A 66,348-nucleotide genomic window follows, 5' to 3' on the forward strand; every position below is an offset into this window, starting at 1 on the left:
CTATATATGTAATGATGTATTTATTTTTGGATTATTTTCAAAGAAATTNCCATCTATATATTTGCAATTATTTTTAAACATTCTTTGTATTTACTGCTTTGTAAGTTTCCTTGCAGAAGTCAAAATCATTACATTTATATTTAACCAAAGTTCACTGTATCTATTTGTGTTGAGCACGAGTCAACTATCTTTTGGTCCAAAAAACAAGCCATTGATAAACAGAGTGCGCATATACACACTGCATTTTCTTCATCATTGATGCTGCAAAATTGATAAATCAAGCCCTGTTCATATCAATTTTAGTGTTCTCATGGCATGTGAGGGTTTATAAATAATATTATCTGTAATTCTTGATATATAATATTTGAGTGCAGTAACAGTTCTTTTCTGAATACTTTCACGAATTTATCTCTTTGCAGCTCTGTTCTTGCCGTGGCTGGTCTCACTATGCCTATTTCTTTTATTTTCTCCTTCATTTGTGAGACTAATTTCAGGTGCAGACAGCCCAAGACGCCAAAGAATCATGGCACATAATGGCGTTGTGGCCGCTGATCATGGCCAATGCTCCACTATTGGGGTGGAGATCCTCCGCATAAGCGGCCATGCTGTTGATGCAGCGCTGGCTGCTGCACTCTGCCTAGGAGTTGTAAGCCCTGGATCTAGCGGCATCGGCGGTGGTGCGTTTATGCTCGTTCGAACAGCTGATGGCACGACACGAGCATTCGATATGAGGGAGAGCGCACCAAAATTAGCTTCCCAAGTCAGTAATCTTGTGACTTCTGCCTCTCAAAATTTCATTTTGTTTTTAGTTCTTTACTTCTTTATAAATTATAATATACAAAAAAGTTTCAGTTTTTGTCATTTAAGTAAGATAAATATCCATACTTGATACTCCATTGCAAAGTGCTTGCCAACACAAAACTCGACTCCTAGTTAGATCCAATTTCTTTAGGAGGAACATTAAATGGGAATGAAATTTTAAATTTCGATGCAGTGAAGAACCGTGTATTTTTCTTGTAGAATATGTATGCAGGAAATGCTGCTCTTAAAGACACCGGCGCCCTCTCTGTAGCAGTTCCAGGAGAACTTGCGGGCCTTCATAAAGTCTGGAAAATATATGGAAAAATTCCTTGGAACAGACTTGTGACACCTGCTGCTCAAATGGCACAGAATGGATTCAAAATATCACCTTTTCTATACATGCAGATGACAAAAACAGAGACAGGAATCATGGCAGATAAAGGGCTTCGCAAAATATTCACGAAAAACGGTTCTCTCCTGAAGCCAGGTGATACATGCTACAACAAGAAACTAGCCAAAACATTAAGTGAAATAGCAAGAAATGGGATCAAAGCTTTCTATAACGGCTCCATTGGGCTAAAACTAGTCGAAGATGTGAAGAAAGCTGGAGGAATATTGACAATGGAAGACTTGAAGAATTACCAAGTTAAAATAAGAGAACCAGTTTCTATTGAAGTTTTCGGGGTCAACATACTTGGCATGCCTCCACCTTCTTCCGGTGGTGCTGCAATGTCACTTGTAAGTGAAGCAGTGTCAATTTTTTAACCACAGCATTTTTTTGACACAGTCGTTCGAAATTTATTAATATAGTTCTCATTTTTGTTAATTCAGATTCTAAATATCCTGGATCGGTATGGAGGGCTGTCGAATATTTCTGATTCCCTTATGACCCATAGAGTAATTGAAGCTCTGAAGCATGCATTTGCGGTGAGGACGAATCTTGGTGATCCTGACTTCGTCAATGTGAAAGATGTCCTGAAAGATATGGTATCGAAAGATTTTGCTGCAGACTTAAAAAAAACTATCTTGGACAATATGACATTCAATTCCAGCCATTATGGTGGAAGGTAAGAAAGGTAGAGATTATTCTCTTTTCTTCTGGAACCAAATGCCATTTCAAATTTTAATTCTGAATTCTATTGTTCTCTTTAATAGGTGGAATCAGATCCATGACCGCGGCACCAGCCACCTCTCTGTAGTGGACAGGAAACGCAATGCCGTCTCCTTGACTACCACTATCAATGCATACTTTGGCTCTAAATTGATGTCAACAAGCACAGGGATTATTCTAAACAATGAAATGGATGATTTCTCGATGCCTTCAAATAGTTCGAATATTGTTCCACCGCCAGCTCCTGCCAACTTCATTGTCCCTGGTAAAAGACCTTTATCATCAATGGCACCAACTATAATCCTTAAGGTATACATATCATCTGCAGACTTCGAATAAAATCAATGTACATCCTATAACATTGTCACATTTCGTGTTTCTCAATACCACAAATATTACAATTTTAATATTTTTGTGTCACAGGATGGACAACTAAAAGCAGTAACTGGGGCAAGTGGAGGAGCAATGATAATTGCAGCAACAACAGAAGTCTTCTTGAATCATTTTGTGAGGGGAATGGATCCTCTCTCTTCTGTTATGGATCCAAGATGCTATCATGAGGTAACTGATGATCGTCATTACTTAATAATTAATTATATTTTCCCAAATAGATATAAGACTTTTTTCTTATTGTTGCTGTAGCTCATCCCTAATGTAGTGCAGTTCGAGAACTGGACAACGCCAATAGGTGATCACATTGAAGTTTCAGAACAAATCAGGGCTGCTCTAGAGAAGAAGGGCCACGTTCTGCAAAGTCTTGCAGGTGGATCAATATGCCAATTCATAGTTCAAGAATTGAGTAAGTCAAATCTTGGGCAGCTAATTGCTGTAAGTGACCCGAGAAAGGGTGGATATCCTGCTGGTTTTTAAGAATGTATTTGCGCTATGGCTTATCGTTCCTATTTCTCTTTTAAACTTTCAAAACGAAGATATTTCAAATTCTCAATTGTTGGAGCCGTTTCAAATCCAAACTCAAATAAATTGTTGAAACGAAATGCTTGAATCCAAATGCAGCCTTGTTAATTTCTTTAAGAAAATTATATGATCCATTGTCCTCGCATTCTTATTTATATTTGTTAACTCGCTTTTCATGTGATAGTAAACATATTAATTATAGAGTGTGCTCAAGTGTTCAGTCGTGAATACTGAGGTGGAAATCAGGATTCAAATGGCGAAAAAATTCACTTAGGCAATCGTGATTTCCCATCTCGTTAACAAATACGCAATTCAATATCTGCATGCATTTTCCCATTAACATTTGAACAAACAAAACCAAAACCGAATAATCAATTCAAGTTTGTACCTTTAGTTTTCAAAATACAACCATTAATTGCAAGGGTTCTAACCATCAAACTTTGGTTCTAATCCTAGGAGAACTTTTGTGCAAAAGGGAGGATAAAACCGAATTTGGAAACACTAAAAAGATTCACCAACTTGAGAAAACAGCCAAGAATGACTTGCTTCCCAGCTTCAAAAAGCTAAGATTTCGAAACCACCTTCTATCCGACAGTAAGCACTAGTTGCTCGCTACATAGCAAGTTTATGATAAGACTGAAGATCTCCCCAATGCCTAGAATTAGATCCTTTCTCTGATTTTGCTCACCAATTGAGCAGGTCAATCGGTATCAAATCTCTAAGTACTTGTGCCAGGAGGGCTTAGAGAGTTCTATGAGTAAAGTTTCATGGACCGAAGTTCACCCATGAGTTCTTGGGCCGAAGTTCACCCAAGGATCCCGCCTGGGCCGAAGTTCACCCGGGTGGGCTTTACAGTCTAACAAGATAATTAATTAAACTTCTTAATGAACTTTAACATATTAATTAATTAATAAGTCCATTAATGTTAATTAAGGAACCTAAACCTATAATTAAAAATATTAAGTTAAGGGTTCAAGATATAGTAAGGAGGGCATTAAACCTAGCCTCCACTACTCATTATTTTCAAAAAATCCCTATCAAAATCCTCGAAAGATTTTTCAGCCATCAACAAGAATTTTAGATTTTTGAGCCGTGAAATAATTTTGATCTCAAACAGTAAAGTTCTTCTAAATTGCACTAGAACAAACACTTTAGTCGTGGACTCAATTGGAGATTGAAGATTTCGGAAAGAACGTTAATAGAGAATACTACAAGAGCTATCTCTGCTGTAAAAATTATGTAAAATAAGTTCTATCAAGCAGTAAGGATTCTGATTCCTACTCAAAATATTTTCAAAAGTCATACAAATATTACACAACACATTCATCATGTGTGCCTATTATGTTAGTCATCTATAATGTCTCCTCAATGTAGGAAGGGCAGCTTATATAGGAAAAATTTAAGTTGGATGAGCCAAATCATGATCAAAATTTAATAAAATTGTGTACACCAAAGTTGAATAACATGCAAGACCTCTTAGCATTGTTCATGCATATAAATTTTCCAGAAATAGTATTGCAAGAAACTATCACCTCAGAAGAGGCATATATAACAATCACATTTTTTTTAGCAAAATGGACAACAATCCCTAAACAACTACTCATTCTTGAATAGCCGACAACCCAATCACTAGTAGATTCCACGTGGCTCCTCATAGAAGACAGCATACCATACATCTCATCCTCCACCGGTAAACTAATTTCTTGAAAATGGATATCCAGAGATGAAAAAAATATATAGCGTAAGGGATCAGGACACCTATCATGCTAGCTATCACATCCACTTCGCATCAAGAATTGTTTATTGAAACGTTACTGGAAATAATATAATGCAAGAATTAATGTGGACAATTTTTAAATAAATTACAAGGATAGATACTGAATAGGTACCAGAATGCGAAGATATAGCGATTGGTGATTGTATGGAAGTGTCTTCATAATTCTCGCTTATTCCACCCTCAGACTGCAATTTTCCATCCAAAGATTGTTCCAGAGATGAAGAATCTGAAGCATTTCCTTGCATTATTACAGAGGAAAAGGAATTACATCCCTTGTTTCTCCACCATGGTTCGCCACATACAGCGGAATCTGCTATATATAAAGGGTTCGGTTCTCCTTCATGTTTACTTCAGACATTGGCAACATTCTTCCTTTGTTTCCTCAAAGAACGATCACCAAGTCCAGACAGAATCCATAGAAAAAAAGGCCTAATAAACCAAGTGTGGGTCAATTTAGGATGCATTGAACAACTTAGAATTCCCACGAGAGCACTAACTACAAAGGAATCCAAAAAACTTTCTGGACCGCGGTTGCATCATAATCTCAATAAAAGAAGTTGAAAAACAGTGGACCAGAAAAATTCCTGCGTAAGAGATATAGTATTACTATTTCAGTGTTGCTTCAGAAATTTGTGATTCAGGCAGGTACTAAAGTCTGATTCGTTACGGGTCAAAATTAACAAGCAAAAGAAATTATAGTCCAATGAGTCACCATCTAAGTCCAATTAATTCGTTTTTATCACAAATCTCGACATGCGTTTGTCTCCGTTCAATAAAAGGAATGATTTGAACAGTTCACTTTGAAGAATTACAGGGTTACAAAAAACAAATGAGGACCATATTTTTCGATTCTTTCTTTATCTTGTAATCCAAAAGCGCCAATTTATTGATAAACCATTATTTCCCAAACCCTTCAAAATCCTGGAATTAATTCGAGACTCGATCATAATTAAAGGCGAAAAGATTATCTTTATTAAATAGTTGTCCCACCTTGTATTCAATAGTTGTCCCACCTTGAATCTATATATATATATTCAACTCATAAAATAATATAAAATTTTATGTTAAAAAAATTATTTATCACAACATATATAGACATGATCAATCTATCTCACATATGCTAATTCAAGACCCCAATTTTTTTTCTCCTCGATATATTCGAAGAAAATTAAAGTTAGTTTGACCCGAAAGCTAAAGAAAATAGTTGAGAATGGACAACCTCGGATTCCAGATAAAATATCATAGATGTTGAAAATAAGAATTGAAATTATTGAATATTGAAAATAAGAGTTGTAAATATTGAAAATTAGTGTGTGACTATATATGTAATGATGTATTTATTTTTGGATTATTTTCAAAGAAATTCAATAAATAGGTCTCTCAATTTGTGAAGAAAAACACAATTGAGTGGAGAAAATTTTATAAAGTGTATAGTTTAATATATTTTGTGATTTTGAGATTTTTACTTTTTACCGTAAATATTTACTTTTAATATGTTATCAACACGATACTCGAAAGATCTCCATATTTGGCCAAAGCTCCAAAACACAAGAAAAAATACCACCATGTGTGCATGTCAAATTTGGCAAAGCTTGAATTCGTTGCCTTCGACATTACGGGAAAAAATTATATGTCATGTACTCTCGATGTAGAAATGTATCATGAGTCATTGGGTCTAAATGCAACCATTAAAGAAAATGATATCTCATCATTACAAGAAAAACAAAAGCTATGATATTTTTTCGTCGACATCTTGATGAAAGATTAAAATGCGAATATCTCATTGAAAAATATCTCATGGGCTTTATGGAAAGGATTAAAGGAAAGATTTGAACATATAAGGGAAGTTATACTTCCGACCGCCCGTGATGAATGAAATACTTTAAGATTCCAAGATTTTAAGAAAGTCAATGATTACAACTCGACAATGTATCGAATAATCTTGCAATTAAAATTTTGTGGACATGAGATTACGGAATCAGAAATGTTTGAAAAAACATTTTCCACTTTTCACGTATCAAATATAACGCTACAATAACAATATATAGTGCGTAAATTTGCGAGATATTGTGAACTTATCGCATTGTCTTCTTGTGACGGAAAAGAACAACGAGCTTCTGATGAGAAATCATCAGTCCCGACCCACTGGATCAACAACATTTCCAGAAGTAAATGTTGTAAGTAAAAATGAATTTAAACCTGGAAACCAAAATCAAAGTCAAATACAAGGTTTTGGTCAAGATCGAAATCGAGGTCGTGCTCGTGGATGTGGACGTGGAAGTGATCGTGAAAATAATCGAGATAGTTACTTCTATAACTCATCTCAAAAGGGCGTCACGAACCACCCACTAAAAAGGCATCATGAGAACACTAGTGTTAATGAAAATCAACTCAAAACGATTTGAAAGTTCATGTTTTAGATGCGGCACTCTAGGACATTGGTCTCGTATTTGTCAAGCCCTCGAGAACCTTTGCAAGCTATATAAAAAAATCAATAAAGAGAAAAGAAAAAGAGACCAATTTCACTGAATACGGTGTTCGTTTAAATGATTCAACTCATTTTGATGCTGCATATTTTGTGAATGATTTATCTGAAAATGATCAATATATTGATGCAATAGAAATGTAAAATATTTTATTTTTCATGTGCTCATATCTAATGTTTTTTTGTATAATTATGATATGCGTTATATTTTTCAATAAATTACATATGTATTGTCAGTAAAAAAATTTTCATTGCATATTTTTAAAAAAAATTCAAATATGAAAAATGTTACGAACAAAGCTAAACAAGGAATTAATCCCATTAAAGTTTGCATACTTGATAGTGGTACAACCCATACTATTCACTGAGATAGAAGATATTTCTTGGAACTAAAACCAACAAAAACAATGGTGAATACAATATCAGGTCATGTAGACTTAATTAAAGGTTGTAGTAAAACACATTTTTGTTACCTGATGGTACAAAATTTCTGATAAATGATTCTTTGTATTCATCACAATCGAAAAGAAATTTGTTGAGTTTTAATTACATATATTCCCATGGGTATGATACTGAGACAATAAATGAAGAAAATGAGAAATATATGTGTCTTACTACATATAAATCAGGAAAAAAATATGTAGTTGAAAAACTACCAATGCTCCATACGGGATTGCATTATACACATATAAGTCCAATTGAATCAAACATGATAGTTGATAATCCTTCAATATTATTCAATTGGCATGATCGATTAGGACATCCTGGTTCAACAATGATGCGAAAAATTATAGAAAATACACACGGTCATGCGCTGAAAGACTAGAAGATCTTTCAAAATAATAAGTTTCAATGCAAAGCATGTTCTCTTGAAAAACTTATTATATAAGACCGTCATCAGCTAATATCCAAACTGAATCACCCATGTTTCTTGAACGTATTCAGGGTAATATTTGTGGGCCAATTCATCCACCATGTGGACAATTTAGATATTTTATGGTATTAAGTGTTATGTTAATATTTATTCTATTCTGTTCATAATAATTGAACAATTATGTTCATAGGAACAAAGAGAAGCAGGTATATTCTATACTCGATAAGTACCAATACGCAACGGGGGGTTCAACGGATGCTCATATTACACTCGTAGTCTCTGAATGATGAAAAGCACTTCGTGCTCGGTTATCCCACATAGCCAAGCCAGAAAAAAAGGTAAAATCATAAGAAAATAAAAAGAGGGTGTACTAAATAACCATTTGAAAGGTGTCAATCTATCCCACAATGATGCCTTGGTCATTCAAGCCCGGGTGGCAAATTATGATATTCTGAGGGCTTTTTGTTGATTCGGCCAGTTCTGTTAATGTTATTTTTAAGGATGCCCTGGTGCAAATGGATTTGCAAGGTTTTCAGTTGGAAACCGTGGAGACTGCGCTTTTTGGCTTTGCTGGCCATGTTGTTTATCCGGAAGGGGAGATTGTCCTGCCTTTGACTTTAGGCTCCCGGGATCTTAAGAAAACAGTGATGACCACTTTCACCGTGGTGGATTCCCCGTCATCATATAACATTATTTTGGGACGACCTGCCATGAATGAGCTAAGGGCCGTAGCATCAACTTAACACAAAAAGATCAAGTTTCTTTGGGAAGCCGGTTGGGTGAAGTTCGGGGAGATCAACCTTCTTCCCGGAAATGTTATGTGGAGGCAGTCTGGGGGGACCAGAGTAAAGCCAGGAAGGAGGGGAAGAAGGCAAAACTTGATGAGGGAGGAGGGAGAATAGTAGAGAAGGAGGATGTGGATTTTGTAGCTGAGGAAGAGCGGGAGATTGTAGAGATCGGACCAAGCCAGCAGATCCGGGTGGCTCGGGACCTCAATTCATCCACCCGGGTAGGTTTAATCAATTTTTAAAAAAATAATGTTCATGTTTTTGCCTGGTCTCAGCAGGAATTGACAAGGATCTCACCCCTGATCGCTGAGCATCACTTGAATATTCTCCCGGGAGCCCATCCGGTGAAGCAAAAGAAGAGACACTTTGGTCCTGAGAAGGACAAAGTTATTGATGTACATGTGAAAGATCTGCTGCAAGCTGACCACATTCGGGAAATACAATTTCCTACATGGCTCTTGAATGTGGTAATGGTGCCAAAGTCCACCGGGAAGTGGAGAATGTTCATGGACTTTCGGGACCTCAATAAAGCTTGTCCCAAGGACCACTATCCCTTGCCCAGGATTGACCAGTTGGTGGACTCCACCTCGGGCTATGAACTGCTGAGTTTCATGGATGCTTATTAGGGGTACTATCTAGGGCTGGTTCGGTACGGTATACCGATTTTTTTCAAAAAAACCGTATACCGTACCGAAAATTTCGGTACCCGAAAAACAGATACCGTTATTGTGCCGAAATTTCAGTATACCGAAATGTCGGTATACCGAAATTTCGGCATGATATATAATTCATACCGTTCTTACCAATACATTCGGTATACCGATTTTTTGATACGGTATCGGTAAATACCGACCATACCGAAATTATTTTAAAAAAAACTCTTAAATATAAACTTACTATAAAGCAAACGAATATCCAAGACCAGAAATTATAATATGAAACAATCATATGACTCAATGTAGGTATCTTGTAGGAGATAAATGATGAGTAAGAAGTATTAAATCTAGGATCAAAGAACCATTAACATTGAGCAGTAATGAGGAAGAAGACATCACCACCCCCTGGAGACTGGAGCTACATTGTAGTTACCAAAAAGCATTTCAAATTAACATGATTTCTTCTGTTCTTCTGGTCGAACAATTACATACCATAAACAAACAGTATTACACTAAGATTACCATTGGAGACTAAAATACCCTCGGACTATTTGTTTCATGCCATACTACTTTCAAATGAGAAGTACCCGAGGTTTCAAAAAAATGATTATAGCTTGGACTCCGTGGCAAGATTCCTACAAATAACATAAGAAAATACAAACAAGTTAAATTTAGTTTCTTTTGATCTCCATTTCTACACATAGCCAAAGGAAAATATGCACCAACTCCAAAGATTTTTTTCTTGTGCGTACATATGCTACGCTGAAGCGTCATAAAGACTATTTAGTAAAAGAAATTCACAAAAAAGTCGGTGCCAAGGAAATTGGATAATTGAAATTTGAAATGATAGATTATTCCACTGAAATTTGTATAGGATGATCGATGTTAGTACTAGCATTATTCGACTAAAATAAAATTATTTTTTTCTGCACCGTAACACATTCAACTAAAGTAGTTATATCTAAACCACAGCCAACATAAATCCATCGTTTTCAAACAAAAGTCCAAAATCTAAAAACCAATACAAATTTGTGTCTCAGTACAACATTTTTGTTGAAATTCAAACATCTCAAAAGACTTTCAAAAGTTCAAAACTAAATTAACTTATAAATATAGTCTTACTCTTTAAGTTAGACCAAAGTGGAGGCAGAAGATGGAATGTTGGCACGGTCTTGAGTGGCATTTGCAGCTGCAAAAAGCATTATAATTCATGTTAGATTAATAATGACAAATATGATATGACTTTAAACTTAATTAAATAGAAAAACTCTCACTCTTTTCAATTTCTTCAATTTCCTTATATAATTCAAGGTCATCATCCGTTGGATCTTTCCAAAAACTGAACTCATCTGCTCTTAGCCAATCATTGGTGCACACCAATGCCTCTACCATTTTAGGACTCAAACTGCTCCTAAAAGGATCCACAACTCTTTTGCCCAAGCTAAAAGCAGACTCACTAGCAACGGTTGAGCATGGAATTGCAAAAACATCCTTGGCAATAAGTGAAAGGATGGGGTATCTAGTTTCACTTGCTCTCCACCACTCCAAAAGATTGAAAGATTGATTAGATCGTTTTTCAATCTCATCGGCTAGGTACTTATCCACTTCATTGGATATCTCTTGAAGTTGTTCTTCTTCGTTCTGTGCTTCCACATCATCAAACAATTCATCACAAAGACCACCACCACCACCACTAACATCACCATATGCACCATCACACTCTATTTGCATACTTTGATTCTCAACATTCAATACATCATGTATTCCCTTGAACTCAATCCACAAAGCTACCAAGTTTTGTTTGACTTTATCAACGAACTCTTGGATCCTTGTAGGAGTGCCTCCTAGTTTTTTTATGCTGACTTTGATCATTTGAAGTTTGTTCCTCGGGTCCAAAACATTTCCAATAAATATCAAAGGGTTCAAATCATCCAAATTCCCCCAATACTTGTCAAACTTTAACTTCATTGCACATGCTACCTTTTTAAGAGTTTGATCTGAATCATCACTTTTCTTTCTCTCAATCTCAACTTTTAGTGCAATCATCGATTGATAAATCATTTGAGAAGTAGGACTTTTAGATGCACTTAGCTCCAAAGTGGCATCATAAAATTTTTTTAGAAAGTGTACGAAAGCCTTTGCATTCTCCCAATCATCAGTATTTGGAGGCCCTACTCTTTCTTTACCATTTTCATCTTTTTCATAAAAATAATTCATAAAAGGGAACCATTCTTCGGTCATTCTTTCGAACACCCTTCTATACTTTAATGCAACTTCAAGCATTTTATAAGTTGCATTCCACCTTGTTTTGACATCCATTGGGACTGTGGATGTACTAGAAAACTTGGCTAGCACGGAAAACTCCCTAAATTTATTCAACCTTGATGGTGAAGAATGAATAAAAACAACTGCATTTCTTATAGCTTTAATTGAAGCATTAAGCTCTTTCAAGCCATCCTTAACAATCAAGTTAAGTATATGACAAGCACATCTCAAATGCAAGTATTTTCCTTCAAACAACAATGAATTTTCACTTTTCATTCTTCTTTTCAAGTAATCAATTGCAGTGTTATTAGAGGAAGCATTGTCGACTACGATTGAAAAGACTTTTTCTATCCCCCACACTCTCAAACAAACCTCAATCATCTTGCCAATTTCTTCCCCGGCATGACTAGTGATTGTTGTGAAGTTAATTATTCTTTTATGTAGCTTCCAATCACAATCCAAAAAATGAGCTGTCACTACCATGTAATTTATGTTTTGAACGGATGTCCAAGTATCGGTTGTGACACTTACCCTTTGGCCTCTGATCGCACTTTGTATCTTGGCTTTCTCAACTAAGAATAGATCATAAACCATACTTGCAACTTTCTTTCGATCAGGAATTCTAAATCTCGGTTGTAATTCATGCAATAATTCTACAAACCCATTCCCTTCGACAGCCCTAAAAGACACTTCATCAACAATCACATACCTTGCCAATTTCAGCTCACATCTTTTCTGATTATATGCATGAGGAACCAAGGCATTTCCTTGCCCCATAGTCTCATTTGTCAAAATAGTTTGGCTTTTATCATCTGTACTCGCTTCGTAGAGAGGACTCGATTTACACCTCTTTACTAAGTGGTTTTTTAACCCACTAGTACTCCCATAAACTGTTGGGATCTCAACTTTGCAATATTTGCATATCCCTATTTGTTGTATGCTCTCATTAGCCAACTTTCTTGTACTCTTTTCACAATGCTCCCAAAATATACTCCTGGACTGCTTAGGAGCTATAGGAGGTTTTTCTGTCAAAGAGTTTCTTAATCGTTTTCGAGCTGTAGACTCTTGTGTTTCAGATTCTATTGCACTTGATGTTTGGGACGGACTTGGAAGAGGCATATTAAACTCCATCCTGAAAAAAAAATAAAAATTGAACACTTTTTCGAGAGCATATTTAAAACTTTGAATAATGAGCTTTTTAGTTAATAAATGATAGAATAATATACATAAGGATTGTGTATAAAGATGATATTCTGGTATATTTACTAAAATTTTAAAAGTATTAATACAAGTTATAGAAAATTTGGAATAATGCAGCTTTATTCTTATATAATGGAGAAATTATTTTGGAGATACCGAAAGAACAAAATAGGTGAGGCAGCGTAGAGTTTTCTCATCAAAACATAAAATCTCCACAGTTTAGTAACAGCAACATAAAATATTTTTGACAGGAAACAAATTATCTATCATCACAAGAGCTACATTTTGGTCACAAAACATGGGAAATATTCTTTAGTTTCAACTAAGAAAAATTTTAATACACTAAATATTCTTTCGTTTCAACTAAAGAAAAATTTTCCCATGATTAATACACTAAATACACTATCGATATCAAAGTTCCCATGATTAATACACTAATCATAGGTACAGTATCGGTATCAAAGTTTCCCATGATTAATACACTAAATATTCTTTAGTTTCAACTAAGAAAAATTTTATACATGATCTGTACATCTGTCCCCTAAACTATATAAATCGGCAGCTCCAAATAGTCCAATCTCCTATCAAGTAAATCAAGAAATAGTCAAAATAAAAAGGGATTTACCTCTCACAATCATCGATTTTTCGTTTCTTTGTGTAGATTTTCCGTTGACTTCGATTCAAAAGTAAGGCTTAGGGTTTTTTTCTTCAGAACGAGGCTTTGAGTTTTCTTTGTCGAGATGATGAAGATGAAATAAGAGTGGGTGGGTTTTCTTGTCGGGTTGGTTCTTTCACTAATTGACTATTGGTTTCAGCCCATTATCAAATTTAAAACAAGCCCAACACATAATAAAATTACAATTGAAAGTTTTGCCCAAATAATTTTATCATAATAATTTTTCGGTATTTCGGTATATACCGAATTACCGAAAAATTAAAAAAAATATACCGATACCGATTATACCGTACCGAAATTTTCGGTATCCCGTTAATATCGGTAAATGCGGTATATTTCAATACGGTATGTGCGGTATACCGAAATTTCGGTATTTTTTTCCAGCCCTAGTACTATCAAATCCCCCTAGCCAAGGATGATCAAGATAAGGTCAGCTTCATCACCTCGGGAGGAACGTTCTGTTATGTTATCAAGCCTTTCGGGTTGAAGAATGTCGGGGCCATCTACCAGCGTCTTATGATGGATGGTGATACCCCCCATATTTGCCCGGGTCATGGACAACCCGGACACTAAATGGATAGCTCAAATCAGAGTCAATATGCAAAGCACTATTATCAACAACTGGACATGGAGACGCCCGGGACATTCTCTTCCCGGACAATCAAGAGCCCGGGCTCTCATGCAAGCTCCCGAGAATTTTCTACCCGGGCTACCTCGAGAAGCTCATCACACTCAAGTGTATCGGTATGGGCTATCTTATCTGTCAGAACAATATGGGTTTGGCGTGTTTTAGAAGTTATCAGAAGATATGGACAGCCGACTTACCATACTTAGCAGGTGAGCACTGAAAACAAGATAATGATTGGATTTCCTCTTATAAATAGCAGGTATCAATGTCATTTACAAATTCTGGAAATTTTCAATTCTCAAGCACACATATATTCTCACATATATTGCTTGCATCCTCCTTCTTCACCTGATGACTTAAGCATCGGAGTGGCTACGTCGGACACTCCTACGGCGCCCATTCACGAGTTCTTTTCTTGTTCGCAGGTCTCAGTTGCAACCATTATTCTTTTCTAAGAATAATTACACCGATGAATTAAATCGAGTTTGGTTACAAACCAAGCGGAAAACACTCGAAGTAATCTTTCGTTATTTTATATCATGTGCAACATAATAACTGAAGATTACATGGGATAAGTTCTGGCATCTATCAGTTCAGTTATGGATAGAACTGAACTGATATCAGCTGAACTGATCAAATCATTAAGAACAATAACAAGCAATTAAACAGAAATAACACAAGAAATGTTTATGGATGTTCGGAGACTTCAATTGCTCCTACGTCACCCCTTCTACCTCCTCGGGTCGGATCCACTAGAAGATTTTGATTTATACAACACTTTGTACAAACCCACCCAGCTTAGGACTTATCCACTGCCAAACTGAACTCTTAGACTAGATTGAAGGCAGCACCTTCCAGCCAAAACTTCTTTAACGTCTATGTGAGAAAGACTATATACACAAGTTTAATGTCTTTGTGCAAGACTGTAATTGGGGTGATGGTGTGTGCGTGTGTGAGAACTGAACAATGATAACACCTCAAAGTTGTTCTCACACACTGAGGGAAATAAGCTTCTACACTATGCTGATATAACTTTGAAGTGTTCCCTCGACTGGGATGATTGCTTCTTCAAAGCAGATATGCAATATGTGTGCCCTTTCTTCTTTCTGATGAACACACTCTGTGTATATATATATCGTGTATATCATGTGTTTATCATCATCATTCTTTTTTCCACCTTGTATCTTCACTGATCTTCATCTTCTATTATAGGCGTTTGGCTGAACGTACAGTGAGACTCAGTGAATGAATCCGTTGCAGTTTGAATTTGTTCCCCCAAATAGATGTCTGGAACATTTGGCTTTAAGCGCTGCTGCAACGTCTCTTATTGTAACTTGATCGTACAATGCTTTTGGACCTTTGTGCACAGCTGGATTAAGCTTGTCGTATCTGCAAACTGGTTTGCTCCTAACTGATGTTCTCACTGATTCAGTTGAGCTGGTCTTGAACTGGTGATGTGAAATCTGTTGACTCGTCAGCTGAACTGATTTCACTGATTCAGTTAAACTGGTCAGTTGGGCTCTTCATCAGTTGAACACTTCATCAGCTGGCCGGGCTTCTGAAGATCTTCTGCTGAACCACCTATCAACTGGACAATCAGTTGAAATGCTTTTGATACTTCAGTTGTACTGGTTCAGTTCGATCATTCAGTTGGCACTTTCAGTTTGCGTCTTGATAGAGTTTAGGCTCGGTAATTGATCAGTTCGATCAGTCACAACATCTGCACACTCGGTAAATCATTAGAAACAAAATAACAAGTTTTGTTAACATCAAAATCAAGATTACGAACATGAAATGTTCCAACATATACACAAGGGCGTGACTCAGCCTCGGTCTTTAACCAAACTTGAGCTGCTCGAGCAACATAACGATTGTTAAGAAACCAGAACAAAGATTAAAGTTATATTTCTTCAGTTTTTCTTTTAAGTAATTTATGTTTTATCTTTTTAAGTAATTTATGTTTTAAAATATCATAAATTACTTGGTGAACACATGAACGAGACCTACACTACCATAGTCATTCACATTCTCCCAAAACTACATCAGAGCTTTTGCAAGTTTAAACAGATGAGACTCAACTAATTGAATCGAGTACGAGATCATCAGTCCGTGTGAACCTAAGAACTTCATGAGCTTCATATATGCATTTGAAGAATAATACACAAAACCTTATCCATCGAATTTCGGACTCAGAATCCCACATATGTTATTGCATCATCAAGTGTAAAAATCAGAGTTGTGACACAGTTATCATGATTACAAAATAGAATGAGTTATATAAGTCACCCACAACTTTTAGCTAAACAGAAGCACAAAGCTCCTACATTCTGCAACTCTAGCTATTTCTAAGCGCAAAAAAAACAGGGCCAAAATTTGTTACCGTCCCTTTGAAGCTGATTCGTTCAACTCTTCTGGTGATGATTGAAACAGCTCTATATAACGACTACCAAGTGTCATCCTATCCTTAGCCAGTGCTACTTTTGCTTCATCTGCACCAGCAAACTCAACGAAAGCTTCTCCAGTGGGTCGCCCTTCAAAATTATAGGTGATATGGATCGACTCTTCTGATAAAGTAAAATCCTTAAAGAAATCGATTATATCGTCCTTGCCAGCTGAAAATGGCAAACCCCTCATCCGCAGTACAGGCGTAGGCTCCGCAGGGTCCTTCACCTCGAAGGATTTTGGTAATATCCTGATAAACATAAGTTCCAATAACTTAATCTTTCAGTAGCATCTTGCAGACACAAGTCATTTGCACGAATTCATCACAAGGAAATTTAAGAACCTCAAAAGTATGAAAAGTAAGAGACTGAGATGCATATAATTAGTAGTTAGTACCACATTCCACCAAGAATATCCTAAAACAAAATATATTCTATGTATCAATAGCTTCCAAAAGTTTGAGACTATAGGCAGTCATTCACAAGATATTTGCCTGACCAAAAGTAATTTCAAACACATCAACGACAGGTTGGAATTAATATTTGGAGAGTCATCGGAGAGAGATAACTAAGCTGAAGAGAGGGAAAAAAAACATTTCTGTAGATCATGTGACTTGAATAATTGAACTTAACATATGTCTGTATCAGCAAACACAAAAGTCAGCTTGTAATTCCATTTCAAAGTTGTAGTCTTTGATGTTATTAGAATAAGAACATCGTTAAAAAAAATAAATAATGCAAAAAAAATTCTGAGAAATTGATTTCTCGAATCATACCACACATTGTGTCTGTCCAAGTAATAGAACATGTTCATGCAGACAATCTGAATACGACAAAGGTGACACACGAGATGGAGGACAACACCAGTGCCCCTTATTGAATACATAAATGAATACAAACACAGAGAAGATATGTAACTAATACATACCCAACAGATAATCACACACATTTAATAAGCTAATTGTACTAGCAAGATATATATCCAAATTCCAAATAACTAAAGAACAAAAAGTAGAAAGATTCTAATGTCCAGAAGGATAGAAACCAGAGTAAGAAATAGTTACCGGCCCCTTGAAATTGCTTCTTCCAACTCCTCACGTGCAGCAGGGAAAAGTTCTATGTATCGATACCCTAGAGTCATCCTATCCTTGGACATTGCAGATCTTGAATCCTCAGGATTTGCAAATTCAACAAAAGCTTCTCCAGCTGGCCTTCCCTCAGAATTAGAAATTAAATGAATTTTATCCTCTGAAAGCACAAAATCCTTGAAAAAGTTCATGATTTCATCCTTGGTGGCAGAGAAAGGCAAACCCCTCAACCGTAACACCCCTTTAAATTCTGACGAGTCCCACGTCTCATCAGAAGATCTTGCCCTAGGTGCACCACGACGAGGTGAGCCACCAGGAGTATCAAAAACTTCATTAGCTACAGCCTTATAGTATTCATCTTTCCTGCTTCGAAAAACCTCAACATATCTCCTACCTATGTTTTGCCTGTTCCTCTGTAGCGCAAAATCAATTTGAAGAGGATAGCCTAAAACACAATAAGCTTCTCCAGTGAACTTGCCACCCTTATGGACAAACAGAACATCAATAACATCTAAACCATGGAAGAAATCAACAATTTCAGCCTCTGCACAATCAAAGGGAAGGCCTCGCAGTCGAACAACAGGAAAAGGTGGGGGGATATAAGAATATGTGGGAGGCGGTGGAGGTGGAGCATTATTAATATAACTTGTACCAGGAGCTCCATAATATGAAGACCCCTGATCCATCAGCCGCTGCCGTTTCATACCACCCATTTCACGAGCATCACCAGTGTCTGCAAATTTACTTCATAGCCGCACAAGAACAAAGGCATTCACCAGGTAAGTATTACATTAAAAAAAACATCATATAGAATCCTGTCCAATAATCATTTGCCAAACAGCCAGTTCAACCATTTTTCCAACCAAGGGCTCCTCCCCGGGTTGCAATTCTATCTTGATTCTTATTTTCTTAATAAAGATTCGTATTTCATACCCATTAATCAATAACAAGCTATCAAAAAGGATAATAACCAAACAACCTTCCTCCTAGTGGTACAAATTCTAATATTGGAGCCCGAATTTAACACATCAAAAATTGCAATTTATTGGGACATGGAACAATAAAAGAAAGCAAAACTTCAGAAATGCAACAATAAGAAAGGAAAATCTAAATTATCGAAATTTAAAACCCAAATGACACGACAAACTGTAACAAGAAAAACATAACGCCAATACATATTTAAGCCGCGTCAACCAAAAGAAGAAATAGAAAAAATAAAACACATCTCAGAGCAATTGCTGATTGAAGCAAATCGAACACCACAATAAGAATTCATAGGGTGAAGATTCAAAGTACTTTATATGAGCTAAAAATTAATACTTACACAAAATTAAACAGAATTCAAAATTGTTACTTCTTACCCTCGGTAGAACATTTTGAAATATTTCTGGGCTCTGCCGGAAACGGAGAAATCGGGTAACAAAGCCGTGAATCGAGTGGAGAACGCGGTGGCCTTGACCAAAACAGTGTCGTTTTACCTTCAATTGAGAAACAGTTATTAATAAATATCTTCAAATAAAAGTTTGGGGAAAGTTTTTGAAAAATAATTTTAAGAGATGGTTGGAATTATTTTTTTATTGTTTGTGTTTGATCATATAATTTTTAATTTAATAAATAAATAATGATTTTTTTTAGTTTTAGGCCCGATACTATTTTATAATATACAAAAACTCTTGTGAGACGGTCTCACGGATCAGTTTTGTGAGTCGAATATCTTATTTGGGTCATACATGAAAAATTATTAATTTTTATGTTAGAGTATTATTTTTTATTGTGAATATCGATAGAATTTTTTAGTCTATTCAATTTCGGATTTTAATATATTAAATTGTCAAATTTTTATTTTGGCGTACTAAATTTTAATTTTTAGTTATTTTGGTTTAAATATTGGCTTGGTGGTATTTGGTGGTGTAAGCAAATCAATATTTTTAAGTATCACGTTTTCAATTTTTTTTTATTAAAAGTAATTCGAAAAAAGAAGATAAAAAACAAACTTTGACTAGTGTTCACTTTATACATATAATTCTATGTTTAGGACTATATATATATATATATATATTTCTCCCACCATAGAGAGTTTTTTTATTTTGAGTGGGTCTTATGTAAGACCGTCTTACGGATCCTAATTTGTGAGACAGGTCAATCCTACCTATATACACAACAAAAATTAATATTCTTAGCATAAAAAGTAATATTTTTCATGGATGACCCAAATAAAATATCTGTCTCACAAAAACGATCTGTGAGATCGTCTCACACAAGTTTTTGTCATTTATTTTTTGCTTTAGTATGTGGGAGAAATTTGGGCCTACTTTTTATTTTTATTTGTTTATTTATTTTTTTCTGGTCAGAATTATGATCACCCTGTTGAACAAATCAGCGGCTCCTCCTCTCTATTTTCGCATTTGACCAGGTCGAACACGTTTCTCAAGAGCTGCGTAGTGAATTTGAACACCCTTTTGATCCACGTACATGAATCTTTGAATCCTACCAAACCTTCCGACTTTCTTGGATTCCCTTTATTTATTTATTGTTTTGCATTAGTGGGAATCTCTTATTATCTTGTTTTTTCCACTTCAAAACCCTTTCTTGGTAAATAAAAATTCAATCTATTTCTGGGACTTCAATTTTTTAACAGGTTTTTTGGAGGATGGTGGGAGCTGTTTCCTTTGTGGGTTCATCGGTGGTTGATTCCCACACCACTCCTCGCTTGTTTTTGGATGCTATGTCTTCGTGTAATTTGAGTGGTGGAGATTTGGTATTCCAAAGGAATTTGATTGGTAAAAATCATGTCCCTCGTTTGTCTTCGTTGGACTTGAGTAGCTCATTTCTTGATTGTTCTTCCATTAAAGCTCTTTCGGGTGCCAAGAATTTGAAGAAACGGAGGATAAATAAGAGTATTTTGATAGTGAATGAATTGGCTGGACAATATGAAGACACCTTTGAAGACGTGAAGGCTGTAAGAAAATTATTTGGTTTAATTAATGTAGATTATGTTGATTAGTACCTATGGGTCATGGGGGAGTTTCTGAGTTGCATATTTGGTGTGACTTGAATATGAATAAATTAATCCTTGTGAGATTGTAATTAATGGGGTAAGCCTGCTAGGATTTTAGGTGAAAGACGACTAAAGGCATTTATGGTTTTATTACTACGCGAGAATTTGAAGATTTATGCGATAAATATGGTTTTTTGATTTTACTTTTATTTGGTCCAAAATTACAAAAGGTTCTCATTGTGATTGAATCTCCTTAAATTGTGTACTATCCTATCCATCTAGTCTAGTCTAGTCTAGAGTTAAAACAGCAAATAAGTGACTTGAACGCTATGCAAACCAATCAACTCTCTTTCGTGCAGCAAATTCTTACATATTTCACGTACAAAGCGGTGAGGACAGTCTTGAATCAGCTGTATGAGATGAATCCTACTCAGTATCGGTGGTTCTACGAGTAAGCACTTCTAGTTTGCTCGGGCGTTTGATTGTTTGCTCATCTTCACCATGCACTTGTTAGAGTAGATGTCCTGCAAGTCAACAGTTGGCTAGAGAATTTATTGACTCAACTGTAATAAACAATCTTTATTTTAATATAATTTAACTTTTAATGGTTTCGTTTCATTTTATCTGTATATCCATGTGATCATCATAGATGAAGTCCTTGATTATGCTTTAATACAAATGAATCGTAATTCGATGTTGAAACTCATTTGTAAATACTGCATATTCTAAATCCGTTCCTAGTCGATTCAGCCGCCTAAAACATGAATAAAGGTCACTTGAGCTCGAGACTAGCATCTGTGATGTTGTGTACTGCATTTCTTGGTAAGGGCATAGAGATGTCCAAACATGCAGATTGGTAGTCATATGATTATTATACCGAACAACCCTCCCGCGGACTTTCCAAGTGGTTATCATTCATCGAGAGGATAAGTCCGTGGTTATGATTGTACACCATTAGTCCTTACGACCCGGGACAACACTGAGGCTCTATATGCTAGGGCTGTGCTTTGACTCGTTTACCGGCTCCAGAAGAGTCATCAGGTGGCGAGGTTGGGTACAGTTGCAACATATATAGGAGCCAGTGTATTGTAGTCGGGGATTCACCGCTCACCTACGAGTGTGGATATCCTATGTGATCTGATGAAATAATAGTGCGTGGAATCTCTGGCTTCGAATTAATATGCAACCCTCGACGAACCAATGGTTGCAGATTCGATCGGGATATATGAGATGAAGGGACCGTACTGTACGTTAATCATAACAGACTGGTTCTTGCAGGCACTATCAGTGATACCTAGGGAATCATGGGGCGATGCTACTAGACGCTCTTACCATGGTTCGATTGGTTTAATCAGAAATATGATTTCTGACATTCTCATGATCAATTGTTGATACATAGAATGAGGCAAATAAGGGTAAGCCCGAATAAAAGATTATGTCCTGAATCACAAAGAGTTGTGAACCCACGGCTAGCTGTATCTCTGAACCATTGAGGGTCACACAAGCACTGGATCGTTTGTTCCCGTTGAGAGAATAAATTCAAGGAGTTGAATTTATATTATAATATAGTAAATTCAAGGAGCTGAATTTTTATGATAATTAAATTTTGAGAAAATAAATTCATGTAGTTGAATTTATGATATAGTAAAGTCAAGAAGTTGAATTTATGAAATTTGGAGAGAATAAATTCAAGAAGTTGAATTTATAAAATTTGAGAATTTAATTTATTAAATATTAAATTTTGGAGGTTGTAAATTCAAAGAGTTGAATTTATAATTTAAATATTAAATTCAAATGATGAATTTATGATGGATTTAATTTATTAAGCTCAAAAGTTGAGTTTATTAAATATTAAATTTTGGAGGTAATAAATTCAAGGAGGTGAATTTATAATTTAAATATTAAATTCAAATGTTGAATTTATAAGGGATTTAAATTAAATGTAATGGGTATATGTATAATTGGCTTGTAGGAGTACAAGACCAACATACATATTATTAAGGTTCTTAATTGGACTTTGAAAGATTAATTAATTAAACTAGTTGGACTAGAATAATTAATTGATTAAGTCCATTAAGTATTTAATTTTATTAATGAGCCCTAAGCTTATATATATGTGTATTAGGCTTAAAGTTAAAAATAATCCATTCACAATTTTTCGAAAAACCCTAGCCTCCACTTGATACCAATTTTTCGAAAATTCCTCCATATTTTCTCGCAATATTTTCGGCCATATCAAAGCGGTTTTTGGTTTGAGCCGTCTCTCAATACTTTGATCTCCAACGTAAAATATCTTCTATTTTTCTAGTACAAATTAGAAGAAGAACAAATCATCTAGTCGTGGACCTGATTAGAAGAATAAAGAAAGGAGTTTTCGAAGAACGTTCGTAGGGATTCATCAACAGCTAGATCCGTCAATACCAGATTAGTTGGAGCCAAGTGATTTAATTACCAAAAGTAAAAGTTTTAAACATCTTATGTATGTTTAATTAAAAACCATACGAGTGTTCAAATATATTTTGATTGTCAAAATAAAATAAAATTTTAAAACTTCCGCTGCGTTTGGGCATGAGAAAACCGAGATCCAACAGCATTCGTAATACAAGTTCAACTCTCAAACTGTTGAGTTTGAAATTGTAGACGTTCGCAATTTGTTTTCGTGTATATAAAAATGGCATTGTGTTGATATGCATTTGCAAAATTGCAAGTATAACTTCTCGGTATCGTTGACAACATATGTGCTTAAGGCTGTTCACTTGATCAAATTGTTTATTTTCAGTTTTGTCGCATCAAACGAGAATGGTTATGGGAAGAGCTTTATTCGCAACCTCGGAAAGGTTAAAAAAATTTCATTTGAGGGCCTACTTTCTCTACTCGTGCCAATCACTGACAAATTGGCTATAACAGGAGAAACATGACCTTGCTGAAAGAGTAATGGTTACTCGGCTTCACCTCTATGGAAAATGGATCAAGGTATGAGAAATGACTCTGATGCCAGACCGGTTTTTTGCATGTTTTGTTCAATGATTATATGCTATTTGATCTCTAGAAATGTGATCATGCGGAGATGTATGAGAGGATTTCAGATCAGAATTTGCAGTTGATGCGCGAAAGGCTTGTGGAGACTGTGATATGGCCCACAGATGACACGAGCTCGGAGGTGGTTGGGTGAAAACACGACCTGTACGGTTTCTGGGTTGGTCTCTTGGCTCCCCTGAGGCTACAGATTTGTAAAACATTTTTTTACGTTGTGCTTCGAATCATATTCATATATTTGTATATAACGTTCGTTACATGATGTAAGTAGGTTCGGACGGAACTCTTTAGAAATTGGTATTTCATTTGGTTGAAGCTTGTTCACGTATCGGGTAAGAAATAGGGTTTCAAAGAGACGTTCAGATTTCACCTACCCAAAGAAAAAAATCAATAATATTCGTACCGTGAATGAAACTTGAGTACGGTACAATATTCTTTAAAATCTGTGAAGTAATTAAGTACAGAAATTCGATGAAAGTGCACTTTTGTATGCCACAAGTAAACAGAACAGATCTTGACAAGTAGTTATCATCATGGTCATCAATAATTGAGGTTGATTGCACGAATCTAGACTTTCCATATCGTGAGAAAGGGAAAGGAAAACGAAACCAGAATATTACACTGCTCTCAATAAAGAGAGACTTAAAAATGAGACTCCAAAACTGAAATTGCGGCTCATTCAGCTGCAAATACAAGTTAACCTATTTCACCGTGATGCAGGAAATCAACAAATCATATATGGCCAATGGAACGAAGTAAAAAGTCAGCCGATCTTGTCAGGAAGATTACCGGTGTGATGCCTTAAGTTGTATATAATGCAAGAATGGGTTCAAATAACATAAGCAAAACTAGATACAGAATATCGCTAATGGCGTCGAAGGTCTGCCCAAATCTTGACATTTGACTAAGTTGCTTCCATATCATGATAGAAAGGGGGGCACATTAAAACATTAAAATTAATTATTCACAGAAAATCAAAGCCTAAGTGAAACATAGTAGTTCTCAAGTAACATAAAAAATCTCATCCAGACATATATGCACAAGTAAGTTGATGCTAATTTCGATGGAGGCATACCAGTTCTTAAATGTCCCTGACGAAGCGATACATGTTACAAAATTGGAAAAATGCACAAGCACCTTCTTTCATATTAGTTCCTTCACTGGTGAATTTGTTGTATGATTCTACAAATTCATGTTGATGCATCACCGAACATCAGTAATTGTCCAAGAACCATTCTCACTCGAAGCTTCAATAAAGAATTGTGAAGATACTTTAGTTAACAAATTAAATAACACACACGATAACCTAGATTTTAGTAAGTCACCTTTACATCCAGGCAAGGGTCATTGGTCATATTCTTTAGCGTTGAAATTATGCCGGCATTTTGCAGTCCAGTAACCCGACCACATGCACCTGGACTGCTCGGAAATATTAGATTTACAATTGTCCAAATAGCAGCTGTTCTTAATCGGTAGTCAGTACTCTGCAAAAACTTGGTCAAAATTGATTCTGTGTCATTGCCTGCCGATGGAAAAAGTTGATTCATTACAGCTTCTTTATGGAACTCATTGCCAGAAGCAACATTGCTGAGAGTGTACATGCCCTGGGAGACAAAAACGATCACCACAACTCATGATGAGTAAAGACGAAAATGACCACTAACAATTCTCCTTCAATGTTTATAACATGCCCATTCCCATTACAAACACTGTCTGTTATATTGCATACCATATGAATATGAAAACGGCTCGTGATTACTATTTAACTATCATAATATCATTGCTTCTTGTGCAACAAAATGGAATAGGGCCATAGGGGAGAGATGTTACTGTCAAGCAACCACCTCCTAAAACACTAAAACTGAGCATGGCAAATAAACACTTTACTTGAATAAGAACTTCAAATGCATAAGAGCTTTGCAATTGTCTTCCAATAGCATGCAGGAGAAGACTATCTTCCCCAAAAACATACTCAATGGAATTTAGAGTACCACTGATGAGATTGCGAATCAATGCCAAAGCTTGCTCCTGGACTGCAGCCTCTGGGTCTACCAAACTCAATGCATCAGCAGATGGTAAAATATACTATCCTATATATTAATTAGTCCCTTGTACATCAGCAGAGGTAATAATTACCACTAATAAGGTGTGCTAGTGTGGACGTTGTCAATTCCAAAAGAATTTCTTCTTTACATCTGTTGTTTGCGAGGAATGTCAGATTCTTAAGGGCGCACACAGCATTGACCCTAATGGCAGATTCCATTGACTTTGAAAGCAAAACTAGCTGTTTCACACCTCCACTTTGTGTAAATAGTGATTTATGTGCCTTAAAATCAACAACCACATTGCTGATTGCCCGCAGAGCAGCAATCTGGAAAAAGTAAAATTTCAAGGAATTAGTATTTCACTAGCTTTGAGAACAAACGGTTATAAAAGGTAATTTGCATAAACATGGCAATCATTAAAGGGATTAATTTCTAGACTTCTCCTGAGACAGGCAAATAGAAGAAAATAAAACTATGTACGTATCTGACAGCAATGAAGCTGCTGAAAGCAGAACAAATACAACCTCCAGAAAATCCATCCGTATTAATTTCATTTGAGACAAACATGTGGATGAGAAGTGAGAACTTATGATACAGAGAAATCATAGCAAAAGGGGCCAACAATCCACCTATGCTCAACTCATCAAGAAACAAAATTATACCTGGACTGACGAGCAGGAGTCACACAAAAGCTCAACCAAGGGAAGGGCGACAGTATTGTTCATAAAATGACCTGCACTCAAATTCTGAATAACATGTTGTTATTGAAGCCTACACAGGTGGTAATGAGATTTGGGCAACTTTAAATTCAAATTTGTGCAACAAACCTTCACAGAACGAGACACATTCTTCAGGAAAACGCAAGCTGCAGCGCGCACTTCAGCACTATCATGAGCTAGTGCATCTACTGCAAAATCTAACACCTAGACAGAAGAGTTGGCATACAAATGACAAGTTATTAGCAACTAGGCTAACAATTAAGGTAAATCTTTTGCAGTATTCAAAGATTTCAACAAACTAATTATGCAATTTCTTTCTCTGAATTATTTCATAAGACAGACTAAACAGATAGAATAGACAACTCATACACCTGCACATAGGAGGAATCGGAAACAACAAAATATAATGTTTGCGTGAAACACCACACCTTCAAATGTAGTACCCTATTCCTGCAGCATTCCAACTTTGTGCATAGATCAGCCAGTGCCAATAGTATTCCTTGCAATCGTTTGCCTTGAAATGAACCTTTCTTCAAGTGTTCATGCATTTTTTCAACAGCATTGGCATCAAATGCTATTTTTTGCATATCCTCCTTTTCATTTATCAAACTAGACAAAAGAAAGGGAGATTCATCTCCAACTTGACCTGGATCATCAAGGAGATCAAGTAATATTCTTACCAAATTATTTCTGATTCCTATGTCTTGGAGATATGGTGAAACTGTGTTGCTTATGCTGATCAAACACATACAGGCTAACAATCTTGTTCGAGGATACTTATCCTTTGTCAGTTCAATTACAACGTTCAGTGCTTTTCCATTTTCGGTTCCCACAAACTTGGAAGCAACTTCTTGATTATCCCTAATGGCAGCAGCCAGAGATTCTAAACTAGCATCTCTCTGAATTAGAGAACCTCCGAGAAGACAAACAAGCTTCTTAATAACTCCAGTTTCACTCAGTGCCAGCTGTTCAACAATTGTTTGGCATGAGTGAGCAATGATACTTGCACCAAGACCAGTAACATTCTCATTCTCGCTGTTAAGCAATGAAAGGAGGAATTCCATGTTTTTCTCTTGAATAAAATCGTACTTCGGAGCCAATTTTGACTGATAAATCAATTTCAGAGAACGAGCACCAGCATCAACAACCTGCTTTGAAAGTTCTAAGATAATAGGGTGATGATAAAAGATTGCATGTCAACACAAAAAAGAATCATTTAATAGACAGACAAAATAGGAGGCCAGTCAGCGCTTCAAACATGTGACCAATATTTCACGATCTTAAAGTTCATGATCAAATAGGAGGCCGATTAGCTCTTCAAACATGTGTCCAATAATTCAAGATTTTAAAGTTCATGATCACACCTCTAACATTATCTTTTCTATCTTTAATGCATAGGCTCCATTTAGCAGAAAAATACTAACAAAAAAGAATCAAATGACCATTAAACTTTATTTTTAGTCACCACTAAAATAATTGTGCTGACATTTCACTTATATTATCATGCATTGTCCATTTAAATGTGTGATGAGAATTGTTCAGAATTTCCTGCGTCCTAGTTCAAATGGAGGCGCGTAGGTAACAACAATCATTATAACATCAGCCGTCCAATTTGGTTTGAGGGGATGCAGAAAAGTGATGACAGCTGCCAAACTTGAAGTACGTAAACACAGATTTTGAAGAACAGTAGCCAAGTGATGCTACCACTCAATGCATACATCTTTTGCTTAATACATTTACTATATACTAAATCATCTTACAAATTTCAACGTTGACTACATTTTTACAGCAACGGAAATTTCTGTGTGAAGAAAGAATAAGAAGCAGCAGAGTTATAAAAGCAGCAAAAAGAATAAATTGCATGGACAACACTGACAAGAGACAATAGCCCAAAAAAAGTAGTTAAATTTGTCAGGAATTCACAATAATTAAGAGAAAAGCAAACGAGAAAAGAAAGTATACCTTGTCATTGACATGAGAAATGAGACTCAACAAAAGGGGGAAAGCCCCCACATCCAAAACAGCCTTGACTCCAGCATCTAATCCACATGCAAAGCTCCCAATTGCAGCGGCCGACTGAATCAACACGGACTCGTGAAGCTCCCGAGCATCCCCAACGCTTTCTTCTGCCGCCGCCACCGCATCGGAGAGAATAGAGGCGACGGAGGGTACGGCGCCTAGCTTCAAGAAGGCAAGCTTCTTTGTACGATTGCCTATTATTTGGTTCTTCAAGTCCCTCAAAGCTTTCAGCTTAGCTTCGTACGGAGTGATTGCCGAATTTAGCCTTCCGATCAAGTACTCCGGATGACTGGAATGATTCGACGGCGCAGAGGTGGGCATCGTCGCCGATGGTTATATCGTGCAGGAATGCTATTGGTAGAAGCTTGGAATGCAATGTCGCTAAGGGCAATTGAGCTACGGCGGAGCCGCCGCGAGGAAGTGGAGATTAAGGGGGTGTATATTGTGGAGATGATCGATGTTTCTCTGTTTGTTCCTTGGTGCTACTAATGTTTTTTTGGCCTAAAATAGGGAAAATCGTGTTCTCTCATTGGATTTCCGCAGGTTGCCGTGTTGAGTTACAGATTAGCTCACACCGACTAAAGTCCAGAACTGTAGATTTAATAACCGTACGTAAATTGCAATTGGATGGATTCGGGTCAAGCTTACAAACAAGGTGAGAATTGAGATTGTTACATTATTATTATTATTATTATTATTATTATTATTGCAAATATAATTAAACTTAAATGAGTTAAATGTTTCGATGAATTAAGTTATTGAGAGCCATATATATGGACTTGAACAATCATCATTTTAAAACTAGTTTTTTGAGTTCTGTTGGGACAAATCTTACTTTTAACATGGTATTAGAGATTATAGATTTTGTTATTTTCCTATTTGAACAACTGGAAAACATACCATTGAGTGTGCAGAATATGCAAAATCAGATGCTCCAAAGTTTACACCATCGAAAACGAATGCTAAGGAGTTAACCGGTTGTGTTGCTGCGACAAAATGTATCGTTTCTCCTCTATTATAATTCTACTGAATGAGTAAAGTTAAATTATCATATAGGGTAGTTGAATATGTTCCGGGATTCCAACACTAATAAGATGGATAACATCAACATCGTCAGTGAACAATCTTGCTCCGAAATGTAGACCAATTCCAAGAAATGCAGCAAGAAACAATCCTAGAACTAGTCCCAACTGCAACAATATATTTTAGTCATGGCCAAGAATTTAGTTGGTGACGTGGGGTTGATTAGTACCTGCAAGACTCTTGATACAGTGACAGCTGCACAAGTGTAATCATTTCTTGCGAATGCACTTGCAAGAATTGCCTGAAAGAATCAAGATCACTTCATGCTTAATGTTTCTTATTTACACAAAATGATCTGTAACCGAGCATTTCTAAATGAAAGCTGCAGCATCACCTGTCCAGCAACGGCCAAACCAACGGCTAGAAGAGACTTGGCTAGCCAGATCTGCAAGCATACTTGAAACGCGGCCATTTGAGTCGATCCCATTCTTGCAGCCATTGATGCAGCGAGAGTTACACAGAATGTAACAGCTATGACCCTTGTAAGTAACAAGAATCCTATGTTGGAAATTTATACAAGAATGTTACAATAACATAAAACGTGCCTTAATACCAAGTCTGAAGCAATAAGAGATCACACCCTAGCTTTACCATTTTTGAGACAACGACAAAATGGAAGGTACTTGAGATTCGATGGAATAAAATCCACTTGTTCTTTCAGTCTCCAGAAGAGTATCAATGAAATTAAATACCTGAAAAAACAGTGACATTGTAAGATTATCATTCAGTTTATAGTACAGCGAGCACTGAATAACTGTTCTTGAGGTTGGTCTGAAGGGAGAGTACTTACTGAGAGATAACATGTGACATGGCTGCACCTCTCACGCCCATTTTGATTACAAATATGGATACGGGGTCCAATATTATATAAGTGATATCTCCTGCCACTATGTTGTATCCAAAATTCGAGCATCATTTCAAGATTGATAAAACCAGATTCGGTGATCTTATAAAATGATGTTTTATGCTTATAATACGCTTGCCTGTAGCATAAAGTGGAGTTCTTGTGTCCTTGAATCCCCGAAAAACGCCTTGCATTGCCAAAGATAATAGCACAGCAGGAGCACCTAGTGATCTTAGTTTCAAGTACTGTTGGGCTCGGTACAACATTTTTGAGTCCTAAATAAGAAACGTGAATTCTTCAAAAAAAGTTTAAGGGAACGTGAAACGACACAAATCAAATAGATATTATTTAATTGTATACAATTAGTGAAGTAACTTGATTTCAATATTTTCTTGACTTCTACTTACAGATTTGACTCCCATGAAGCTCAATAAAGGTTTCGCTGCAACAATGAGAAATGCAGCTTGAATGAAACCTAGAACGCCACCAATAATCAATGCTGAAGAAGCCGAGGGTATCTGCTTCTTTTGCTGCTTTATTGCCACTGCTTCAAAGTTGTCTTCTTGTTCCATCTTGTACATTCTCTCGTCCAAATCTAAATGGAAAACTTTAATTGTGTGATTTCTAGTAATCTAGTTTAGTACCTTCCTGTGGTATCAAGATTTTATTTTCACGGTCAAGATTTCACAATCATGGGTGTCGTGAATGGCTTTTGTTATTGTATGTCCTCGGCCACAAAAGAGACCGTTTCACCGACAAGAGGGAAAATAGCGATTCTTGATACTTGATTGAATAAAGCAATGGAAACTCCCACAGCAGCAAGTTCAACTGGACCTGTACATTAGAGGGAAAAACTTTTTTAGTTCACTTTATATTCATTCAAGGGACGACTCTTTCGGGACCATTTCTATCTTAAAATATGCAGAAATTAAATTTTATCTTTGAAGTTGTTACCTATTTGGCCGATGAATGCTGTATCTATAAGTGATGCAATAGGATCAGCTGTCAAAGCTAGTGCTGCAGGGAGAGCGATTCTTAACTTGCTATTTCTGTACCGAGATCATCCAATTTAAACACTGATCTGCTTGAAAACGTACACGAAAAAATCATATTCTAATCCCACGAGTTAAACGAGAATGAAGAAAAATCATTCAACTTCTCAGGAGTCCTGAGATTTTCTGATTCCAAGATGCGGAACCATAATTAAGAAAAAATACACATGAAACTCATCAGCTCGTATGACCATGCATGCTTATGTCTGAACAAAATCTTGACTTTCTAAACGGATTAGAACTCATCATTTACAAATTCATAGAACTTGAGAGATTTCAGGGTAGATTAAAAAGTAATTAATACCGCGCGTCCTCGAAGAATATGAAGAGAGGTATTCTCCAATTCTTTTTGTTATCCATTACTGAGCTTGATCGAAGAAATCAATGGCTTAAGTACTGCAGGAAAGTTCAAAAGGCTTCTAAAAGTTATTCAGACAGCTGAAGTTTCAGACAAGATATAAAAAACAAATTAAAGGCTTTCGTGAATCAGTTTCAGACTTTTGAAGTGCTACCATATAGGTTCCAACAATATATTGTTCCTTCTTCCACAATCCCGTTTGGAACCTGGTCTAGGACTTTTCATAAGCGAAACAGGGAATTGGGGAATTTTTACCAACTTTGCAGGCGACAATTTTTAACGGGTAAGTTATCTTTACTCTCTTTTGGTTTGTATGTATGGAGAAATAATTAAACAAATTCAAAAGCAAAAGATCTTTTTTTTGGGCAACTAACCTTTTTAATTATTCGTAAATGATAATATTTTCTACAGTTTTTTGGAAAAATCCTTCATTAGCTAGGCTATATTATCTTATTTTCTAAATGGTAATTTTGAGCATGGACTTGTCAATTAAATATTCAAAAAGAGATTATTATTATTTTGGATCACAAGAGAATTTAGAACCCCTATTTTAAAAAATAGGCTTAAATTATTACCAAATCTTAAAATGCTCATTTTCTACTATTTTCTTTATCTCAATGTATTACTATAACTTAGAGTACGTAAATAAATTAATATATTATAGGTTTGAAGTGAAAGTTCTTTAACAATCATTAAAAAAAAAAAAAAAAAAAAAAAAAAAAAAAGGTGCATATCTATAGTACCGCACTGCTACAAATCGTATCATCATCCACTAAACTTAACTTCACAAGAAGAAATTTTAAAACAATAAGAGAAAAGTGAAAATAATCAAGTACAACAAACAAAATTATAACAATTAATTGACAAATTAAACGTAAGATGACAAGAACCAAAATTTTCTGCATACATAAAAATCCACACATGTACGTTTGATGACATATATATCGATCAGAGTATTTTAATTTAGAGCTTTCTCATTCCAAAATTGATGGGAAAATACACAATTATTAAGATGGAGACAAAAGGAAAATGTTTTAAGGATAGATTTGTCAAAGTATTATTACTAATATAAATAAATATTATAAAAATAAAATCAAATTGTAGAAATCTTCTCAAAAAATATTTATCAATTTAATTATTATAATAAATTTACCATTTTTTATGATTATTTAAAAATCTTACACGTCGTCAAACCGACGAATACAAGTGTTTTCATATATGCACGTTATTTTCCCTCATTTAAATACATATATATTATCATTCTCATTCTCATTTAACAGCCATAAATTAAGTTGATTGGGATTTTTTTAATGATGTATGAATTGACAATCGCAATTATTTGGTGAGTACAAAGTAAATCTCAAACTAACACCAGAACTTGTAAATTACATTATTAGAAAAACCACATCGGAAAAGTTTTGTGTGACAAGCTCATCTGAAAAAGTGTTGGTAAAGAGAATCCAATTCCTAACCATTCATCAAGCGTCATACTCCACCAACCCAGACATCCCCTTGAGAGCAAGTTGACTTCATATAGGGTAGATCCAAACAAGAGTACTCGTACCAGATGTTTCATTTCTTGGGTATTCATTGTGGCATATATGTGAATATCGTTGAAGTGACATAAAATAACGACTTAAAAAATAATAAAAATAAATGATATTATATCAAATCATGTTGACAGAAATATCTCGTATATGTGTTTACGAGAATGGCTTTCCAACTCACTGCAATGTCATTCACTATGAGTATATACCCTGACAAGGACTTCCTATTGTCTATGATCCCTGCATAATCAGAGTCCACATAGCCTTTAACCAGATTTCCATTCACTGTGCCTGCTCTGTACATCAATCCATAGTTCATTGTGCTTTTTATATTTCTCAGTATCCATTTTAGTGCCAGCCAATGTTCTTTTCCAGGATTTGCCATAAATCTGCTTGCTACACTGGCCGTGTGATAAATCTGCTTGCTACACTGGCCGAGTAGGCCAAGTCAGGCCTTGTGCATACCATCAAATACATTAGGCTCCCAACAGCACTTGTATAGGGAACTCTCTTCATGTATTCTTCCTCATGACCACTTTTTGGGGATTGGGTTATAGAAAGTTTGAAATTTTGTGACATAGGTCTTGATACTGATTTTGAACTTTCCATTTCAAACATTTCCAATATCTTTTGAGAATATTCTTGCTGAGTCAGAAATAGTTCCCTCAACTTTCTGTTTCTCTGGATTTCCATGCCTAAAATCATTTTGGCATGCCCAAGATATTTCATCTCAAATTCCACACTAAGTTCAACTTTCAGGGATTGTATTTCAACCATGTCTCGACTTGCAATTAGCATGTCATTCACATATAATATTAAATACATGGTCTTTCAAGTGTTGATTTCCTTATGATATACACATCAATCATAATTCTTTCTTGTGAATTTATGTGCTATCATGAAGTCATCGAAACGTTTATACCATTGTCAAGGGGGTTGTTTTAAGCCATAGAGTGACTTTTTTAGTAGACATACCAAGGGTGGATTTGACTTGTCCTCAAACATCTGGGGTTGTTGCTTATAAATTCTCTCATCAAGATCTCCATAGAGGAAGGCTGTTTTGACATCAAGTTGTTCAAGTTCCAGGTTTTCTTTTGCAACTACTGCTAACATAGATCTGATTGATCTGTGTTTAACAACAGGTGAGAACACTTTATTAAAATATGTTCCTTACACTTGAGAGAACCCCTTTGCCACTAGTCTCAATTGGGGTCTTAAATCCAAGTGGAATCGAGGGGATTCTGCTTATTAGGTGACAAACTGTATTGGCATCCTCCGCCCAAAAAGATTTTGGTACCCTTGAATGTGACAGAAGGCATCTAACTCTTTCCAAAATGGTTATATTTATCCTCTCGGCTAGACAATTTTGTTAGGGAGTAGTACATACCGTAAAATGCCTTGATATCCCTTTCTTCTTACAGAATTATTCATGGAACTCATTTGAGCAGCATTCTAGCCCATTGTCTATCCTCAACTTTCTACCAGTTTGATTTTCTATAAGTGTGGGCCATTGCTTGAATTTTTCAAATGCCTCACTTTTATTCTTCAGAGTATGTAAGCATACTCTCCTTTAATGATCATCAATCATTGTCAAGAAGTACCTTGCTCCAGCATTCGACGGTACTTTCGACGGACCCATAAATATGAATGAACATAATCCATAGGTGCAATAGATGTGTGTTTTCCCATATTGAACTTAACCCTTGTAGACTTTTCTCTTATTCAATCTTCACAGAATTCAATTTCATGCAATAACTTCTCTCCAAGCAAACCTTGTTTATGCAGTTCAAGAAGACCTTTCTCACTTATGTGAGCTAGTCTGAGATGCCACATCCTATAATTATCTTGTTGTCCTTCAACTGCACTTGTTGAGCCTACAAATGTGTTCCCTAAGAGGACATATAGTCGATTTGATCTTTGTCCTTTCATCATACTTAGTGCACTTATGTAGACTGTCAAATGTTCCTCCCTCGGCCTTGAAGGTATATCCTGCCTAATCAAGGCTACCTAAAGAGATTAAGTTTCTTTTCAAATCTGGAACTAACCTTACTTCCTTGAAGATTATTTCAGTATTATTTTCCATCACAAGCCTTATAGATTTGATCCCTTTGATCTTACAGGTCTTGTTATTTCAAAGAATGACTTCTCCACCATCAATCTTCTCTATCACTTTAAACTAGAGTTTATTTGGTGTCATATGGAGTGAAAATCCACTATCAAGAACCCAATGCTGGTCATACTTGAAATCTGCAACACATAATACCTCATCACTTTCATAGCCATCTTGGACAGTGGATGCTTCACCTTGATCCTTGGCTTTATCTCCTTGTTTGTATCGATCAGGGCAGTCCCTTTTGAAGTGTCCTTGTTTGTGACATGAGAAACACTTCAATTTTCTTATCTTTGACCTGGATCTGCTTCTATTCTTTATTCTTGTTTCCCTCTTATTTGGTCTGCCCCTTTTATGGAGGCTATCACCTATATCTTTAGAGTCCTTCTCTAACATATTCTGTTATTCATTTTCCTTCAATGCCTTTTGCACCTCCTCGAAGACTAGTGATTCTTTGGCATATTTCATCGTATCCACAAATACCGAGAATGATTTAGGCAGAGAGTTGAGCACCAAGATAGCTTTATCTTCTTCCTCAATTTCTATCCCAATATTCTCCAAGTCAACAAACTCATCCAAATTTTCTTCAATTGTCTTGAACTCGATCATCTTGAAGCCAAATAGTTTTCCTTTAAGATAAATTCGATCTTGCAATGATTTGGTCATATAGATAGATTCTAATTTTGCAAGATACTCGCAGCTGTCCTCTCCGATGAGACTTCGTGAAGAACTTTGTCACTTAAGTGCAGTGTCAATGTACTGAATGCCAATTCCATTATCTCCGTCTTTTTTTTTTCTGATAGAGATTCTGAGAGTTTGTTATTTCCCTCCAGAGCCTTGGCAACCTTCTGTTGAACCAATATGGCGTGCATCCTCTTGTGCCAGAGTGCAAAGTCCCATTTTCCATCAAATCGATCTAGTTCGATTTTCCCAGTCATCATCATGTGAGTTTCACTTTTAAGAGCCTGGCTCTGATACCAGTTGTTGAGTTAGAATCCGTTTGAATGCATTGATCAAGGTGACGGCCTACGGACATGCAATATAGAATACATCTTCTTGTTTGCAACCTCAGAGAATGAATAATGAATCAATGCCAACACACACTGAAATTAAAGAATTTGAAGAACAAAATGTAGATAACACAAGATTTACGTGGTTCGATCAATTTGATCTACATCCACGGGAGGCGATCTCATTAAAAATAGTTTCCGATTACAAGAACAATGTCAACAAGGTAGCAGCACTCAATCTACCCCTCACTCTTCTTATTCTTCTCTTATGAAGTACAAAAGAAAACACACACTTTTTTGATCAACCCGATTTAAGTCTTACATCTCAAGCTTTCTTGGAGTATTCAAATCCAACTGCTCTTGATCACAACAGAAACTTGGACATAGCCAACATGTGCTCAACTTTAGCAGATTTAACATAGATGAAGCTAAACATGTTAGTACTACTTTGGCTAGTCATTTTAAACTAACCAAAGCACAATCGCCATTGACGGAGCATGAGCAAGCTTATATGAACAAAGTCCCATATGCTTCTGCTGTCAGAAGCCTCATGTATGCACTGGTGTGCACTAGACTAGATACAGCACATGCAGTAGGAGTTGTGAGCATATTTATGAGCAATCCAGGAAAACAGCACAGGGAAACAATTTAATCGATTTTGGGGTACTTGAAAGGTACTGCTATTTTATCTTTATGCTTCAGAAGGTCAAATTTGGGCTTATAAGGTTTTGTCCATGTCGACATGGGTGGTGACCTAGATGGTAGGAAAAGTACCACGGGGTATGTGTTCATATTAGGCGGTACGACAGTAAGCTGGGTATCTAAGTTGCAAAACAAAGTTGTGTTTTCGAATACTGAAGCTGAGTATGTTGCAGTTACAGAAGCTAGGAAGGAGATGATATGGTTGAAATCTTTTATGGAGGAATTGGGTCAGAATCTCGGTTAGGCCTCATGTGGTATGACGGACAGTTTTGAAACCCCTTAATAGCTGACGGACAGTTTTGATACAATCTCGGTTAGGCCTTGTGGGGACCCGGACGCTAAGTCATTTCTTAGTCATTCTTTAGGATTAAATGGATCAATTATATACACTAGGTCAAATTTTTTTTTTTAAAAAAAACTTGCGCAGCATATAAACAAGTGTACAAATCTATACAACAAGTCATACTCCATTTTATTTAAATACAAAATTAGGTGCAATATCTACAACATGATCTGAATATACAAAAGATATTCATAACTAAGTAGTGTTCCTCAACTCTATATACAAGAGTTGCACAACCAGTCTACATCTAAGCCCGGATCACTACTCTAATCTCGATCTTTCATCATCTTCTTGACCCTGATCATGTCCCACCTGTTGTCATGCACACATACAAACACAACAACAGCTGGTAACTCCGGTGAGAAATATATCCCAGTATAAACAACGTATACATACATTTCATATAAACATATACGAAGCGGATAACATTTATAAAACATGTATCGTAATCTACGAAACATAAAACGATACAAAGCTATAAATCAAACTCTTTGACTCTTACTCTTTGACTCGACTTTAATCTAGTCTAGGGATCCAGGTTCCTGGACGTTGGCACCTTATATCGAATCTATGCAATAAGAGTCGATCTACTCGTAAGCACATCTATATAACCAAACATCCAGTGTCTTGGTACCTCTTCCAAAGACTTCGCACCTATGCCAAAGACTCGTTCTCGATGTCTATCTTTTATTCTATGTTTTTCTATACATCAATAGAAATAGCATTCACATTCCAGTAATACAAAGGTATAAAAACAATAACAAACAAGTATGTGGTTTTGGGAAACTCAAGTCGAATCTAACTCGAGTCGTATCTCCCGATTAAACATTGATGTATACCTTTCTTTTCTCAGTGCAAAAGCTGGGTAACTCTGATCCTTCCGCTATCGGTTCTGAAGCTTTCAATACCAAATCTGGAATGACATATTTGAGAAGTACAATATCATATACAACTCAACACAAGAAATCTCAATCTAGTACATTTCGACGGCATAACAGCGTAGTCTCGAGATACCGGCGATACAACAACATATGGCCAAACTCAACAACTCATAATCAATCAATAAACATAATTCCAATACCTAATCTGCATATTCTCAACCAAACATATCTGGAAAATCGATAATAATTCTATACGATATCCGTTCTTCGATCCTGTTTTTATTATATGTTGACTAATATCTCAAGAACACATAGGATCAATCAAATACCGATTCCTCCAATACATAAATTTCAAACCATGCTAGAACACAATAAGACTTACGTCCTTTTGAAGCCTTTGCCAAGAGGAGTACGAAAATGAGCTCGGATCTAAAATTGGACGGTTAGATCTTCAACAATCACAATTCTAAGCTATGAAGAAAACTTGAAGCTTTTCATGGAATGCTCGATTTCTTGCTTGCAATTCTGAAGTGGAATGAAAGGTTATTACATCTCAAGTGCATGGCAAGGCCATGTGGCTTATTCTTCATGCTGCACGTCTCGCGCATATGCGCGCCTTTCTCCGCGCATGTGCGCGACATCTGCTGGTCTCCATTCTGGCCCTTTGCTATCCCATGTCTTCTTCAACGCTTGTCTAGCCAGAATCACATCAAGTCATTAATTCGTTAATTTCGGATTACCACGATAAATAAATCTCGGGCATTACAGGCCTCATGTGGTATGTATGCATTGTGATGATTTAAAAACAGCTAGGCGTTTTTTTTTGTTTCTGAAGCTTTGGACAGTAAACTTGGAGAAATAGAAATGTGACACGTTAATAATAATACCCCAAGAATGATGACGGGAAAACCGAACAAAGGACTATTGGCGCTTAGGAATACTAATGTGATTGTGGAAGCATTTCGTAGGTATGATTTACTTTTAACAGGGCAAATGCAATGTAATATCATACTGATACCAAACAATTTATTATTAAAAAATAATCAGTCTACTCCAACCAAGTAAACTTATTTAGAATACCTTTATATCAGTGGATATTTCGGGTTTGACACTAAACCACGTATATAATCAAATCAACCACTTGTTTCGGTTTTTGTTCAAATGAAACCCAATTGCTTTGATACGATTCCATCTTCGGCCCTAATGATTTCAATTCTGGTTTGGTTGCGGTACCAATGTATTTTGATTAACATTTGTTCCTCTTAAGTTCAAAAAATCAAGACAAAAATTATAGCACAACTCATAAGATAATTACACTAATAACAGTTTTGCTATGAAATTTTATAAATATTTAACTTTAATCCAAAGATTATAAATTTTGGAAGTAATTCTACTTTATAAAAATTAAATAGACTGGTCGAATAGGTCTATCTAGTATGTAAAGTCATATTTTAAATATTAAAGTAATATTTTTTCATAAGCCGGGTGGGAAAAAATATCCATATCATAAAGTAATTTGTGAGACTATCGCAAAAAAGTTTTTGTCAATTAAATTATACGACTCCGATATTTTAATAATAAGTTTCTTGTGAGATGATCTCACAAATCTATTACCGTAAGACATGTTAACATGATCCATACTTAAAATAAAAGAAATATTTTAGCATAAACTATAATATTTTTCATAAATAGGATCGAAATCCGTCACACAAAATAGATCCGGGAGACCGTTACAAATAAATTTTTGGGTTATTTTAAAATTTAATATTAAATTAGACAAGTTAGTTCCTGTGAGAAATTTTTGGGTTATTTTAAAATTTAATATTAAATTAGACAAGTTGGTTCCAGTGGAAAGTTGGATTTGTAATTATTGCGAGGCGAGGAAATCACGGAAAAAGGTGGAGTTCCCGGAGCCGCCTTAGGGGAAAAAGAGGGCTAGGACTGCAAGGGAAAAGCTAATTTCGAGCGATTTGTGGGCTGCTCATATTGAAAGGTACGTAAAATTTTTTTAATTAACTGTAAAAATATTAAAATTTACTTGTTAATGATATTCATTTATGATGTTTGGGGGCTGAGTAGTTTGTGGAAAGATGTAGACGGTAATTATTGGTTCCGGTCATGGTGGTATGTTATTCCAGAAGAGACATCCGCAGGAAGAAAACCTCATGATTTGAGGAGGGAGCTCTATTTGACTAATGATTTTGCTGACGTTGAGGTGATATATTCTGTTTTGATTTTATGTTTTAAGATTCATTTGACTCATTTAGAGCTTACAAATATTCTTCTTGAGGACCAACACCTAAATATCTGAACTGACATCCCACATTATCTGTTGATTCTGGAAGCTCGATGAGTATCATATGTATGAACTCCGCGAGGTTAAGAATCTATGGGGTTTTTGGTACATGTATTCACATCTTTGAGATGCTACTATCATGATGTGGATATTCATTTTCGAGATTCTAATTTCTGAGAGATAGAGTTGGGCTTTTTTCTTAAAATAATATTAAAAAAAATATATGTAAAAATATAGCAATTTGATACCATCTATAAATCTATAACAATCAAGTATAATCTGTACCGGATTCATAAGAATCCGTGTCAGATTGTACCATATTCAACAATTTTTTAATTAAATTTTAAATGTAATCTTATTATTTTTAAAAATAAAAAGTATCTTTTGAATCTGGAATCGCTATATTTTTATATACATTTTTTATTTTTATATTATTTTAAGAAAAAACTGAGAAAGTTGTCCCATTTTCTTTACACAACAATGTTTTGTAGATGAAATCCATTATAAGACACTGGTTTGTTATGAATCCAAAAGAATTTTCCAAGGCCAACAATGAGGTGGATGATGTGCTTTTTTGTGAATATACAAGATGAAAACGAGAAATCCAATTTTATTAGTGAGTATACAAAGCCCGCTTGCGAAATAATGATCTCGAATAATATAAGTCAATCACAATTTCCAAAAGGTAGAGCTCAATACCTTTATGTAATTTTGTCAAACGTTCGAGGAGGGTCCAATAATATTTTAAAACCTTAATACCAGATAAGTATAAGAGAAGAGATTCGACAAATCATTCTTGACTAAAGCTACCGTATTTGATGGAAAATCTTGTATTGAGTTCACCCCATGGTTTGACCTATAAATAGGTAGCTTATCACTTCATTTAGATCATCCCAACAAGCTTTTCAGCATTGTAAAAGAGAGAGTAAAGAAAAAAGAGTTATATTCTTGAGTGTGGGGTTTTCTTGTGAGTTAGCTAAATATATATTCTCGGTTATACTATGATTGATATTGTGAGATATAAAGTGTTTTGTATACACTTGTATTATTTTCTCTCTACAATAAAGATTTATAGTAGCTCTGTGGACGTAGCTTATGTTAGATGAACCACATAAATTTTTTTGTTTTTGTTGATTATTTTATTCCATAATTTTTGATACTATATTATTATTATGATCGCCATCGTTCGGTGTAATTATCCAACAAATTTATGCTGGTGGTTGAAGTAAAAGATGATATTTTTTTTTTTGTCTCATTTGAGTGCTATGCAGCTTTATTGACGGTTCGTAATAGTTAAGCCTGTACCTAAACCTTGAATGGAACATCAAACATGCTCTTGAGAAGTACTCTCCCCTCCGCTCTCTACTCCCTTCCACCTAAGCCATACAGCCGCCGTATATCCACGTCCACCGCTGCTTTTATCCGGCTAATTGTTTCTCTCACTGCTCAGAAATCTCCACCTCTCTACGCGACACTTAGGCCGCTCTCTTCTTTATCCTCCAGCTCAGAATCTTTGTCTTCATCACTAATTGCTCCCTGTGCCTGGAATCCTACGACGATTGTCCCTGGATACCTGTCGTGTTCCTTACCCGACAAGAAACCGCTCAATGTGGCCTTACTTCTCAGTGGGGGCGTCGACAGTAGCGTCGCCCTCCGCCTTCTCCACGCCGCCGGTCATTCCTGCACGGCTTTCTATCTTAAAATTTGGTTCCAGGTGTTCTCCCTCTCTCTTTTTTATGCTTTATTTCAGGTGGTCTTGTGTCTTGGTGGGTCAGCTAGTTCAGTATTGTGGTAATTGATATGGTGTGAGGCATCGTAACTATATTGTTAAGGTACTGTAGTATTAAAGAGGGGTGATCCAATTATCTATCCCTTGGTTGTTCGTGAAAATAGTTATAAGTTGCATTTGGTTCTATAATAAAAAATCTATTGGTTTGTTTTGGACGAGAATTGATTTCAAATACTCAGAGTCATTGCCGTGGATTTCAAAATATAGGTACTTTCTCAAATTCAAATCATTCAATCCAAATGCAACCATAATAAGTTTTCCATGTACACAAGTGTCCAAGTATAGATCCAATTGCAAAAAAGAGAGAGAGTGTATAAAACCTGCTGATAGTAAGCAGTTCTCTTATACAGAAGCTTGATTGAAACCCGTTATGAGTTTTAGTGTTACTGCTGCTCAGTTGTGTTATATCTGTTAAAGTAAACAAATTCATTATTTTACCATATGTAAATGATATGCCTGTGTATTGTTGGTCGGTCAAGAATGATTGAATCTCTTGAAGGTCTCAAACATCTGAACTTTTAATGCAGAGAAAAGCATGTAATCATAATTTTTCTTTTGGGCTCGTTAGTCAACACTGTAAACTCTAATTATCTTGTGATCACTACATTATTGTAGGAAGACTTTGAGAACTTTTGGTCTGAATGCCCATGGGAAGAAGATTTAAAGTATGCAAAATCTGTTTGTCATCAGGTTATACCTTATCCATTTGTGAATTTGTGCATCTTCTGATATTTCCCAAGTTTCCAACGAAATGAAGTTGTCCTTCGCATGCTACTGGAAAATAAAGTTGTTCATCTTTGAATACTCTGCTTGTGGCTACAATTTATGAAATTTGACCATTCTTGAATAGTTCCTTGTTTGTAGTGGGATATATTATATCAACAACATGAACAATTCAATATGCTACTTGACCTAGAAAATGTGTAACTATATTAATAGGAAATGATGGAATAACTTTTCAATGGTTATGCTAAATGTGAACCGTAGTGTTGAAATTGAAAGTATCCCATTGGGGCCCAAAAAGTCACATTTGGTCATCCTTTAGTCGATTATCAATCAATGTCAACAAATCCCATCAGTGTTTGTGCTACTATTGATATAGTTTGAGGTCGGTTGTTTCAACTCAGTTTTTAATTTAGAATGACATCAATTTTAATCATTTAGTTTATTGCAGGTTGATGTTCCTCTGGAAATTGTGCATTTAACAGATGAATACTGGAGTCACGTGGTAAATATTTGCTCGCTTTCACCAGCTCAACTGTTTGTCATGATAAAAATTTCCTGAGTTTCTAAACACTTCAATCTTGATTTCGATTACATTTTTGGCCTTGCCATCCACTTTTAAAGTCTTTTTAACCATCGAACTGAGGCATACCCAAAACACAGCTGATCCTTTTGTTCAGCTTGGTACTGGTTGAAGGAAGCTGGAAGGGAAAAAATAAAATTAGAGAATCTGTTACAGAACAAATGCAATATTTTATGCTTTGCACTTCTCATTATTCTACATGCCGCTCATCAAATTGGTTTTCTTGTCTTCTCCTTTGATTGGTGAGATGTCTGACTTTACCAAGTTGTCTGGTACGTGTCCGTGTTTGAAACAACAGCCTCATAGGTTTGCGATTCAAAATTTTTATGCTTAGTTGTGCTTCTAAACTAGTTCTTGTGCCTGCCTTTATCTATGGATGTAATAAGACCTTAACTTGCAAACCATGTAAATGAAATATGTCATTTATCTAGTCATTTCTCTTCAAATGTTTCTATCTTCCAGACAACTAGAAAAATATAACATAAGATACAGATATCTAAGGCAAATTGATCTCCAGGCAAAGGAATTTTTTGATTTCTGGTTTGATGTTGTAGGTATCATATATCATCGAGGAGTATCGACATGGTCGAACTCCAAACCCAGATGTTCTTTGCAATACAAGAATCAAATTCGGTCAGTAATTTAAATCCTCAACATATATTCTCTTCGGCCGTATTGTGTAAGTCATATATATGCTGTCTGTTTTTTGGTGATAGGTGCATTTGTGGATGCCGTCGGTGGCAGGAAATTTGACTTTGTTGCCTCTGGACACTATGCAAAGGTTGTTCATCCAGATAGTTGTAGTAAAGATGAGCCTTCTACTTTGGAACTGTCAAAAGATATGGTACATAAGCAACATCATTTTTTCTTTCTTATGTTTATGACATTTTGAATATTATTTTCATATTCTCATTGCTGTTTGAATGACCATGAAACCACCCAATTACGATGTTTCAGGTCAAGGATCAAACTTATTTTCTTTCTCACCTTTCTCAGTCCCAGCTTAAAGGACTCATTTTCCCTCTTGGGTGTATTTCAAAGGTCAGTGCCCGACGATTTCGGTTGGGAATAAATCTAGCAAGCGGACTAGGTCAAATTATAGTAAATGGATGATGAGTCCAAGTATCGATCCCACAGAGACTAATATTTAATTACTAGAATTTTTATCGCTTAACTTAAGCTAGACAAAATAAATAAAAGGTGATATGTGAATGATTAATCTAAACTATTAAATAAAATAATTGAAACTAAAAACGACGAATTCAACGATCAAGGAGAGATTCAACTTCAAATAACTAAGACACACAATGGTACCAAACTCTACTATGTTGACATGTGTTAAAATTCAATTAATTATTTGATTCTTGACAATCACGGTGAAATCTCCAATTTTATTTATTAAACGATTTCTCGAGTTAATAAACCTATTTAAATCTAACGGTCCAATTATTTATAGTTGAATTTAATTAGATCTAAATGCATTAAATCTTTGTAGAATTTCAGTTTTCACCTAAAACCGCACACTGAAACCGAATACTATTTCTAGTCAGTTTAACCATGTGTTGATGACGTCTTTGTTGCTATATTTAACTAATCATCTTTCGATTCGTGATTAATCAACAAACATGTAAATAGTTGATCATGCTATTAACAAGAAATATTAAATCAACATCAATCGATAATTAAAATCAAGAAAAATAATGTATTGAAAAAAAAAACCAAATATCAAACAAAGTATTGTTTGGCCCTATCGTGGTCTTAGCTTAAATAAAATCATTCCATGAATTCAAAACAAAAGTGAAAAGTCATATTTAATTTCATAGAAGAAAACAAAATAAAGAAGGAATTAGAGGAATTCTCAGTGATTTTTGGTGTGTGTTGAGTAATTCCTCCTTCTTCTGCCTTTTGTCTTCCGTGTAGTCTTCTGTTCACTTCTGTCATGCACTTCCGTCTTTTCTTCGTTTATATGTGTCTATCCTCTGCCTATTCTCTACCGTTCTCTCTCCTCTGCCTCCTTTTCTTCTATGTACGCTTCTGCCTCCATGTTTCTTTCTTTTCTTCTCTCTCCTCCTCTATTCTGCTCTCTTCCTTCCCCCACCTTCACGTCTCTCTCCTCTGCCTGCTCCCGCTCGCGCGCTGCTTTTTCTTTTTCTCTTTTTTGCGCCTCCTCTGTTCTGCTCACTTACTATGCCTTTTATATTTCTTCATGAGCCTAATCCTCCAACTCCTTGAAGCCCTTGTTAATTTCAAAAATTGTAGATAAGATTGTAGAGATTTTATTTATCAAGATCTGCACAGATTTTTTTCCAAACTTCAATATTCTCAAGATAATAAAATATAAAAATATTTTATTTTTTTTCTTTTGATATTTTGTTTCCTTTGAAGTTTTGTAATCATCTTTTCTCCCAAATTAGACTTTTTTTCCTCTTTTATTCAAATCTACAAATATTATAAAATTAATTCAGATAAACACATAATTAGGGATAATAATTACAGATAAGCACAAATATTATAAAATAAAATCCCTAAAATCTTAATAAGATTTGGGTTTATCAGTCAGCTAGAGAATTTTATGAATAATTTAATGCAAGAGCAAGCTAGTGCATTTTTTTTCCAGCAACTGTCTATCCTTCTCCGTGTTTGTTGAAAGTATGATATAAGGGATATTAGCGTCTATGGATCAGATTTGTTATGATTCCTTCCATTGCTTTAGTATAGATGTATATTCAGGTCTTAAATTCATTTCAATGTCAATTTTTCAGGAAGAAGTCCGCAGACTCGCCAAAATGTTTGAATTACCAAATCAAGATAGAAAGGATTCACAGGGGATATGCTTTCTTGGAAAGGTTCGTTTTGCCACCACCCAAAATGGCAGTGAATGATGATATTTAAAATAGCTTCAGAACCGATGGGGCTTTAAATTGTCTGAGCCGTAACCTTTTAACTCATCAAACTCTGACAAAACTTCTTGCTATATTTCTATATATCAGACTTGTTGTTCTGACTCTTTTGATGGTATTTGAGTTTCTGCCATCTAAATATCCATCTGTGTTTTGGTTACAGATAAAGTTTAGTGAATTTGTTGCTAGACATATAGGGGAAGAAGAAGGTGTGATATTGGAAGCTGAGACAGGAGATTTCCTTGGGAAACACCGAGGCTTTTGGTTCTACACAATTGGCCAACGTCAAGGATTACGACTTCCTGGTGGACCTTGGTATAACTTTTTTGTAATATTTTACTACTTTCATGTCCTAGATTAGTGCTGTATTGTGCTTACATTGTAACACCAGTACAACATATTCCTTTCACGTAAAGTTAGTTGGTCTGAAAATTGGCTTGGTTATTATATAGGTATGTTGTGGAGAAAGACATAAAAAATAATGTGGTATTTGTGTCGAGAAACTACTTTTCAGTTGACAAAAGAAGGCGCATATTTCGTGTAGGATCCTTAAGATGGTTTAATGGTTCTCCTTCAAGGCAGATCCCTCAACTCAGATGCAAGGTACAATGTTCTGTCAGTTTTTTGGACATTTTATCTACATTATATTCTCAGTCCCCTTCATAGAACATCAAAGATCAGTCACTAGTGTGGTGTGTCGATGTTTTATGAACATGACTACTTTTTAAGGATTAACAGAGATCTTGTGGAGTTATAAAATATAATCCAAAATATCAATTCCATTGATTTTTCTCATAATCCCATGATGTTAGAATCATTTAATTAATATTGTTTTCAGAAAACTATTAACTGATAAGGACCTTGTCGGATTATATAATAAAAAACTATTATCTGATTATTTCGATCATTATTGAAATAAAATAAGATTTTATTTTTTTAAATTTTGTGTTCAATTTTTTGATGTGATCGAGTAAGTAGGCCAGTTTTATGAAAGCTAAATGTAATTTAGTTCAGTATTAAAATAATTAAGTGAACTATTATCAAATCCCGTAATGTGATTTTCTTAATTCCTTTTGTTGGCCAACTAGTTGTCACTGGCCTCATGGTTTTCTTAGTTTGAAGTTGATTATTGTGTATATTCCATTACATGTGCGGAGTGGTGGCCGCGCACTAGTTCATGACAATTTATTCTTTTAGAGTGGCTGTTTTCAATACATGAGCTTTTTGTGACAAGTTGGGACTATATTTTTTAATTGATGAGATATCATCATAGCCAGTGACTTTTGAACCATTTCAGGTCCGACATGGTCCTGGTTTTTACAATTGTGATCTGGAAATAGAAATTGATAAAAATGGCCATGAAATCGCAATAGTCAAATTATCTGAAGATGATCAAGGTCTGGCTGCTGGGCAATTCACCGCCTTTTACCAAGGTTCAACCTGCATCGGATCTGGTGTGATTTTGGAGTCATGGGACGACCAAGGCTTTCCTGTTTGTGCTAGAGCAGTCGAGATTTCTAAAATGAAAGACAAATCAAAACTTGGGAAACCTGTCAAGATTAAAGTGAAAGGAACAGAGAGCATGGACGAGGAATCTCTGCAGAAAGAACGCGCGAAGCTTAATGTTATATCACACCATACTGAGACTGGGGTCTCCAGTGAAGGCATGGTGTCTCAAAGCTCAAGAAAGTCATTTATCTTCTAAAATGGTTGCGACAGCTTCAGGACAACATTTTTAGGGCATTCAAGGAATCATCAAGTTGATTTGGTTTGAATACGAATGAAGTTTGTGCTGCTAGCAAGTGACAAGTGTCAATATGTTTGTTTTTCTCGAGAAATGCAATGCGCTAGAGTAAACATGCCAACTTGGAGCAACACCTGGAGAAATCTGAGATCGATGACCCCTCAATAGCTGACGGACAGTTTTGATACAATCTCGGTTAGGCCTCATGTGGTGTGTATGCATTGTGATGGTCTAAAAACAGCTAGGCGTTTTTTTTTTGTTTCTGGAGCTTTGGACAGGAAACTTGGAGAAATAGAAATGTGACACGTTAATAATAATACCCCAAGAATGATGACGGGAAAGCCGAACAAAGGACTTTTGGTGCTTAGGAATACTAATGTGATTGTGGAAGCATTTCGTAGGTATGATTTACTTTTAACAGGGCAAATGCAATGTAATATCATACTGATACCAAACAATTTATTATTAAAAAATAATCAGTCACTCCAACCAAGTAAACTTATTTAGAATATCTTTATATCAGTGGATATTTCGGGTTTGACACTGAACCGCCATGTATATAATCAAATCAACCACTTGTTTCGGTTTTTGTTCAAATGAAACCCAATTGCTTTGATACGATTCCATCTTCGGCCCTAATGATTTCAATTCTGGTTTGGTTGCGGTACAATGTATTTGGATTAACATTTGTTCCTCTTAAGTTCAAAAAATCAAGACAAATATGATAGCACAACTCATAAGATAATTACACTAATAACAGTTTTGCTATGAAATTTTATAAATATTTAACTTTAATCCAAAATATTAAAATAATATTTTTTCATAAGTCGGGTGAGAAAAAATATCCATATCATAAATTGATTTGTGAGACTATCGTAAAAAAGTTTTTGTGAATTAAATTATATGAACTTTTAATAATAAGTTTCTTGTGAGATGATCTCACAAATCTATTACCGTGAGACATGTCAAAATGATCCATACTTAAAATAAAATAAATATTTTAGCATAAACTATAATATTTTTCATAAATCGGATTGGAATCCGTCACAAAAAATAGATCCGAGAGACCGTTACAAATAAATTTTTGGGTTATTTTAAATTTAATATTAAATAGACAAGTTGGTTCGAGTGATAAATTTTTGGGTTATTTTAAAATTTAATATTAAATTAAACAAGTTGGTTCCAGTGGAAAGTTGGATTTGTAATTATTGCGTGGTGAGGAAATCACGGAAAAAGGTAGAGTTCCCGGAGCCGCCTTAGGGGAAAAAGAGGGCTAGGACTGCAAGGGAAAAGCTAATTTCGAGCGATTTGTGGGCTGCTCATATTGAAAGGTACGTAAAATTTTTTTAATTAACTGTAAAAATATTAAAATTTACTTGTTAATGATATTCATTTATGATGTTTGGGGGCTGAGTAGTTTGTGGAAAGATGTAGACGGTAATTATTGGTTCCGGTCATGGTGGTATGTTATTCCAGAAGAGACATCCGCAGGAAGAAAACCTCATAATTTGAGGAGGGAGCTCTATTTGACTAATGATTTTGCTGACGTTGAGGTGATATATTCTGTTTTGATTTTAGGTTTTAAGATTCATTTGACTCGTTTAGAGATTACAAATACTCTTCTTGAGGACCAACGCCTAAATATTTAAACTGACACCCCACATTATCTGTTGATTCTGGAAGCACGATGGGTATCATATGTATGAACTCCGTGAGGTTAAGAATCTATGGGGTTTTTGGTACATGTATTCACATCTTTGAGATGCTACTGAGGATGTGGATATTCATTTTCGAGATTCTAATTTCTGAGAGAGAAAGTTGGGCTTTTTCTTAAAATAATATTAAAAAAAATATATGTAAAAATATAGCAATTTGATGCCATCTATAAATCTATAACAATCCAGTATAATCTGTACCGGATTCATAAGAATCCGTGTCAGATTGTACCGGATTCAATAATTTTTTAATTAAATTTTAATTATTTTAAAAAATAAAAGGATTATTTTGAATCTGGAATCGCTATATCTTTATATACATTTTTTATTTTTATATTATTTTAAGAAAAAAGCCGAGAAAGTTGTAGCATTTTCTTTACACAACAACGTTTTGTAGATGGAATCCATTATAAGACACTGGTTTGTTATGAATCCAAAAGAATTTTCCAAGGCCGACAATGAGGTGGATGATGTGCTTTTTTGTGAATATACAAGATGAAAACGAGAAATCCAATTTTATTAGTGAGTATACAAAGCCCGCTTGTGAAATAATGATCTCGAATAATATAAGTCAATCACAATTTCCAAAAGGTAGAGCTCAATTGCAACTCCTTAAAACTTTAATGTAATTTTGTCTCACGTTTGAGGAGGGTCCAATAATATTTTAAAACCTTAATACCAGATAAGTATAAGAGAAGAGATTCGACTAATCATTCTTGACTAAAGCTGCCGTATTTGATGGAAAATCTTGTATTGAGTTCACCCCATGGTTTGACCTATAAATAGGTAGCTTACCACTTCATTTAGATCATCCCAACAAGCTTTTCAGCATCTGAAAAAAGAGAGAGCAAAGAAAAAAGAGTTATATTCTTGAGTGTGGGGTTTTCTTGTGAGTTAGATAAATATATATTCTCGGTTATACTCTGGTTGAGATTGTGAGATATAAAGTGTTTTGTATACACCTGTAATATTTTCTCTCTACAATAAAGATTTATAGTAGCTCTGTGGACGTAGCCTATGTTGGATGAGCCACATAAATTTTTGTGTTTTTGTTGATTATTTTATTTCATAATTTTTGATATTATATTATCATTATGATCGCCATCGTTTGGTGTAATTATCCAACAATTTTATGCTGATGGTTGAAGTAAAAGCTGACTTTTTTTTGTCTCATGTGAGTGCTATGTAGCTTCATTCACGGTTCGTAATAGTTAAGCATGTACCTAAACCTTGAATGGAACATCAAACATGTTCTTGAGAAGTACTCTCCCCTCCGCTCTCTACTCCCTTCCACCTAAGCCATACAGCCGCCGTATATCCACGTCCACCGCTTCTTTTATCCGGGTAATTGTATCTCTCACTGCTCAGAAATCTCCACCTCTCTACGCGACACTTAGGTCGTTCTCTTCTTTATCCTCCAGCTCAGAATCTTTGTCTTCATCACTAATTGCTCCCTGTGCCTGGAATCCTACGACGATTGTCCCTGGATACCTGTCGTGTTCCTTACCCGACAAGAAACCGCTCAATGTGGCCTTACTTCTCAGTGGGGGCGTCGACAGTAGCGTCGCCCTCCGCCTTCTCCACGCCGCCGTTCATTCCTACATGGCTTTCTATCTTAAAATTTGGTTCCAGGTGTTCTCCCTCTCTCTTTTTTATGCTTTATTTCAGGTGGTCTTTTGTCTTGGTGGGTCAGCTAGTTCATTATTGTGGTAATTGATATGGTGTGAGGCATCGTAACTATATTTGATAAGCTCATAATAGTTTGTATTTTTTTATTGTCATATCTCTCATTATTACAACTTCCAACGTGTTTAATTGACACATTTTTGTGTGATTTAATTGTAGGTGGAAGTTTTCTGCTCTTGCGATAAATCTGGGCTAAAAAAGGTGATTTTATTTCACAATTAAAGTTGTCGATATGATCTTAGTGGAGGACGTGGAGCAGAAAAATTCGAAAGATATTTTTGGATAAGACGTGATCACGCCTTATGACGATTCTTCAGTTGCCTAGTGAGAGTCGAAAAATTTTCATATCAAGGAAGAAATAAAAGATGGAGTTTTTGTGGAAAAAACTCTATATTGTTGGAGGATATTTCCTAATATCTTTTAGATTTTAGTTATTTAAAGTATGCAAAATCTGTTTGTCATCAGGTTATACCTTATCCATTTGTGAATTTGTGCATCTTCTGATATTTCCCAAGTTTCCAACGAAATGAAGTTGTCCTTCGCATGCTACTGGAAAATAAAGTTGTTCATCTTTGAATACTCTGCTTGTGGCTACAATTTATGAAATTTGACCATTCTTGAATAGTTCCTTGTTTGTAGTGGGATATATTATATCAACAACATGAACAATTCAATATGCTACTTGACCTAGAAAATGTGTAACTATATTAATAGGAAATGATGGAATAACTTTTCAATGGTTATCTAATAAGTTCATTATGCTAATTAATGTTAACCGTGGCGTTGAAATTGAAAGTATCCCATTGGGGCCCAAAAAGTCACATTTGGTCATCCTTTAGTCGATTATCAATCAATGTCAACAAATCCCATCAGTGTTTGTGCTACTATTGATATAGTTTGAGGTCGGTTGTTTCAACTCAGTTTTTAATTTAGAATGACATCAATTTTAATCATTTAGTTTATTGCAGGTTGATGTTCCTCTGGAAATTGTGCATTTAACAGATGAATACTGGAGTCATGTGGTAAATATTTGCTCGCTTTCACCAGTTCAACTGTTTGTCATGATAAAAATTTCTTGAGATTCTAAACACTTCAATCTTGATTTCGATTACATTTTTGGCCTTGCCATCCACTTTTAAAGTCTTTTTAACCATCGAACTGAGGCATACCCAAAACACAGCTGATCCTTTTGTTCAGCTTGGTACTGGTTGAAGGAAGCTGGAAGGGAAAAAATAAAATTAGAGAATCTGTTACAGAACAAATGTAATATTTTATGCTTTGCACTTCTCATTATTCTACATGCCGCTCATCAAATTGGTTTTCTTGTCTTCTCCTTTGACTGGTGAGATGTCTGACTTTACCAGGTTGTCCGGTACGTGTCCGTGTTTGAAACAACAGCCTCATAGGTTTGCGATTCAAAATTTTTATGCTTAGTTGTGCTTCTAAACTAGTTCTTGTGCCTGCCTTTATCTATGGATGTAATAAGACCTTAACTTGCAAACCATGTAAATGAAATATGTCATTTATCTAGTCATTTCTCTTCAAATGTTTCTATCTTCCAGACAACTAGAAAAATATAACATAAGATATAGATATCTAAGGCAAATTGATCTCCAGGCAAAAGAATTTTTTGATTTCTGGTTTGATGTTGTAGGTATCATATAGCATCGAGGAGTATCGACATGGTCGAACTCCAAACCCATATGTCCTTTGCAATACAAGAATCAAATTCGGTCAGTAATTTAAATCCTCAACATATATTCTCTTCGGCCGTATTGTGTAAGTCATATATATGCTGTCTGTTTTTTGGTGATAGGTGCATTTGTGGATGCCGTCGGTGGCAGGAAATTTGACTTTGTTGCCTCTGGACACTATGCAAAGGTTGTTCATCCAGATAGTTGTAGTAAAGATGAGCCTTCTACTTTGGAACTGTCAAAATATATGGTACATAAGTAGCATCATTTTTCCTTTCTTATGTTTATGACATTTTGAATGTTATTTACGTATTCTCATTGCTGTTTGAATGACCATGAAACCACCCAATTACGATGTTTCAGGTCAAGGATCAAACTTATTTTCTTTCTCACCTTTCTCAGTCCCAGCTTAAAGGACTCATTTTCCCTCTTGGGTGTATTTCAAAGGTCAGTGCCCGACGATTTCGGCTGGAAGTAAATCTAACAAGCGGGCTAGGTCAAATTATAGTAAATAGATGATGAGTCCAAGTATCGATCCCACAAAGACTAATATTTAATTACTAGAATTTTTATCGCTTAACTTAAGCTAGACAAAATAAATAAAAGGTGATATGTGAATGATTAATCTAAACTATTAAATAAAATAATTGTAACTAAAAACGACGAATTCAACGATCAAGGAGGGATTCAACTTCAAATAAATAACTAAGACACACAACGGTATCAAACTCTACTATGTTGACACGTGTTAAAATTCAATTAATTATTTAATTCTCTACAAGCACGGTGAAATCTCTAATTTTATTTATTAAACGATTTCTCGAGTTAATAAACCTATCTAAATCTAATGGTCCAATTATTTATAGTTGAATTTAATTAGATCTAAATGCATTAAATCTTTGTAGAATTTCAGTTTTAACCTAAAACCGCACACTGAAACCGAATACTATTTCTAATCAGTTTAACCATGTGTTGATGGCGTCTTTGTTGTTATATTTAACTAATCATCTTTTGATTCGTGATTAATCAACAAACATGTAAATAGTTGATCATGCTATTAACAAGAAATATTAAATCAACATCAATCAATAATTAAAATCAAGAAAAATAATATATTGAAAAAAAAACCAAATATCAAACAAAGTATTGTTTGACCCTATCGTGGTCTTAGCTTAAATAAAATTATTCCATGAATTCAAAACAAAAGTGAAAATTCAGATTTAGGGTTTAGGTTTTTAGGGTTTAGGGTTTTTTTGTTCTTTATTTATTTATTTATTTTATTAAAAAATAAAACCTAACAGAGGAGACTAGGCCAAGACCTCCGAAAAGGCTATACAAGCATAACATCAAAACATAAGTGAAGATATACTACAACAAAGCAACCCGAAATACAGTAAAACAAAAAGCCAACAAACCAAAGGGTGCCTCGGAATACATCAAACAAAATAAAACAAAAGGGTGGACAAGGAGAACCCTGCAGTGAACGCTCACCACCTAACGCCGAAAGAAGGCGGACAAACAAGATCAACCAGAGTAAGGAGGACGCCCGTATGGCAAACTCGACTGAAGCACCTTATTACGGTAATACCTTTTCTGCTGGGAGCTCGTACGTTCAAGAAGAGGTAAAGATAAACACTCCGTCATAGAAGAAGTCATCACAGCTGTCACACCACCAACACTAACTGAATCAAACGCCAATGAAGGCAATGGAGTAGAAATAGAGGTAACCACAGGCAATGTAATAGAAACAAGAAGATCAGCCACAGGATCCTGAACAACAGGAGCAAGCTCAACCACCAGAACCGGAACAACCACAGGTGCGGAAACATTTGTAAGAAAAGAAGTCACCACATCAACCATATTTGTGGTCTTAGACGAACGAGTCCGAGCCAAAGCTGGCTGAAACGGATAACCTGCCGCAACATTCCCCTCTACTACAAGCTTATTAAGAAGTGACTTGACCCTATGGAGACGGGGTTTCACAGTACCCGAAGTCTCGCCAGAACCTGAATCAGAAGGCAAATCCTGCAGTATCTCGTAATAATTCTTTGTCGAAATGGGGCGATACGGGTCTTTCTTCAAAACAGGTCGTCGCCGTGGACGCTTAGAAACATGCCCTGTAAAATAGTATCACTGGATAGTGGCTGATCAAAATTAACACCCTGAGGCTACTCGCAAGGATCCTGAAGTGGGGAATCAGAAACAACACTCTTACCATGAGGTCGGGTCCGGCGCGGCCGAGAAGACTTGCCATTACGAGAGAAAAATTCAAGTGAATGTCCCAATAACTGGCAATGAGAACAATAATGGGGAACTTGCTCATAATCCACCTCCACAACCTGAATATGATCACCCCAACCCACCCAGATACGTTCCGAAAGAGTCTGAAGAACATCAATCTCAACACAGACTCTAGCAAAAGATCCTCTAGTCCCATCGACGGTAATCTCATCAATCTTAACTGGATTACCTAAAATCTTAGCAATAGGAAACAAGCTTTGTTTAGCATAAAGATGCAAGGACAAATCAATAAACCTGACCCAAACAGGAGCAATAAGAGAATCCGTCTCAAACTTGAATTCGGGAGTCCATTTCGAAAAACGAATCACTATAGACCGAATCAAAACAAGAGGCTGAGTCCAAAACCTCAAATAATCCTCTTCACATGAAAGGGTGAGAACCATATACCCTCGAGGAAGAAAACGAACAATATGAGAACCCAACAAACCAATACAAGACAAAGCAGATAAAATATCAGAATTGGGAGTCAAACCCCGGTTCCCAGTGATGCGCCCTACCAAAGCAAACTTAAATGAAGCAGAGAGGGACAAAATAACCTGATCCGGAAACAAAATACCAGGAATCCCAACTCGAACAATCGGAGCTGACACTTATTCCATCGAGTCAACTATGTCTGCAAAACTTTGACTCGGCAAAACCGGAGACGTACGACTCAAAATATCCTTAAAAGAGACTGAAGGAGGATGAGAAACCTTCAAAGAACGATCAATAATAGCCAATGGAACAACCGAGGCAGCAATACGCAAAAGAACCTCTGGAAGCATCTTAGCTAATCTCATCAACCTTCACTAGGTTACCTAAAATCTTTGCGATTGGATACAAGCTTTTTTTATCATAAAGATGCAGAGGCAGATCAGGAAACCTTACCCAGACCAGGACAATGGAAGAATCCTCCTCATACTTAAACTCCGGGGTCCATTTAGAAAACCGTATTACCACAGGTCGAATTGAAATCTCAGGCCTGTCCCAAAATTTCAAATAATCCTCCTCGCAGGAATGATGGAAAACCATATATCCATGAGGAAGAAATCTAACAGTGTGGGAACCCAACAGACCAATGCAAGAAAGAGCAGATAAAATATCCTTATTCGGGGTCAAGCCACGGTTCCCATATATGCGTCCTATAAAAGCAAATTTAAAAGGAGCAGAGAGTGAGGAAATAACCTGGTCTGGAAATAATATACCGGGGATCCCATCACAAACAATCGGAGCGGGCACCTCGTCCATCGAATCAACAATATCAGCAAAACTCTGAGCCTGCGAAGGTGGAGAAGAACGACGCAAAATATCTCGAAATGAAACTATAGGAGGAACAGATCGCGTAGAACCAACAACCGGATCAACGGGAACAGTGGAAACCTTAGGAGGTACAGATCCCACAGATACACCTGCCGGAACAGCTGGAGCGACTTTAAACACAAAAGGTACTCCATAGTTGACTCGACCGAGTGGAGAATTTGACTCAACTGAGTCAACTCGGACCACCACCACCGGAGAACGACCGTCGGCTGGCGAAGAAGAGGAGACCCCAGAACCGGTCACAGAACACTTAAAATCGGATGAACTCAAGCCAAACGAAGACGAACTCGGTCCGCAACTCGGTTGATTTCATTGAAATTGGGCGTTTCCGATTGATCAAATTTTTTCTAAAATTGATGGAACCATTGGCTTACCCATAACCTCAAGAGTACTCTATACAACGGAATTGAAAATCGGAGATCTGACGGCGGCGGAATTTGATGAAGAATCCAACGCAACTCCCAATTTCGTAGATTCGAAATTCCCGCCGGCGTTGAACACCGATGGAGGCCGGACCTGAGGCATTGGAATCATCTCGGAAGGACGATTCAGGATCTGGTCCTCGATTGAACAAACGTGGCTGGAATCGGCCGGAATGGGAGAAAGACTGATCGGCGCACGTGAACAGTGTCGTCGGAATTTTGACCGAGCAATCGGGAGGGCAAATGTACTCCGATTGGGCTGAATTTTGGACAGTAGAATCGCCCTGGCAAGACGAATCCAAGGACTTTTTTGTCACTAACGGAGTTGAAATCGCCGGCGGCGTACTGTAGACCGGAAATTTCGGATTTTCAAGCATCGATTTGGACGAGCAAATCACCTCTGATGAGGCTGAAATTTGAGTATGTTGTTCACCTCGATGAGGCGCTTAAGTTTCACCGGAAAACCAGCCGGCCGTACTTGAGGTGATTTTAGGGGTGATTAGGGGTTTGGGGTTTCAGGGGTTTGGGTGTTTAGGGGTTTTGGGTTTGGGGTTTGGGGTTTGGGGTTTAGGGTTTAGGGTTTTTTTTTTAATAAAAATTTTATTTTTATACAACCAAAGAGCAGAGAGCAGTACAAATAACACTTAATGGGAGGGGGACTATACCAAGACCTCCGCAAAAGGCTATACAATCACAACATCAAAACATAAATAACTACATACTACAACAGGGCTACCCGAAATACAGCATAACAAATATCCAACTAACCAGCGGGTGCCCCGGAATACATCAAGCAAAATAAAACAAAAGAGTGGGCAAGGAGAAATCTGCAGTGAACGCCCACCACCTAATCACAACCAGCTGGGGAAGACAAAATGATCGCTGCAAGAGGAGCGTAGAAGCCATAGAGAAGCTCTTATCTCGTAACCAGCACTCTGGCGAAACCAATATGTCAAGACAAATCGAATCTGGTATCTGACTAGAGTGCCACATCGATGCCGAGGGCCGTCCAGATAGAACCACTGAAACCACCAATGCATCCAGCAAGCAAATATAATAACAGAAACGGCGAGCAAGGAGACCCTGCAGTAAACGCCCGCCAGGTGCCATAGATGGGCCAATGAGGAGCACCTACAGAGAAAGTGTTAAAGCCCACCTAGAACAAGAAGTCACAAAACACGCCAGGTGCAAGTGTTTGGGCCCACTTGCATAAAGTAAACGTGAGGGCAATGCAACCGTCAAGAACAAAATCCCTGACGAAGACGCCCTCCAGGAAATATGAGAGGACCAAAGAAAAACACCAATAGGGTCAGTGCAAGAGCCCACCCAAACCCGATGAGACCAAACATTTAGGGTGCGAGTGTCTGAGCCCACTCACACCAGACTGGCAAAACGGGGAAAAGAGAAACCCCTAAATAACAGTACCTGCAAAGAAAAAATATACATATACATATAGAAAGACAGAAGAAATGGATCCAAGGGAAGGGATGGGCTGCAAACAGCTAAGAACATCTATATCTCAGGTAGGGAAGCCCAGAAGTATCCGAGCGTGCAAGTATGGAAATGTGTCTAGGGAGGGAAGGACCTAACTCGAAGGTAAAGTGCCTAAGGGTACGGGCCCTCGCCGCCAACGCATCTGCCACCTAATTACCCTCCCGGAATATATGCGAAATATGAACAGACCGCCCCTCAAAAGGACAAGAATCCTGGATACAATGTGATCAAGACCCCAGCAACACCGACGGGAGGATTAAGGTTTAGGGTTTAGGGTTTTTTTTTTCAATAAAAATTTTATTTTTATACAACCAAAGAGCAGAGAGCAGTACACATAACACCTAATGGGAGGGAGACTATGCCAAGACCTCCGCAAAAGGCTATACAAGCACAACATCAAAACATAAAGAACTACATACTACAACAGAGCTACCCGAAATACAGCATAACAAATATCCAACTAACCAGCGGGTGCCCCGAAATACAACAAGCAAAATAAAACAAAAGAGTGGGCTAGGAGAACTCTGCAGTGAACGCCCACCACCTAATCAGAACCAGCTGAGGAGGACAAAATGATTGCTGCAAGATGAGCGTAGAAGCCATAGAGAAGCTCTCATCTCGTAACCAGCACACTGAAGAAACCAATATGTCAAGACAAATCTAATCTGGTATCTAACTAGAGTGCCACATCGATGCCGAGAGCCGTCCAGATAGAACCCCTGAAACCACCAATTCATCCAGCAAGCACAAATATAATAACAGAAACGGCGAGCAAGGAGACCCTACAGTAAACGCCCGCCAGGAACCATAGATGGGCCAATGAGGAGCACCAACAGAGAAAGTGCTAAAACCCACCTTGAACAATAAGTCACAAAACACGCCAGGTGCAAGTGTTTGGGCCCACTTGTATAGAGTAAAAGTGAGGGAAATACAACCGCCAAGAACAAATCCCTGACGAAGACGCCCTCCAAGGAATATGAGAGGACCAAAGAAAAACCCCAATAGGGTGAGTGCAAGAACCCACCCAATCCCGATGAGACCAAACATGTAGGGTGCGAGTGTCTGAGACCACTCACACCAGACTGGCAACACGGGGAAAAGAGAAACCCCAGCGTGCAAGTATGGAAATGTGTCTAGGGAGGGAAGGACCTAACTCGAAGGTAAAGTGCCTAAGGGTATGGGCCCTCGCCGCCAACGCATCCGTCACCGAATTACCCTCCCGGAATATATGCAAAATATGAACAGACCGCCCCCTCAAAAGGACCAGAATCCTGGATACAATGTGATTAAGACCCCAGCAACACCGACGAGAACGAATGAGCTGAATAGAAGTCAGAGAATCAAGCTCGATCCAAAGAGGGAAAAAAGAATGATCGGAACAAAGGAAAAGACCCCTCCAAACCACCCAAAGCTCAGCCCGGAGAGAAGACCCAGCTCCAATGAACTCGCTGAATGAGAGCACAACACTCCCGGAATCATCTTGAACAACGCCACCAGCAGCAGATTCCCCAGATATACCACGAGAGCTCCCATCCACATTAAGCTTGAAGCACCCGGACGGCGGTCGCAGCCAGCGAACAATCGCCGTCCTATGTAATCTGTGGAGAGCAACCGAAATACCCATCGATCTCACCACATGAAACACACCCAGCCAATGTCTGGGCTTGACAGTACGCGCAGAGTGGGCGAGACGCAGGTACGAAAAAATCTGGTATTTCACCGTCTCCCCAGAGACAGGGAGATGACGGTGCTTAGCATCATTCCGCGCAGTCCAGAGGAACCACAGAACGATGCAGGGGAGAAACTCCCGCACATGGCCCCCCTGGGACCAGACCAAGTCCCTCTTCCACGCACTGAAGAACAAACTGAAATCATCAGTGTCTGGGATACGGACCCGAAAAACGGTGCCAAAGAAACGCCATACAGACCGAGCTACCGGGCTGCGAAGGAATATGTGTGTGAATGTCTCGTACATATCACAACACTGACATCTCAAAGCTAACGCAAAACCCCGGCGCTGGAGCACCTCATCAACTGGGAGCCACTGATGCCAAAATCTCCAGAGGAAGAATGACATGGTAGGCATCAACCAGCTCCTTCAACACGGGCGGAAGATATCAGAAGACGGAGCACGCTGACGGATCAGCTCCCAAGCAGATCTCGCTGAAAAAGCACCATGAGAGCTATGGATCCAGGGTGCCAGATCAGGCTCTCCCAAAAGAACAGGAATCAAAACAATCTCCTCGGCAACCGAAGGAGCAACTACCGTACAAAGGCGATCAAAATCCCAGGAACCCTCAGACAAGAAATGAGATACCCGGACATCACGGCCCCCACAAACCACAAACCGGGAGGACAAAGGAACGTCCCCGAACCAAGTGTCATCCCAAAAGGATACATCTCCAAGACCAACGCGCCAGCGAATGCCAGGCTCCGCACGAGGGCGGATCCTAAGGAGACGTCGCCAAATGGGGGATATAGAACCACGGGCGGGGACACAGGCAGGAGCATCCAGCCGGCAATACTTCCGAAAAAGGAATTTCGCCCATAGAGAGGAGCCTTGCCGAAATCTGAACCATAATTTTATAGAAAAACATTCCACGAGATCTTTCAATATGTGGAATCCAAGCCCCCCCTCAAGCACGAGGAGGCAAGCCATGGACCACCGGGCCCAATGCCACTTCCTTTCCAAGGGTCTCGACCCCCAGAGGAAGGCATTGAAGGCCAGCTCAAGCTTCTCCATGACAGCCAGAGGTGGCTGAACCACCTGAAACAGATAAATCGGCATGGAGAGGAGCACGCTACGTATCAGGGTCATGCTGCTACCCGGGGAAAGGGTCCGAATCTCCCAACCCTCTAACTTCCTACGAAGAGACTGTAGGAGGGGCTCAAAAAGGGAGCATGTATGATTACCCCGATAAATGAGAACTCCGAGGTACTTGAGGGGAAGATGACCCTCGGCGAACCCGGTGATGCTCAAAAGCCGGGAGCGGAGGCGCCCAGAGCACCTCGGAGGCAAAATCAAAGAACTCTTGGCAACATTCACACGCTGCCCCGAACAGTTCTCGTAGTGATGCAGAAAATCGACAAGGCGCTGCATATCACGAGACCCACCACTGGCAAAAATAATGACATCATCAGCGTAAGCCAGATGGGAAATCAAAATATCACAATCAGAAAGGTACCTAAGCGCAGGATGCTGCAGATAGAGACGGTCAATGCCACGAGAAAGATACTCCGCCCCCAATATGAAGAGAAGGGGAGACAATGGATCGCCCTGCCGGAGGCCTCTGGTGGAACCAAAAAACCCCGATAGAGAACCATTGATGTTCATGGAGAAATGACAATGAGAAATACAGGCCGAGACCAAAGCCACAACACGCTCTGAAATACCAAATTGTCTCAAAACGTCAAATAGAAAATGTCACTGGACCCTATCATAGGCCTTGGCCATATCCAACTTCAAGATGATTTTACCACCACGAGTGGGGAGAGTAATGCTGTGAGTGAGCTCCTGGGCAAGGAGAATATTATCAGAGATCATCCGGCCCGGAACGAAGCCACTCTGGTTCGGAGAAACAAGTCTCTCCACCACACCCCTCAGCCGAGAGTACAACAGCTTCGAGATGATCTTGTTCGTGACATTGCACAGACTGATCGGACGGAAGTCCAACCAAACACGTGCACCCTCGACTTTGGGAATCAGAGTGATCGTGGTGGCGGTAAAACCCTGAGGCATAGGAGAACCCTTGAAAAAATCAAGGCTCCCGACTGCTGAATCAAATCCTGAGACGTCAGGCAGACCCCATTCTCCCAAATGCGGAAAATCTTATTCGTCACGTGCTTTTTCCTCACCATATTATGGAAGAGTCCGGTGTTCCGCTCACCATCCTCAAGCCAATGGCAAGCCGCTTTTTGTTTCCAAAAATCCGCCTCCATGGCGGTGATACGGGCGAGATCCGCATTACGATCAGACAAGGAAGTCCAATTAGGCTTTAGGGTTTAGGGTTTGTTTTGTTTTTTTTTTTTCCAAACTTTTATTTTTATACAACAAAAGTGCGGTACAAAGAAAGCCTTATGAGAGGGGGACTGGGCCAAGACCTCCACAAGAAGGCTATACAATCACAACATAAAACATAAATAGCAGCATACTACAACAGGGCAACCAGAATGTGCCCCAGAATACATCAAGCAAAATAAAACAAATGGATGGGCAAGGAGAATCCTGCAGTAAGCGCCCATCAGCTACAACCAGAATCAGGTGGTCGCCCATAAGGTAAACCCGCCTGACTCTTCTGAGTCCTGTAAAACCTGCGCTTCTGAGAGCGCGTACGACCTGGTAGTGGCAAAGACTGACAGGCAGTAGTAGGGGGAAGAGCCAACTCAGCCACACTAGGACCACTCCCAAGGTCGATCTGTAAAGGAGTAACTGAAACAGAAGCTGGAGGATCAACCAGCTGCATCGGAACTGAGGAAACAATCACCGGATCAGGAACAACTGGGATCACATCTACCGGATGAGAACTCACCTCAGCACGAGCACCCTGAATATCATCAGAAAGAACAGAAGAAACCACTACAGAAATGGCCGGAGGAGAAAGCACCGAAGCAACCACAACCTCAGGCGCAAAAGTAACATCCTCAACTATATCCTCAAAATCAGGAGAAGAAGACGAAGGGCGAGATGAGGGACAGCCACCGGAAGGTCCACCCAGAAAGGAATCTCCTGGAATACCATGTAAAACCTCAAAAGGGTTACTCAAAGGAGGAGCCTGGGGAGTAACCTGAGTAGAAGCTTGGCGACGCCGATGTCGCTGCTGAATCCATCCTGGCTCAGCACTCCCAGAACCAAGACCACTGGGAGAAACCGAGCCATGCGGAACACCCTGAGGCTGATCCAAAGACCCAGGATCAGTAGCCGAAGAAGGCTGATGCCGCTTCCCCTGAGCCGTGGAACGACCACCAGCAGATCTATAACCCGAACGAGAACAGCGCTGCACAGAATGACCTAACACCTTACACTCCGTGCAAAAGTAGGGGACATTTTCATAAACTACGCCTAAAATCTGTCGGTGACTACCCCACCCCACCCATATCTGAGCCGGACGAGGTTGCAAAACATCAATCTCAACGCAAATGCGGGCAAAAGAACCACGAGAACCATCCGCTGTAATCTCATCCACCATAACAGGATTCCCTAAAAGTTTACCAATCTGAAAAAGACACTGCTTGTCATATAAATGCAGTGGTAAATCAGGAATCCGAACCCAAACCGGAGTAATCGAAGACTCGGCCTCAAACTTAAACTCTGGTGTCCATTTGAAAAAACGAATCGAAACTTTCCCAATAGAAACCAACTTCTGAGACCATAATTTCAGATAATCTCCCTCAACAGAAAAAATAATAACCAAAAAGCCTCGAGGAAGAAATTTCACATTAAATGAGCCCATAAAACCATGATGGGAAAAGGCAGCCAGGATAGCACTATTGGGTGTAACACCCCGATTTCCTGTAACACGGCCAATTAAGGCAAATTTAAAAGGCACGGACAGGGAAGAAATAACCTGATCCGGGAAAAGAATACCCGGAATGCCATCAACAAGAGTCGGCTCAGCAGGCCCACCCAACAGGTCACCAAATTCTGCAAAGCTCTGTTTGACTGGAGTAGGGGCAATAATCTCGCTAAAAGTAGCCAAGGGAGGGACTGGGGAGGCCGAAACAGTGGCAATAACAGCAGGGGTAGGAAAACCCGAAGGGATGACCTCCGATTGACCACCACCGGACAAAGATGTCGAGATGATAACCGGAACACCACTACCAACCGGCGACGACGATGTGAGCACAGGACCAGTGACCAAAGGGGAAGAATCGGATGGTAACAGAGGTAACCGATGTTCCTTAACAAATCCAAAAGGTATTTCGACCCCATTATGCATGAAAGTACCTAACTGTTCTGCATGAGCTGGCAGTTTCATCTGAGAAGATGAACGAACTGTGGAACGCACAGGTACAACCGCAGCAGCATTACACAAAGGGCTTACTGCCGAGTCAACACGGCTGAGTTGACTCGGTGAGTCGACCGCGTTTACCGGTGAGTTACCAACCGGAGCAGAGCCGAAGGCCGGTGACAAAGCGGAGGGGCAGGAACCGGACACGAAACCACCTGAAACGGCCGAAACAGTGCTGAACCGGACTGAACTCGGTGACGAAATCGCTTGTAACTCATGAATTTGGGCGTTTTTTATCCTCGAAGCCTTTCCCGAAATTGAAGACATGGATCGATTACCCATGCTTTGAGGAGTAATCTGACAAAAGGAATTTGAATTTGGCCCGGCGACGGCGCCGGAATTGAAGCAAATGTCCGACGCAGGCGAGTGAATAGGGATTTGATTCGTAGATCTGAAATTACCGTTCACCGGAGACGTTTCAGACGATGATACTGGTACCAAAGGTTGCGTCTTGGAATGGGCATTACAGATCGGGACCCCGATCGAACAAAGACCATCGGAGTCGGCCGGAATCGAAAAAATTGTAGGGGACGACGCGGTGAACAGTGGAGTCGCGACTTTGCCGGCCGATTTGGGGTAGCAAACGGACTCCGATTCACTTGATTTTTGGACACAAGATGCGACTGGAGAAGACGATTCCATTGGTACAGAAATTGTAGCCGGACGATGGACGGTGGCCGGAGCGATCGCCTTCGCCGGAATTGGCGGAGAAATCGGGACTTTGGACGTCAAATTGACCGAGCAAACGAGCTCCGATTGACCTGAAATTTTCACAGTTGCCTCGTCTCGTCGAGGCGAATCAGATGGTACCATTGGCCGGCCGGAAATCGGCGCCGACATAGAGGCGATTTTTGGGGCGATTTGGGGATTTTTGGGGGCACTATTCACATGGAGAGAAATTTTTTTTGGTTTAGGGTTTAGGGGTTTAGGGTTTAGGGGTTAGGGGTTTTGGGTTTTGGGTTTAGGGTTTAGGGTTTTAGGGTTTAGGGGTTATGGTTTAGGGGTTAGGGTTTAGGGTTTGGGGTTAGGGTTTGGGGTTTGGGTTTCCGCTAGGGTTTGAGGAGACCCAACGGTAGATCTGAAAATCCCGGGTTTGGGGTTAAGGGTTTGGGGTTAAGGGTTTGGGGTTTCGGGTTTAGGGTTTGGGGTTTCGGGTTTGGGGTTTGGGGGTTTAGGGTTTAGGGTTTGGGGTTTAGGGTTTGGGGTTTAGGGTTTAGGGTTTTTTTTTTTTTTTTTTTTTTT

General features: G+C 37.6%; 6 protein-coding genes and 1 pseudogene across 8 annotated transcripts; 4 read left to right on the forward strand and 3 right to left on the reverse strand.

Annotated features, from left to right (window-relative positions):
• The first annotated feature begins 155 nt into the window (after positions 1-155).
• On the forward strand, positions 156-2,937 carry LOC140990963 (glutathione hydrolase 1-like). Its single transcript, XM_073460857.1, has 7 exons — positions 156-317; positions 420-760; positions 1,021-1,539; positions 1,633-1,868; positions 1,957-2,221; positions 2,336-2,473; positions 2,555-2,937. The coding sequence occupies exons 1-7, from the start codon at positions 311-313 to the stop codon at positions 2,780-2,782; spliced, it is 1,734 nt and encodes a 577-aa protein (XP_073316958.1). The 5' UTR covers positions 156-310; the 3' UTR covers positions 2,783-2,937.
• Positions 2,938-16,345: 13,408 nt separating this feature from the next.
• LOC140991676 (uncharacterized) lies at positions 16,346-19,289 on the reverse strand. The gene is made up of 3 exons (XM_073461769.1): positions 19,067-19,289; positions 17,682-18,449; positions 16,346-16,868 (listed from the first exon to the last, which is right to left on the reverse strand). The coding sequence occupies exons 1-3, from the start codon at positions 19,078-19,080 to the stop codon at positions 16,553-16,555; spliced, it is 1,098 nt and encodes a 365-aa protein (XP_073317870.1). The 5' UTR covers positions 19,081-19,289; the 3' UTR covers positions 16,346-16,552.
• A 758-nt stretch (positions 19,290-20,047) lies between these two features.
• Positions 20,048-24,009, forward strand: LOC140991134 (chaperonin-like RbcX protein 2, chloroplastic). 2 transcript variants are annotated; one of them, XM_073461087.1, is made up of 6 exons: positions 20,048-20,485; positions 20,558-20,664; positions 21,063-21,154; positions 23,483-23,540; positions 23,611-23,676; positions 23,753-24,009. In XM_073461087.1, the coding sequence occupies exons 1-6, from the start codon at positions 20,356-20,358 to the stop codon at positions 23,873-23,875; spliced, it is 576 nt and encodes a 191-aa protein (XP_073317188.1). In that variant the 5' UTR covers positions 20,048-20,355; the 3' UTR covers positions 23,876-24,009. The 2 variants fall into 2 exon arrangements, with proteins under 2 accessions (XP_073317188.1, XP_073317187.1); XM_073461086.1 differs by having other exon boundaries at positions 20,051-20,664.
• Positions 24,010-24,721: 712 nt separating this feature from the next.
• LOC140991133 (uncharacterized) lies at positions 24,722-29,090 on the reverse strand. 2 transcript variants are annotated; one of them, XM_073461085.1, is made up of 9 exons: positions 28,466-29,090; positions 27,255-27,651; positions 26,932-27,149; positions 26,612-26,707; positions 26,447-26,530; positions 25,876-26,110; positions 25,627-25,787; positions 25,065-25,343; positions 24,722-24,986 (listed from the first exon to the last, which is right to left on the reverse strand). In XM_073461085.1, exons 1-9 carry the CDS (start codon positions 28,841-28,843, stop codon positions 24,930-24,932), a joined length of 1,905 nt encoding a protein of 634 aa, XP_073317186.1. In that variant the 5' UTR covers positions 28,844-29,090; the 3' UTR covers positions 24,722-24,929. The 2 variants fall into 2 exon arrangements, with proteins under 2 accessions (XP_073317186.1, XP_073317185.1); XM_073461084.1 differs by having other exon boundaries at positions 26,932-27,651.
• A 292-nt stretch (positions 29,091-29,382) lies between these two features.
• On the reverse strand, positions 29,383-32,130 carry LOC140991707 (protein DETOXIFICATION 42-like; annotated as a pseudogene).
• Positions 32,131-41,975: 9,845 nt separating this feature from the next.
• Positions 41,976-48,953, forward strand: LOC140991599 (uncharacterized). Its single transcript, XM_073461655.1, has 10 exons — positions 41,976-42,462; positions 43,153-43,227; positions 43,712-43,765; positions 44,398-44,476; positions 44,560-44,687; positions 44,801-44,884; positions 46,606-46,689; positions 46,907-47,058; positions 47,196-47,346; positions 48,041-48,953. The coding sequence occupies exons 1-10, from the start codon at positions 42,079-42,081 to the stop codon at positions 48,446-48,448; spliced, it is 1,599 nt and encodes a 532-aa protein (XP_073317756.1). The 5' UTR covers positions 41,976-42,078; the 3' UTR covers positions 48,449-48,953.
• Positions 48,954-51,349: 2,396 nt separating this feature from the next.
• Positions 51,350-54,101, forward strand: LOC140991795 (uncharacterized). Its single transcript, XM_073461963.1, has 6 exons — positions 51,350-51,911; positions 52,320-52,353; positions 52,857-52,910; positions 53,543-53,621; positions 53,705-53,832; positions 53,946-54,101. The coding sequence occupies exons 1-6, from the start codon at positions 51,451-51,453 to the stop codon at positions 54,099-54,101; spliced, it is 912 nt and encodes a 303-aa protein (XP_073318064.1). The 5' UTR covers positions 51,350-51,450.
• The last annotated feature ends 12,247 nt before the right edge of the window (positions 54,102-66,348 follow it).

Source organism: Primulina huaijiensis, chromosome 13 (assembly GCF_012295235.1).
Source record: "Primulina huaijiensis isolate GDHJ02 chromosome 13, ASM1229523v2, whole genome shotgun sequence".
Classification (NCBI taxonomy): Eukaryota; Viridiplantae; Streptophyta; class Magnoliopsida; order Lamiales; family Gesneriaceae; genus Primulina; species Primulina huaijiensis.

Excerpts from the sequence above, each read along its gene's own strand:
- LOC140991133 (XM_073461084.1), bottom strand. The coding sequence starts at position 28,843 with ATGCCCACCTCTGCGCCGTCGAATCATTCCAGTCATCCGGAGTACTTG. Across the intron at positions 27,652-28,465 it reads TTTCTCATGTCAATGACAAG|GTTGTTGATGCTGGTGCTCG; the intron begins GTATACTTTCTT and ends CTTTCAAAGCAG. Across the intron at positions 25,788-25,875 it reads ACTAGCACACCTTATTAGTG|ACCCAGAGGCTGCAGTCCAG; the intron begins GTAATTATTACC and ends TGAGTTTGGTAG.
- LOC140991599 (XM_073461655.1), top strand. The coding sequence starts at position 42,079 with ATGCTCTTGAGAAGTACTCTCCCCTCCGCTCTCTACTCCCTTCCACCT. Across the intron at positions 43,228-43,711 it reads CAAAATCTGTTTGTCATCAG|GTTGATGTTCCTCTGGAAAT; the intron begins GTTATACCTTAT and ends AGTTTATTGCAG. Across the intron at positions 44,688-44,800 it reads TGGAACTGTCAAAAGATATG|GTCAAGGATCAAACTTATTT; the intron begins GTACATAAGCAA and ends ACGATGTTTCAG.
- LOC140991795 (XM_073461963.1), top strand. The coding sequence starts at position 51,451 with ATGTTCTTGAGAAGTACTCTCCCCTCCGCTCTCTACTCCCTTCCACCT. Across the intron at positions 52,354-52,856 it reads CAAAATCTGTTTGTCATCAG|GTTGATGTTCCTCTGGAAAT; the intron begins GTTATACCTTAT and ends AGTTTATTGCAG. Across the intron at positions 53,833-53,945 it reads TGGAACTGTCAAAATATATG|GTCAAGGATCAAACTTATTT; the intron begins GTACATAAGTAG and ends ACGATGTTTCAG.
- LOC140990963 (XM_073460857.1), top strand. Across the intron at positions 761-1,020 it reads CACCAAAATTAGCTTCCCAA|AATATGTATGCAGGAAATGC; the intron begins GTCAGTAATCTT and ends TTTTTCTTGTAG. Across the intron at positions 2,474-2,554 it reads ATCCAAGATGCTATCATGAG|CTCATCCCTAATGTAGTGCA; the intron begins GTAACTGATGAT and ends TTGTTGCTGTAG.
- LOC140991676 (XM_073461769.1), bottom strand. Across the intron at positions 16,869-17,681 it reads GAAGCAATTTCAAGGGGCCG|GATATTACCAAAATCCTTCG; the intron begins GTAACTATTTCT and ends TATGTTTATCAG.
- LOC140991134 (XM_073461086.1), top strand. The coding sequence starts at position 20,356 with ATGGTGGGAGCTGTTTCCTTTGTGGGTTCATCGGTGGTTGATTCCCAC. Across the intron at positions 23,541-23,610 it reads TTATTCGCAACCTCGGAAAG|GAGAAACATGACCTTGCTGA; the intron begins GTTAAAAAAATT and ends TGGCTATAACAG. Across the intron at positions 23,677-23,752 it reads TCTATGGAAAATGGATCAAG|AAATGTGATCATGCGGAGAT; the intron begins GTATGAGAAATG and ends TTTGATCTCTAG.